This window comes from Engraulis encrasicolus, chromosome 14 (assembly GCF_034702125.1).
Source record: "Engraulis encrasicolus isolate BLACKSEA-1 chromosome 14, IST_EnEncr_1.0, whole genome shotgun sequence".
In the NCBI taxonomy this organism is placed as follows: Eukaryota; Metazoa; Chordata; class Actinopteri; order Clupeiformes; family Engraulidae; genus Engraulis; species Engraulis encrasicolus.
In genome coordinates, this window is record NC_085870.1 from 23,032,457 (window position 1) to 23,103,261 (window position 70,805).

The 70,805-nt window shown below is 44.1% G+C and overlaps 5 protein-coding genes across 10 annotated transcripts in view; 1 reads left to right on the top strand and 4 right to left on the bottom strand.

Annotated features, from left to right (window-relative positions):
- Positions 1-573: 573 nt before the first annotated feature.
- Positions 574-10,789, bottom strand: mdm4 (MDM4 regulator of p53). The gene is made up of 12 exons (XM_063216269.1): positions 10,636-10,789; positions 9,890-9,965; positions 9,721-9,795; positions 9,376-9,509; positions 8,613-8,662; positions 7,786-7,892; positions 5,632-5,737; positions 3,921-4,081; positions 3,132-3,218; positions 2,772-2,885; positions 2,610-2,678; positions 574-1,943 (listed from the first exon to the last, which is right to left on the bottom strand). Exons 2-12 carry the CDS (start codon positions 9,962-9,964, stop codon positions 1,284-1,286), a joined length of 1,638 nt encoding a protein of 545 aa, XP_063072339.1. The 5' UTR covers position 9,965; positions 10,636-10,789; the 3' UTR covers positions 574-1,283.
- An 855-nt stretch (positions 10,790-11,644) lies between these two features.
- Positions 11,645-23,715, bottom strand: cxxc1b (CXXC finger protein 1b). Of its 2 annotated transcripts, none has more exons than XM_063216419.1 (14): positions 23,536-23,715; positions 22,833-22,939; positions 22,396-22,496; positions 21,401-21,534; positions 21,043-21,198; positions 19,605-19,739; positions 18,917-19,024; positions 18,378-18,556; positions 17,805-18,012; positions 16,978-17,088; positions 14,695-14,744; positions 13,799-13,895; positions 12,350-12,502; positions 11,645-12,007 (listed from the first exon to the last, which is right to left on the bottom strand). In XM_063216419.1, exons 1-14 carry the CDS (start codon positions 23,536-23,538, stop codon positions 11,861-11,863), a joined length of 1,689 nt encoding a protein of 562 aa, XP_063072489.1. In that variant the 5' UTR covers positions 23,539-23,715; the 3' UTR covers positions 11,645-11,860. The 2 variants fall into 2 exon arrangements, with proteins under 2 accessions (XP_063072489.1, XP_063072488.1); XM_063216418.1 differs by having other exon boundaries at positions 18,378-18,559.
- Positions 23,716-23,997: 282 nt separating this feature from the next.
- Positions 23,998-28,058, top strand: LOC134462290 (uncharacterized). 2 transcript variants are annotated; one of them, XM_063215225.1, is made up of 7 exons: positions 23,998-24,206; positions 25,285-25,338; positions 25,886-26,119; positions 26,252-26,373; positions 26,553-26,812; positions 27,029-27,091; positions 27,323-28,058. In XM_063215225.1, the coding sequence occupies exons 1-7, from the start codon at positions 24,012-24,014 to the stop codon at positions 27,514-27,516; spliced, it is 1,122 nt and encodes a 373-aa protein (XP_063071295.1). In that variant the 5' UTR covers positions 23,998-24,011; the 3' UTR covers positions 27,517-28,058. The 2 variants fall into 2 exon arrangements, with proteins under 2 accessions (XP_063071295.1, XP_063071296.1); XM_063215226.1 differs by having other exon boundaries at positions 25,886-26,089.
- Positions 28,059-29,931: 1,873 nt separating this feature from the next.
- Positions 29,932-41,593, bottom strand: aldh4a1 (aldehyde dehydrogenase 4 family, member A1). Its single transcript, XM_063215224.1, has 15 exons — positions 41,420-41,593; positions 39,278-39,371; positions 38,942-39,034; positions 38,264-38,311; positions 37,714-37,869; positions 36,086-36,235; positions 35,218-35,292; positions 34,721-34,908; positions 34,406-34,479; positions 33,856-34,052; positions 33,356-33,403; positions 32,939-33,091; positions 32,196-32,317; positions 31,851-31,969; positions 29,932-31,597 (listed from the first exon to the last, which is right to left on the bottom strand). The coding sequence occupies exons 1-15, from the start codon at positions 41,458-41,460 to the stop codon at positions 31,485-31,487; spliced, it is 1,671 nt and encodes a 556-aa protein (XP_063071294.1). The 5' UTR covers positions 41,461-41,593; the 3' UTR covers positions 29,932-31,484.
- A 15,698-nt stretch (positions 41,594-57,291) lies between these two features.
- iffo2b (intermediate filament family orphan 2b) overlaps positions 57,292-70,805 on the bottom strand; it is a 55,102-nt gene continuing 41,588 nt past the window's right edge. For 2 of the 4 annotated variants that reach the window (XM_063215230.1, XM_063215228.1), the window contains 4 exons: positions 65,561-65,726; positions 63,832-63,930; positions 62,608-62,732; positions 57,292-62,096 (listed from right to left, as the gene is read on the bottom strand). In XM_063215230.1, the coding sequence (XP_063071300.1) occupies positions 61,985-62,096; positions 62,608-62,732; positions 63,832-63,930; positions 65,561-65,726 (502 nt within the window). In that variant the 3' untranslated portion in view covers positions 57,292-61,984. Of the gene's footprint in view, positions 62,097-62,607; positions 62,733-63,831; positions 63,931-65,560; positions 65,757-70,805 lie in introns of all 4 variants that reach the window. The other 2 variants (XM_063215229.1, XM_063215227.1) reach the window with 1 other exon arrangement.

The following is a 70,805-nucleotide window of genomic DNA, read 5'->3' on the forward strand; positions in this document are numbered from 1 at the left end:
GCTGTTGTTAGTGATGACATCACAATGTATTACTTCCTGGTACGAGGCCACAAGCACAAGTGAAGGACGCAAGGTCGCATATTGGAAAGCACTCCATGTCTACTGAGGTGCTCCCTCAGTGCTGCATTTGTATGGCATTACACCAAACTGCACTTTCTCTCTGCAGCTGCCTCCCTGCAATGAGGAAACCGTTGTATGCTACTGCCCCCCGATGGAAATGAATGGAATGGCAGCTAAGAGTGGATGCGGCAGCAGCAACAACGCAGTGACTGCTCTCGACACTCAGCATCATAAAAACAGTCTACCGCTAATTTCACATCGCTGCCATTAAACTGGTTTTAGTTACAGCATTTGGGTTGCATTAAAAATCTAATAAATTGTTAAAGAAGTACTAAACTAGTTACCAACAATGAATAATAGACATGGTTTAAGACATAATTGCATTTCTTCAGGTGCTGATTGAAAACAAATATTAGAGCCATGTTCATCAAAACATTTCCACACTTAGGAAAACAAAACCTCCCAGTCCTTGCAAAAAATCTTTGCAAAATTAACAATCAGACAGGCATGATGTATCTTATTCAGCTTTAGTTTATTGAACATTCACATATAATTTCAATCTCCATGAATGTACATACAAACCTGTCATGAATAATAACAAATTAAACATAGAACAACACCATGGCAGTGACTTCAGCAAATTAAAAACACAAAACAAAACAGATAATGGGAAGTTAAGTACACATATGTGCAAGTGTGAAATTCAATAAATTATTTATACATATCGGCTGATAACAAGCCCTTCATATATACGGTAGGCACCAAAACAGGTTTAAGTGTGTGGATCAAGAGCATGGAGCACACAGATGAGCTGTGTGTGTGTGTGTGTGTGTGTGTGTGTGTGTGTGTGTGTGTGTGTGTGTGTGTGTGTGTGTGTGTGTGTGTGTGTGTGTGTGTGTGTGTGAGAAAGAGAGTGTGTGAGTGTGTGAGTGTGTCTGTGTGCGCGCGCGTGTATGTGTGTGTATGTGTGTGTGTGTGTGTGTGTGTGTTCAGGGTCACTGACGGCTTTGCCTAGGCCCGGGAATAAGTCATTGTCAAAGGATCTCCAGTTCAATATATATATAATGTATTGAGGACCCAATTCTGGGCCTCATCTCTCCCTCCCTGGGCCCAGGACAACTGACAGACAATCTTACTTCAGTTTCATCACAGAACATATTATTTATATATATATATACATACTCAAATAAACAAAAACAAACAAACAGGAGAAACCAAACATGTCAGGCAACAAAGGCCTTGATTACCTTTTGGATGATTTGCCCGCAGCCCGGGCACGGCGCCTGGAACTTGTGCAGCTTGCGTGCGCAGGGGAAGCAGGTGAGCATGTGCGCGGTGCGTCCGTGGATAATGTTCCCGTTGCGCGGGCGCACGCGGCACAGCTTGCAGGGCTCCAAGAGGTCCTTCTGCCACAGCGCAGCAGACGCCTCGTCCTCCTCCAGCAGCAGGCCCTCCTGACTGTCTCCCTCCGAGCTCTCCCCACCGCCACCCAGGCCGGACTCCCCCCTGAACAGAGACATGGCGGAGGGCGGGAGCCGGCCCTTCCCCTTCCCCAGGAAAGAGGGCAGGGGCCGGCCGCTCGTCTCCACGTGCGAGGGCAGGATAACCGGGTCGGAGATGGTGCGCACGCAGTCGGGCACGTCCACGCCATCGTCCTCGTCGTAATCCTCTTCGTCTTCGTCTTCGTCTTGACCCTGGCTGGTGGAGGTGGCGGGGCATTTGGTTTGACGACCGCTGCCGGATGCCGGGATGTCAGGGACGGAGAGCGAGTGTTCGAGGCGCGGGCATCCGCGGTACCAGTCTTTCCGCAGCGCCCAGCAGCGAACGCAGTACCTCTGCAGAGGCGTGTTGAACTTGCGGCACTCAGTACACTGCCAGGCGTCCTGGGCACAGATATAGACACACAAGGACACGAATATGGACACACACAAACACAAAATAAATAAATGAAATCAATGATTCAACGTTATCTAAAACGGCACCAAAACAGAAACATTATTTAGACCAGGGGTAAAAGTCCCCAAGGGCCAGTTTTTCCAAATTCCTCCCAATAAAGGTTCCCAGTTGGACTTCGACTTTCAGTAGAACTACATTATTTGAGTACCGGTAATTCACAAGTAATTCAAAAGACTACCAAATCTGGAAGAATTTACATATTATATTTGAATCTGTTAGGAAGACTGAAGACTGTATATTTGTCCTGTTTTCTGTAAATTAATTAAACAACAGATTAATTCCCCCATATTTCAATTTGTACCATCATGAGAAAAACCTGCCAAGGATTTTGAGCTTTACTTACTTTCCTGGTTGGACTACTGTGATTACTCTAGCCCTTAATTACCCCTTGAGGATCAATAAAGTTACTCTACTACTCTACTATTCTGCACACCTCTGTAAATATAGACAAATAGGGAAACATATTACATGCTATTGTCAAGGTAAGTTCACTGATGTGTGGGTGAGCACAGGGGACAGAAAAAAGAGCTGGATGCAGTGGAGTATTGCAGATGTTTTTCCGTCTGGTGTGAAAGTGTCACTATGGGACCCACCTGTATGGATATCTCCGTGTCTGTGTCATCACTCAAACACTGAGTGTCTTCATCAATTTCCTCAGACATCTGCCATGTAAATAAAATTATTAATGTACATGTTTTGAGGAATGAAGATTAGCTCATATAGTCATATGCATTTGCTCGTGTTGGCTTGCGTACCTCTTTGTCCTTGTCTGAGAGTACTCCGGTGTTGCTGCCGTCCTCGTCCTCCGGAGGGGGAGACTCTGCATCGCTGCCCTGCTCCAGCGCTGCCTCCTTCATCTCCATGCTCACCTGCCGACATGCCATCATGTTTATTTGCTTCATTTTCTCCAAGTAAAGCTCATGAGTGTCTGTATATTATCTGTATTTTAAAATGATCAGTGGCTGCTACACTCAGTTTAAACGATAACGTGCCTAATGACACCCTGTGTAACATAGCAGTAGCAGAAGTTCAGAGAAGGTCAGCTAGTGCCCAACTTAATGTAATGGTGGACACCTGGGCTAAAGAATCTTATTATGAGATGAGATCATGCTCACCTGCTCACTCTCCGCCTCGTTCAGGAACCAGAGGTCATCCGTTGTGTCCGAAACGATGGCCGTGTCCTCCTCCTGCCCAGGAGAGATCTGACAAAGGAGGTGAAAATAGAAACATTTTAGTTGATCAATTGATTTATTGTCTGTATTTATAAAGCATTTAGGGTAACTGTTGTGCTGTAAGTGCTCTACAAATGAATCGTCATTGTCATGGTAAACTAGACCAACTCTAGTAGCAGAAAATAGTTGACTGGTCTAGCACTGCACCATTGGAAATGATCCAAAAGGATACAAAGTCTGTCCTCCAATCAAAACTTTTTTTTAAAACTGTGAATAGTGAGTTGTTGGGAGGGCTCATCAAGGCGACGACACGCATTGCCAATTGTTGGTTTGAGCCAAATCTTCAGCATCGTCAACGGAGCAGTACCTTTTCAAATACACGTGTACTAACAGACTATTCAGCCAAGCTGTGGTTCAGGAAGGTATTCAGGAAATTACTGACCAATTCATGTTTGAATTCCTCAGACACTCAAATATAACTCATACCAAACTAGTCTGGTTCTCAGTGAAAATAAGTGCACAAATATGCAAAATTCTGTTTAGATGTGAAACATGAACATTTTCGGAAAAAAAGATCTGTTAAATAAAACCAACGCTTGCCTCTATGAATGTTGTGGTCATTTAAATATACTTTTTAAAATGTTATTTCATGTAATGCCCTGATTGTAGACACTTTTACTGCGAGTGCAGGCAAAGCCCTAGCATGAGATAGCGCCGCCATTGTCCGCCTACCTGATTAGTGTGAATATCAGTGGAGCCGTTGCTTTTGCGAGAGAAGTTGCTACGCAAATTACCCAGGAACCACCAGGGCAGCCCGGACAGGTCCCACTCATCCAGCGCCACGTCAAGCTTAGGCCTTTTACATGCTGACCTTGGCAAACCATCCAAAGAATCTGAAAACAGAAGACACTCCAGCTCAGAACAGCCTACAAACATACAGTACATGCTGAACACAAGAAGATAAAAGCCCCTGCGTTCACACACTGGATGTAACAGTGGCAAAAAATAAAAAATCAATCAAGTCCAAAGCCAATTCTCATTTTCACATCTGATATAAAATTATGCCAATATAGGTCTGGTGAGAGAGTGGTCTGCAGCACTGGTCTGAGTGTTTGCATAATATATGTATATATTTTTAAGCAAATTACCCCATGAATTTGACTCTGGCACCCATTTGCTAATGTTGCAGCCTTATTAGGTCAAGGCAGCCGTTCACCAACCATCCACCACTCCATCAATCTGGAGCATCCAGGGTTGTAGGGCTGCACAATATACCGAAAATGTATATAAACCACGATATCAAGAGTAACGATATGCGTATCGCGAAAATGACTTAATTATCGCGAACAAGTAAAACATTTCTGTGCAGTCCAATCACTTGCCGAATGTCAACAAATGCCCAAGAAGCCCGCCATGACCAAAGCCACGCCCCCTACAAAGACCGACAAATTAGTGACAAGAAAAACACTCAACTATATTTGTAAATATCGTTATCGTGGTATTGCATGCTGTTATCGAGTATAATTTTTTTTTTATGATATCGTGCAGCCCTAGTTGTGAGACACTCAACAGTTTTTAGTTTAGTTTAGTTTATTTGATAGGGACAGATACATAACATGTAGGTTGCATAACAACCAAAACAGCAAGCATCATAGCATTTATAGCCAAAAGCTAATTTCCAATGCTCGTCCCTAGAAGGGCTGTTTAAAAGCACTGGTTAAGGTCAGGGAGGCCCAACAGAACTGCATAAATAGACTTTGGAGTTTGTGAGAATCCAGCAGCTTCAAATGTCACCTGTTTCACCTGTCTGCTGCTTTGTAATGGTATTTTCGCATATGTTCTCTTAATCCGATGTAGTTATCTGGTAGAAACCTTTGTTAATGTGCCTTTGCCAGCACAAGTCTGTGTGTGCACTGAATTAGATGCTAATCCAGTAACGTAACTTTTAACTGTAAGATGTTTTTGACTGAAGTAGCTTTTGATTCCAGTAATCATCTGCTAATACTTTCAATTTCAGATATGGTCATTGCTAGTTCTTAACAAGGACAAAAATCTTTTGATTTAATTAAAATTAAAACAAATTAATGAAAAAATAGTCATCATTAAAATGTTTGTTCAAAAAACATTTGATTTGTACTCTTAACATTCCAAGGCTTGATAATGAAAACTGCCATATATTGCCTTTTTAGGTAAATCAGTGAAAATGTCATTTGCCTAACAATTTCATCCTCTTGTGGGATCTTCTCAGGCCTTTGCTTTTTTTATGCAGCAAATACCTAGTGCGTAGACTAATCTGAATTGTCCGACACTTGGATTATTGCTGTAGTGGATGTGTGCAAGTTTTATTATCATATTCGCAAACCACCTTTTTCTTTTGGAAAACCAGCTGCCTCAGTGTGACTTGCAAAACCGAAAAGTGGCAAAAAGTGCCAAAAGATGTTACCTTCATCCATTTCTCGCGGTCGACGTTGGGAGGCTGTCTGTGAGGGACCGGACGAAGCTCCCAACATGCCAATGCCGAGGCCCAGCCTACACACGCCGCTGGACACCTGTTAGGGTCAAAGGGCATAAGTCAGCAAGACAGATATGGGCAGCACACATGGGGTTTACCACAGCCCTGTTCCTGCAAGGGACCCTGGAGGAGCCGTCAAGGACAACATTTGAGCAAAGACAGTGGAAGGAAAGAAGGGGTAAAGGAAAGGGAGGTAAGGGCAAAGATGACCCGGGGTTGTGAATGGTGACATTGGGCCAATTTAGGGAGAAGAAGCGGATGTGAGCCCCGATTCATTTAGCAAGTAGCTAAAAGCAGCACACAACACCAAAGCTGTTCATTGATCCTAGAGAAGATCTACATAGTGCAGAGTCGGGAAAGCATTAACACAGGTGAACACTGCCTTTATAATGCTGCTAAAGACATGTTGAACACCAACCAGAAGCATGGTTAGGACTGGTTATTCAAATGCATACTTAAATGAACACGCCACTATTGAGAAATTCTGATTTGCATTCTCCCTTTTAGTCTGACAAAAGCAAAGCTTTCCTACATCTTTTCAGGTGGAACATGTAATAACTTAGTAGAGACTAAATGCACATGCATGCAAATCCGCTCCAAAGGTTTGGATGTTGGAAAACAATTATGGTCACAGTGCAACTTATCAGTATATTTTCCTGTCCATAGGAGGGTGCATCAAATGCCCCATGATTCATGAAATCAACATTTTGCAAAATCCTACTCTGCTTTTGCAGTATTGCAGTATATAAATTGACTGACAGATTTAGTTAAAATCGCACATTCACTGCCATTCAAAATGTCAAGCCTGTTGTGCCACCCTTTAACATTAACCAAATTATCTAGGATTTTATTTTGTTAGTACAAAGGAAAAATACTACAAAAAGCAGAGCAGGATTTTCAAACGTTGGGGCGTTTGATGCACCCTAGTACACAGATATTCATCAGTGTGATTTTGGGCATGCAAATTTCATCAGACTTTTAGGGAAAATGTGACTTTGAATGAACATCTACTTTTTGCCATTATGAATAAGCTTTGTTTTTAGCATTACCACAATGTTTGACTATGAAAAATTAACTAGGGGGAAAATATTTTCAGGTATTCCCTTAGTAAGCTGTCATGGAAACGGCTATATAAAATGTATTACACTTAATTGTAGTATTATTATACGCCATTGGCAATGCTACAATAAATGTTAAGAACTGCCACATTGACACAAGGGGTGATTGGACAGAACCCAGAACTGCCTGACGGTACTTTCTTGTTCCATTCGATGGACTTGATTTCTCATTGATGTTGAGCCTCACATGGAACTTATTTGTATCATGTGATTGTGACAGATGAGAAAAGACACACATACTGCACACACAGGTCCTTATCACTGAAGTCTTAGTAATTCCTTAGAGTGCCTAATGATGATGACGATGACTGGTGAATTAAAGACAAGTGAATGGGGAAGGAAAAACGGGTGTCAGGGTCGGAGGGAGGGGGTGGGGGGGCTGCAGGACCAGAGATAATCTGTTCACAGGGGCTGTGGTTTCCCCCAGAGGAGGTGCGACGAGGCAGAGAAGGGACACTCTGAGACAAACAGAGAAGGGGCCTCTGTCCCCCACCACCTGGGACGCGCTGGGGAAGGCCTGGGGGTGCCCTCACTCGGTCACCATGACAACAGCTACCTTGTCACCATGACAATTCACCATGCGCACCCAGGGATGGGGAGGTACAGAGACGGTGCAACTCTGTACAGATAAAAATCCAAACGGAGAAGGCTGCCTTGCCCTCTTCATGGCAACCAGGCTAGGATTGACACGGTCAGGAAATCTCAGTTCTGGGTTGTCAAAGCAAGCTTGCTTTTAAACAAATACTACTGAGAAGCACAATGTTTATTATTGCATGTTTATTGTGTGTGATATTACACAACTGGTTGCAAATTCAAATTTGTTTCGTTTTCGCTAATTAAATAAGGGGTCAAATTCATGTCCAAAATGAGATAGGCCAATCTGTCTTGAGTTGAGACCAGTTAAATCTTGTGTTAGATGTTGAAAGAACGACACGTGACGTGAAGCCTGCTAGCCATGAAGGGGTCACCGGGCCACCCATTTCTCCTGTGCACCATGCTGACTTTTTACCTGACCGGGATCCTCGCTCGCGCCCTCACAAGAATCCTTGCCCACAGACAGATTCTTTGCCGCATCTGTGTTTCAAATGAGACATAGTACAAAAACAGACAAACAATGCCCTGCCTTGATTATCCACAAGCACTCTGCAGTCACAAGGCTGCTTTCCCCGGGAAGCGGTCATCGATCTGCCACACATACAAATTCTTTCTATTCTTTCCACCCCCGAACACAATAATCATTCATACACAAATGTGTGCTTATGTACACACAAACACTCTGGTAAGAACCCCAAAACACACTACAGATACCAATTTGAATCATGTGCAAGAATTGTGTTGAGAGCAAATTGGCCCTTGATGATGTCATGTCATTTCTAAGGCCCTTCATAACTTACCAACACTTGCGCATATCACACCAATCCACTCCCACTTCACTCCACTCACCACCACACCAACACACCATCACACCGCTGCCAGCTTCACAAAAAGAACCAGGTTTACATTGGCACACCACTCACACAACTCTACTTCGCTCAGGCATTGTCCTTTATGCGCGTCATGAAGAAGCGTAACATACAAAAATAGCGCCGCTTTGGGGAAAGAAGGCGTTTATAATAGCATAAACCAGAACAACCCCAAACAGGCTTTACCGTATGCAAGATAGAAGAAATGGTATTTGGGGTGTATATTCATACAAAAGGTCATAGAACAGTATCGTAACCATGTGTAAAGTCAACCATGCTCATAATAAAATGCATTTTAAGGCATGATTAGGTCCCTTTAATGTTAACTTACCAGTATAGTTCAGGACGAATAAGTTCTTCTTAAGCATCTCGTACACTGGGCTGCAAAAGACAATGATTTTGTTTAATAAACACTGTGATCTATGAATCTGTCCATACATACTGTTGAATTAATTTTCATCTGTAACTCACAGCAAAAGCCAAACATCATGTTGTGCATTTTTGTTATGTAAGCAAATGCATGATGACTCATGTTGTGTCATGTCACGTGTGTGTGGAAATTCATAAAAATGCTGGTAAAGGATAAAAGTAACTAATAACAAGTCCGACAGGCGGACAAAGATGCGTCCGTGTATGGAATGCCGCCTTGTGGACACAGGAGGGCATAACAATGTCAAGAATGCTTTTCAGACGGACGGACAGACGGACGGACATACCCTCCTATAGAGATGCTAGGACGCATCTAAAAACGGGCAGTTTAGGGAAGCTTATCAATTGCTTGTATATTTTCCAGAGTTAAGCTTCAGCCCTGGGTAGTATTCCTAGAACATGGCTAAGTGATACCCCCTGTCTAAGTTAGCCTGCAAAAAGTGGTAAACCAGCTAATAGACAGTCTGCATACATCCTTCAGTCAAGAAAATAAGAACTGCAGCTCTTATATTAGATGATTTACCACTACGTCAAGGTTAATCTAAACAGCTTTACTAATAAAACAGGTTCTCGAAATATTCCGATGTTCATATGTGTTAGTTAATCCATTATTACCTGGGATTAGTTAATCCATTACTACCTGGGGTTAGTTAATCCATTATTACCTGGGGTTTTTGACTGAGAAGCTGTCCACCTCTAGCAGTTCCCCCAGTGGGTCATCCTGGCAGTGTACAATATGCTGCCTCTGCTTGTCGTAGAGCTGCTTCACCATTATGTACTGACCCAGGTAATGCATGACCTGGAGACAGAAATAGCCAGAAAAACCACAGCAAAGCATACGAGTTTACTGACATGGATGGCAGTCAGAATAAACAGGCCAGCAAATTTGCATAAACGCTTTAACTCAAGAGGCAATTTAACCCCCCTCAAACATACTAAATCAGAGGAAATACTCAGCAGAGTAGAGTTGTTTGGCAAAGCATTTACTTATACTTTAGTTTCTATTATACCTCTTTCAAAGTGAAGATGTCCTCTTGAGCACCTGCTAGACGCAAAATCTGGAGCAGTTGAGCCTTGGGTTGAACCTATGAGGACCACCAAAAGTATCAAAACTGTTATGTAACTTACATTTCTGTGCATTTGAATGTTTATTATGACACCTCTCGTGACAGAACTCACCTGGCTGCTTTCACCCGGCAAAATCCTGCACGGGCCATTTGACCCCAAATATGGGCTCGAGGAAAACGAGGTCATCCTGAGCGAACAGATGTTAGCGTTAAATGTGTAGGTCACATATACATTCCCAAAGACAATATTCTATATATAATATTCTTCATCATGTTCCTGTTGAATTCATGACAAAGCATTCACATTATTTTCAGTAAACCCGATACCACAATTTAGGTTCTATCTGGTCATCAAGCCATCATACACAAATGTCTACGTAGCAAGTATGGGGCATGCTTTCGTTATCTGGACATGATGTTCATCCAGCAGCACCAATATTGCTGTAGCACATCAGTGGTGGTTCACAAGATTGACATTACACTGGTGTGCTTACAAGAACATTTTTTCACGAGCTATCTGTCTGGAAGCAGCGTTAGTGTTTGATGCAAAAGGAAGGCTATACATATATATTTTTAAACGGCCATTTAGCTTGTGACAGATAGCAGCTAGCTAGCTAATAACTAGCACATTTGCCAGGTAGGCTGACGTAAGCCTGTTACTAACACACTAGGCGGTGAGAGAATTTTTATATCATAGCGTCAATTAATTTGTGTTCAGTCTGTTCACACCTGAAGCTATGTAGCATTATTTTAGTGTATATAGCGACGGTTGGCCTCCATTCTTGTTTCACGTTTGAAAGGCTACGCCTGTCAAAACTTAGCTAAAACTCTGACTAATGCTTACATTTTTGTGCTTACCTTGGATTGATTTGTGATCCTATTTGTCATCTACATCGTGCATATGTTCTATCAATACTGTGGATATAAACCAAAATAAACAACAATTAGTGTGAACAACCTTTGAAGACATAGCCATTATTGTTCAAACCGATTGTGAGCTATGCCAATAATTTCAAACATGCCTGTTTAGGGGCAAACTGTTTCCGGGGTAGCTGTAGCACAGACCATGTTCGTGATGGCACATTGCTGCATAGTCTGCGCAGCGCGCAGGCGGACTTTGTCATTTCAATGCATTCTGTTTACTACGCAGAAATGCGCCATCACAAACGCGGCCACAGATGAACCAGAGAAAGTTGCCCATCAGCCACTACCACTGTATCATTTGCCACTACACCTCAGAGGAAAGGGATTTCGGCCACTTACTCTTTTTATACCGGTATATATATATATATATATATATATATATATATATATATATATATATATATATCTGGCTCAATCATAATCACACCTTGATTTAATCATGAAGCCTTCATCTGTCTGTCTTCAAGTATTATCAAAATACATCAGTCTGGTGAGCCAGACTAAATGTGATATTAAATGCAGGCAAAAATAATTGTGGCCACTGACAGGCTAATAAACGCCTACAATGGTCACCGAATAAAAAGATAACCATCCAATGCACGTGAATATTATGCAGGCCCCACAAGTATAGTTCTTAGTGAAAATATTAGACATGTGCAACCTCTTTTATCTTAACCTACTCAACTAATGTGAACAGTCAATTTGATTCCAGAGATAGTTATGCAATGCTTGACTTTTCAAGTTTGCTTCAATTGTACACCTCACAAACTGCTATACTTGATTTGTCATCTATCATTATTGAAAACAAAACACTGCATGAATTAGTAATATATTACATCAGATTGCCCCCTCCTATTCAATTAGCAATAGTAGTATAATTGTGTGTTTGTATGTTTTGTTGTTATTTTGTATCAGCAATGATAAATACATGTTACATTTTACATAAAGGAAGGACAATTTTATTTGCCACCAAAATGCACAAAGGACTGGATATCAACAAATAACCATACAAAGACATCAACAGAATAATTCTTCAGTTTAGGTCCATTCCTCGGAAGTATAATACATTAAAAAAAAGAGAATCTGCCCAGACTCATGGGCAAGAGGTTAGGTTTTGTGTCCAGAGATTTAAAAAAAAATGGCGAAAGTCAATGGTTTATCATCTATCCTTGTTGCCCCGGAGATCAGTGGTGAGGGGATCGTGCTGAATGGTCTGATGCAGCATAAGTGCCAGAAGCCCCGCCCTGTTGGTCATCGCTGTCCTCACGTTCCGCTCCTGCTCAAACAGCTCGTCCAGCTTGTACCACTGCACAAACACAGAGCAGATGAATTAATGAAGAAGCAAGAAGATAACAAGGCAAAAAAGGTAACATGTAAATGAGCAGCATGAATTCTGGAAAGAAACTGCTAAAATATAAGTGATGTTCAAGAATTATAGCTGGCTGAGAATGTAATCATAAAGAGAGATAGTGGGCACAGGTAACAAAGTGATATAAACTGTAAAATACTGACCGAAGTTCTACATGACAGAACTGAAAGAATGACAGAATCTGGCAAGAGCCAGTTTGCCAGAGACTCAGGTCGATAGAAAAACAGAAAAAATGTACCGTTATAAATTATTTATTTAAAATAAGACTTTCAGACTGACCACTCGAACTCTCTCGAGGTCCACTTCAGCCCTGCGCAGCTTCTCCCAGCAGTAGTGTCTATTGCACTTGCGCTTTGACACGCGGCAGTACTCCCCCGTTGGTTCAAACACATTGCGAACCAGAGGGCAGCCACACACCTCGTCGACGGACACCTTTGTAGAAGTACACACACACACACACACACACACACACACACACACACACACACACACACACACACACACACACACACACACACACACAGTACACAGTGATTACTTATCTCAGGAAAAGAATGATGAAAGAAGGAATCACTGTTATAAAAAAGCTAAAATAAAAAACATAAAAACAAAGTATGCCAATCAACATGACGATGAATAATAAATTAAACCATGAAAAGTTCTTATTATACTGAATTTGCAAAAGATTAATTTCCATCGTGGAAATATATGCAAATCATATTAAATGCAAATCATCCAGGCCTAGTTCACATTAGACAGTATCTGTATCGTTTCTATTGCGGATCCACTGTCCATGCACATTCACTGGAACGCTGGAAAATGACTTGTGCCATAGCCATGGATGGCATCTCATGCAACCGGGGCTGTGCCTACACTCCCTCACTTTGGCCACAAGAGGGGGAAAGAGGATAAAGAACTTCTGCACCACTGTAGCAAAGGGGAGTAGAGTTGCCCAGCTGGGACTCGAACCCAGACCCTCTGGGGTAGTAAACTGGGGCTCTGACCGCTACACCAAAGAGCCAGGCTCGTTGGCATGACAGTCAGAACACACCCACAACCCTAGTGATGGTCACTCCATCACACTGCCTTCCCCTTCGGGAAGCGCACCCGTGCACTTCACACACTCATGGCAGAGAATCGTATATGAGAGTGAGATGAAGCAGGCGGGTTCTTTTCCGGTATCCACTTTACGTCGGGTGAACACCCCTTTAGGAGACCTTCGATTTGGAGACCTTCGGAGTCTTGAGGTAGAGAATAAATGGAGTCCCCTTAGCGCTGTAGATGGCGGTAGCCAGCTGGGACTCGAACACAGACCCTCTGGGGTAGTAAACTGGGACTCTGACTGCTACACCAAAGAGCCAAACTCGTTGGCGTGACAGTCAGACACAACCCTAGTGATGGTCACTCCCATCACAACCACAAAGACTACAACATAACTCAGAGTGCAGCCCACAACACATGTTTAATTGGTTTGTTGGTTGTTTGTTTGCTGGTGGGGGGTTAACACCAGTAAGACATGAAAACTACTTTCACCCCCCCCTATACAGCCCATATTATTGTTTTGTTCATGCAGCTTGCCATGTACCATCTTCACGTTTCAGGCATTTCAACAGCGTTGTGAAGACAGGGAAAAGCTTTTGTTAAAGATATGTGTGCACACAAAATACAAACGGTGCCCCTGTCAAGGGAAGAGGCAGAAGCAATCTTTTGTAAATCTCACCAACTTACCTTGGGCTCTTTGGAATGTTCCGGACAGAGGACTTGCAGCCTTTTGCAGTAGGTTTTGCTCTGAGGGTTATAAACGTCACAAAAGAGCCGCGTCGCCCTACAAACACATAAAACACAGACAGACACAAAAGAACCATGGATGGTAAAATCGACTGCATTTATATACAGTATAACAACACTACTCAAACAATCAAAGCACTTATTCTTCACATTCACACTCTGGTGGCACAGGTTGCCATCAATGAGAGCGACTTGGGGTTCAGCATGAATATATCTTATATGATGATGAATACACCTTTATTGGCCCGAAGGGAATTTGTCTTGCGTTTTGGGAGAACAATTAACACTTGGACAGACAATAACACGACTAGACCAGAAAAAAAAAGACGTAGAGTAAAAAGTAGATTTAAAAAAAAAAAAAAATTAAAATCCTATATTCAATTATTGTAGTACAGTTATTCTGTCTGAACTTAACTTATTAGATAGATGTTAACCCTCTATTTGTCTTAAAAAGGGTAAACTATACTTAAGGCCAGGCGGTAGGGGGGAGTATTCCAAGAAAGTGGGGTGGGGATGGATCGTCCAATATTTTTTCGACAGTACAAAGTTAGTTATTACCAGCATTTCAGTACAAAATAAAAAGGAACTGTAAAATATATAATGGGTCATTCCATGCTAATTCAAATGCCCTCCCCAGGTGACCCTCTTCGATTTGCCTGATTTGTCAGAGACAGGTACTGTTTGATGCCAACTGAAAGAATACAGAGTGTTAGTAACAAAGTTTGGGTGCCACGACCACTTTTCCGGCACAGGAATTACATTCTGCGTTCTAGGGAATCGTGTGCATTACATGGAATGACCCCTAATTAACAGTCAAACAACAAAAAGTCACTTACCCCTCAATCCGGGTAGGAAAGACAGACCCAAATGATGTTTGACTTTCAAACTGCGGGATGCAAAAGTACAGGTTAACCCAAACTTAGACTTGGGAAGCAGAAGCATCAGCATCAGCATCAGCATCATCATCATCATCATCATCTACTGATCCATAAGCTTTACATAGCCAATTACATGGCTAATCTATTGGACTGTGTAATAGGTGCATCAAACGCCCCAAACTTTTGAAAATCCTGCTCTGCTTTTGTAGTATTGTTCCTTTGCAGTCACATCACTTCCTTCAGCAAATTTCATAAAAAACAGCTACAAAACGCACTCTGCACTGATTTAGCTAAAACTGCCCATCCACCGCCATTCAAAATTTGTGCCTGTCATGCCATCCTACATAAATCAAATTTACAAGGAAGTTACAGTGCCCTCCATAATTATTGGCACCCCTGGTTGAGATGTGTTTTTTAGCTTCCAATTATTTTATTTTTTTTCTAAATAATATGGGACCTTAATGGAAAAAAAGAGAAAAATCCAACCTTCAATACAAGTGCATTTATTCAGTGGGGAAAAAAATCCCACATAAAGAAATAATTATTTGACATCAAATAATGTGTGTCACAATTATTAGCACCCCTGGTGTTAATATTTTGTACAACCCCCTTTTGCCAACAAAACAGCACCTAATCTTCTCCTATAATGTTTCACAAGATGGGAAAAGACAGAAAGAGGGATCTTCAGCCATTCCTCTTTGCAGAATCTCTCTAAATCATCCAGAGACCTGGGTCCTCTCCTCTGTACTCTCCTCTTCAGCTCACCCCACAGGTTCTCAATGGGGTTGAGGTCAGGGGACTGAGATGGCCATGGGAGGAGCTTGATTTTGTGTCTGGTGAACCATTTCTGTGTAGATTTGGCCATATGTTTAGGGTCATTGTCTTGCTGAAAGACCCAGTGACGACCCAGCTTCAGCTTTCGGGCAGAGGGCAACAGATTTTGATTTAAAATGTCCTGGTATTTCAAAGCATTCATGATGCCATGCACCCTAACAAGGTTCCCAGGGCCTTTGGAAGCGAAACAGCCCCACAGCATCACTGACCCACCCCCATTCTTCACAGTGGGTATGAGGTGCTTTTCAGCATGTGCATCTCTCGTGGTACGCCAGACCCATTTAGAGTGTTTGTTGCCAAAAAGCTCAATCTTGGTCTCATCTGACCAAAGCACACGGTCCCAGTTGAAGCCCCAATACCGCTTGGCGAACTCCAGACGCTTGCGTTTATGATTGTGAGTGAGGAAAGGTTTTCTCCGTGCATGCCTCCCAAACAGCTTGTTGGCGTGTAGACAGCGCCTGATGGTTGATTTGGAGACTTTGTGACCCCAGGATGCTACCATTTGTTGTAATTCTGTAACAGTGAGCTTTGGAGATCTTTTGATTTCTCTTACCATCCTCCTCACTGTGCGTGGTGGCAAAATAAACTTGGGTCCTCGTCCAGGCTTGTTTACCACTGTTCCAGTTGTTTTGAACTTCTTAATTATTCCTCTCACAGTGGATATGGGCAGCTGCAGTTGAGTGGCAATCTTCTTGTAGCCTCTGCCTGACCTGTGAAGGTCGACGCACATCTGCCTCACTTGTATGCTGTGTTCCTTTGTCTTTCCCATGTTTAAGAGTGGATAAGAGAAATGGCCTCGGTGTCACGTCATATTTATACCCCAGGGAAACAGGAAGTGATGAATTACTAATTAAATGTTCCTACATACTCTGGTAAACTTTGTAAACTACTGTAGAAATGACAGAAATGCTTCAATTATATTTATTTCCTGGGAATTGTTAAGGGTGCCAATAATTGTGGAACAGGTGATTTAATGAAAAATAATTATTTTTTAGTCAGGGATTTTTTTTATTTTCTTACAATTCATTTGAGTTGAAGGCTACATTTTCCTACAATTTTCAGTGTGACAGTATTCTTCTGCAATAAACACTGAATTTATTTTAAGGCTTTTAACACATCTCAACCAGGGGTGCCAATAATTATGGAGGGCACTGTATGGTAATACTGCAAGAGCAGAGGAGGATTGTGCCAAGTTTTCATTTTCAAGGGGCGTTTGATGCACCCTACAGTGGAACACCCTGAGTGGGTGTGGACTTATCTGTCTACGCAAGTGCACTCTAAAATGTGTGTCTTATGTGCTGTTTTCACTGTCTTCGTATGTGGATTGTGGAGAAGTACAATGCGAGACTAATTTCTGTATTGGTAGACTTAACATTAAAGTTTTAATCTTATATTGTCTTATCTCACCTTAGCATAACACCTTTCCATGTGGCGCAGCGCCACCTTAGGGTTGACGGGATGACTGCAGGAAACACAGAAGATCTGCAGGTCTGTGTCTTCGCTATCCCCCTCATTCACCTACAGGCAGATTACACACACCAGTTAAGTTTTCCATTCCATCTTCCATTCTTGTCATAACAGACAAAACAAAACAATGTATCGTATGTGCCCGGTATGTTGCCATCTTCAAGTCTTTGCTCTGTGTGGGTTTTTCACGCAGATTCACGCTGATGGGTTTTTTTGCGCTCAATGTGCCTGCAAGGCACATCACCCAAACAAGGGTAAGGGTTAGGCTAAAGGATTAGCAGATACAAATGATAAGGAGATGATTCATATGGGTACTTTCCCAGGATGCTTGCAGGGGGGAGGTTGGGAATGAATGAAGTTTCCTTAGCACTGCAGATGGCCGTAGTGTGCTGCCAATAACAGAGGTCATGTCATAGCCCAATAAGCAGTAGCCCAGCAGTGGCACACTGTAATTGAAACTTTAAGTCATTGAAAACTTTTAGTCATTGAAAAGTTAACTACCATAGTACTACGCTGCTATGACATATACAACACACGGCCTTCAGTAATGCACTATGACTTGATCATTGCCATTCTGATCATAACGGGTGAGACATAAATGCAATTTTGTTGTGTGCAGTGTGCAGTGAACACTTGTGTGCTGTGGAGTGCTGTGTCATAATGACAATGGGAGTTGGAGTTTCCCAGTTGGGCTTTCACATAACAGCAAATGTATGTATAACGCTGTGTCTCAACGGGTTAGTGCCAACTAGCTGCTCCTCACTCACCTCCTGCTCGTCCTGTACGGTCTGCTGCTTGGCCTTGACGATGATGCCCTCCAGCTCGTGGAAGCGGCGCTCCATCTCGGTGAGGCGGAGTCTCGCCTGCTGCTGCTGATTGCGGATGCGCTCCAGCTGCTTCTTGCCCAGCTCCTCCGCCACGCACGGGCTCTGCTGCCACTGCTGGATGCGCTGCGGCAGGATCTCATAGATACGGCTGAAGAGAGAAGCACCATGCACGCACAGACGAACACGTGCACACAGACATACACACAGACATACACACAGACACTCCAAATCACTTTCTGGAGCATCTTTGCAACTGAGAGGACACTAGGATGACGTGGCCTGACTCCATTGGTGGAGAAAACAATGCGCTTTTTCTGCACACAGCAGCTTATTGGAGAGCCCCCCAATTATAATGATTGCAAAAAAACAAACAAAACAAAACGAGAAAATAACTTCTAAACTTGAATTATCATGGTCGTGAGGCCACAGAAGGATGGGGGAAAGGATGGGAGGAACAATAGTGATTTCATGCTCAGATTTTTGTGTAGAGTGGTGACGGTCCTGGGTCCTTACTTGGCAGCGAGCTTCATGCCGCAGTCTTCAGAGCAGTATTTGGAGCCGGGCCGCGTCGGCTCCACACAGTTGGGACCCAGGCACTGCCTCGTCTCTCCGCCGTCGCGCCCGTCCCCGCGCTCGCAATGCCTGACCTTGTCCTTGTGCTTCTGCTTTTGTTTGTGCCGTCTGGACTCCTTCTGCTGGGAGACACAGAAAACAGGGCATTAGCAACAGGGGCCTAAACTAAGAAGCTGGTTCAGAAGTTAACCAGGTTAAGCTAAGAGGTAAATCATTTACCAGCTTCTTAGTTTTCTCTAGGTGTCTTAGTTTCATCCATAGTATTTGAGTGCATTTCACGAATGCACTGAACCATAAACAAGTAACGTGCCCAAGAGGACCCAAGTTTGAGTACAGCCTGGGTCATGTCCCAACCCTACCCCATATTTCTCTCCCACGTTACCCCCTGTCATTCTTTACTGCCTGTACCTGAAATAAAGGCCAAAAAGGCGATAAAAATAACACAATCAAAAATCTTTGAAAGAAAGACAGGCTGACACCTTCTTATCGAACTTCTTCTCTCGCCTCTTGATGTGCTTGATCTTGACGGCCTTCTTGCGCATCACTGTGTTGTACACCGGCCCATCCTCGTCATCACTCAACCATGGCTGGAGGACAGAGAAGAGAGAGAAAGAGCACAGACATTTCAGAATATAGAAATGGGAGTGTACTCTAGGTGGTTTTTGATTGTTGGGATGATGATGATAGTTATTGTGGGGTGTTTTTTCTTTCTTTTTATTATTATGTTTATGTGTGTGTGTGTTTGTGATGTTGTGTTGTATATAAAAAAAAAACTTAATAGAAAAATGTTTGTGGAAAAAAAGCAGAAATGGGAGTGAGGTGCATGCACAGTTAAAATCCTCTTTGTGTTGTTCTTTTTTGCCATTTCATGGCTGGAATCGTAGGCCAAGGATGATGAGCATCAGTGTACTACATAGCAGCAGGGCAGCGTGGCGATGAAGGTATTGCGCATGTGCATGTCATTCAGAAGTTGTGTGAAGAAAAATGGCGAATGTAAGTGTTTAAACTTGATTTGATTATGGACATTGATGGACATGAAAATCGTATTATAATTGAAATAAGTGGGGGGCGCTGTGGCTCTGTCCCATTTGCTTCCTGATAAATAAAGGCGTAAAAAGCCCCTAAAAATACATTTTTAAAAAAATTGGAATAAGTGCACTGCCTTACCTCTGTTTTTCGCGCTGCTTTATACCGCTGGTAGAGTTCCAGCTCCTCATCATCAAAGTCGTCTGAAAAACGGCTGTGCATCGAGTTGTCCCGCCGTTCCCGAAGAAACTCTTCATCTTTCACACGCAGCATTTTCTGAAGTGCACAACACAACACCATGCACATGTGAACCTAGCAAGCCTCCTCAGAGCCACTTTGGGTGGATTCCAATATGCAGACTTCCTTCCTCCCTTGCCTGCTTGTGACCTCATGATGATGTCACGGACGACACAGAGCCATCTAATAACAGAGTTGCGCAAACCGGGGACCAGGAAGTCGGTTGGTGATGTGATTCGCGTTGATTAAAATGTTTCTTAACAGTAAACTTCTGTTCTTGGAAACTAAGACAGAACCATCACATACCAAACAAAGATTAAGTACAAACACATTACATGACCTTTACCACATTTTCTGTGTTATACCGCCACCTCCTGGAACTAAGTAACTTCTAATAGAACTAAAGTCAATGGGGATTTCCATGTTAACTCTCCGTGAGGCTCCATGAGAGCCGCCATTGCTGTGGAAAGATTGGTCCATAGAGGTCTATGGGAGTGGCGTAACTCTGATATTAGATGGCTCTGGGACGACAGAAAACGAATTCAATATCTTGCTAACTCACAGTTCTGATGTAAGTTTGTCATTTGCAATTGGGATGATGAATGAAAAACAGTCCCCCAAAAGTTGTTGCGGCTAAGCTGACAGCTGGGAAACTTAATTGTTTTCTCCACAGAAGAGGGGCCAGGAGGCGGGGCGAGGCCACAAGCACAAGTGGAGGACGGGAGTGTGCATATTGGAGTGTACCCTTTGTCTCTGCTGATTTCCACTAGACATGAATGCTTGTAAGCATACTTACAAAACGAATTGGGCTACAATGTTTTTCTCATTACTTGGTCATTTCACTTGGAAGCAGATGCTTTGTGATTATGACCGTTTTTAAGTCACACAAAGATGTCTTTTTGATGCAGTTTATTTATGTTGAAATATGGTTCTTGAATCAATGCAGAGATAATGAGACTTAAAGGTTGAAATGAGTTGTAATAAAGTAGTAATACACTAGAGTAGAGTCAGAAAAGAGTACCCCACTTGTATGGATTGGTCCATACTCGATTTCTCCTGTAACCCATTTTAGCCTGGAAATACATGTACCCTGCATTCCGGCTCTTGAGATTTGAGGGGATTTATGAAAAATGTGGGTATGATCCAGCTGAATGAACACATTCTAATGCAAAATGAGAGACCCAGCTTTTGAATGCAACTTATTTCATGTTTGTATGTGCATTGGAGGCTGAGATATTTAGGATTTAATAGACAGATGGCACGCTTTCCCAAAAAGGGCTTAGGCATCAATGGGTTAAAGTGGCATGTGAATGCTGGCAGTAGGTGGAAGTGGGAAACTTACCCTGGCGCGAACCTCACACTGCCTCAGACGACACTTCTGCCGGATCTTATTGGGGCCACCAAACTTCTTCATGTCTTTGCAGAAATCACACTGAGCACAGTCCTCAGTGCGTTTGCACGGCTCACATTCACCACACATACGAGCTGAGCGCTTAACCTGTGGACAATAAAAGACACAAGCAGACACAAATGGCAGAAAGATGAGAGATACTCCTTAAAAAGTTACTTTTTCAAAGTAAAGTAATGCTAATGAAAGAAAAGTGAATTGTTGAATAGTTTCCAAAACATCTCCACATTCTTTCACATAGTGCCTAGGAAATGCAACGTTTAACATTTCTACTGGAATGAATAGCCCTTACCCTATTGCCTCGCCGCTTGTCCAGCAGCTTGAAATCCTGTAGAGAAGGTTTTTTTTCTTTACGGGGCGGGTGTTCCACCCTATCCTCATGGCTCTTCTTAGGCCGAAACTTGATCTCAAGAGAAGGGTTCATGTCTAATATAGTTAAGAGGGAGAAAAAAAAGTCAAACACCTGGTAATGATGATCAACAGGCTTCTAGTGTGATTCTCTGCCATACAGATCCAGCATAGGAACTGGTCATTAAGTCTTCATGAAGCACCAACAGCAGATCAGGTCAGAGGGGCCAACTAGTATGCTGGCATACAGTAGCTGGTATACAAATATTGTATCAGTCTGCATCAATCTAAAAGTCTAACTGTACTAAGAGCAATAGCGACTTAAAGGTGCACCATCTACGATTTTTAGCTGTTTATTTCCAGGATTCATGCTACCCATTCACTAATGTTATTTTTAATGAATACTTACCACCACCATCAAATTCTAAGTATTCATTACAACTGGGAAAATTTCACTTTTCATAGATGAAAAGGGGGATCTTCTCCATTTTCAATTCCCAAAAATAGACATTTTTTAGCCGCAAAACTTACTATACTTTGGTTATACTAGTAATATTGGAGAAGATCCCCCTTTTCATGTATGAAAAGTGCAATTTTTCCAGTCATAATGAATACTTAGAATTTGATGCTGGTGGTAAGTATTCATGAAAAAGGTAACATTAGTGAATGGGCAGCATGAATTCTGGAAATAAACAACTAAAAATCTCACACAGTGTCCCTTTAAGTTGTACATCAGCTAACTTAGTATAATAAGCAGTGGCACGGTTTGCCAGTCAATTGGAAAGCCAGAATGCTTGCATTCCGCTTTGTCTCTAGTCTGTACTACTTTGTTTCTGTCGTTGCTGATTCGAAGAAGCTACACTTTTGGGTTTCATGTGGTTTTGACGCTTTTGGTGTGTTCTTCCAGTAGGACTACAAGTGAAGTTTAGGGGGTCTCACCGCGGCAACGCAAGCAGTACCACTCCCTGATGCCCTTGGCCATCTTCTCAGTCACATCGATACAGTGCCCATGAAACCACTCGTTACAGTTATCACAGCCACTGGATAACAGGAAAACAAAAAGAGAGAGAATTTTGCCTCAAGATCAAGAACATAATCTCTACTCAATTGTAAAAATTGTCATTAAATGTTATAACTTGCTCAAAACAGTTCTACCTTGTGAAAATACTGTTGTACAGCAGGTTAGAGCATAGTTATTGTGATATAATTAGTGCAGAGAATGCATTGGTCTGGACTCTGGACAATCGCACTGACACTACATGGCTTTGCAACAACAAACGTGCACGAGTCATGAAAAGAGGTACAGATGTTCATAAACTAAAATCAGTTTAAACCGATGGGGTCTTGAGGTGTGAAGGTTGAAAGAGTGAGCTTACATCATGAAACAGTTGATGTCTGACTTTCGACAGATACAGTAGACAGGTGCATTCTCCCCCTCCATCTCCATCCCTGGGCCTTGGTCCAGGTCGGACATCTCACTGTCCTGAGGCAAGATAGCAAAACAAAGTGATGGGTGCTTCTGCGCTTCATACTTCATCACATATTTGCCTGACAGTCTGATCTGATATTTAACCAGATATGTGTTCGTGCTTCGTGCATGGGTTTCTCTCCTCTCTGCCAGTAGTTCTACGCCCGCGAATAACCATCAGTACGCAAGTAATAACGGTTTACACCGTTTACACCAGTGGCGGAACAATTGCACACAGGGGCCCTGGGCAAGACACTTACAGTAAAGGGGCCCCTATACAGCTTGCCAAGCTCACAATAGGGCCCCCAACACCAATACGGGAGGGCTCTGGGCCCAGGGGCAAGTGCCCTGCTCGCCCTCCCTATAGCTCCGCCCCTGGTTTACACACTGGCTGATATACTACAACTACTAATCAACTTAACTTTTCACATATATCAAATGTGGTATTGTCTAGAACAGTGAGCTTTGTCTCTATACGTTATTAAACACCCCAAATACACATCAAATGCACAATCATGAAGAGCTAGGTTGGAGGTAAACTCATTTCAGGTTTAGCAATAGTGCTAGCTGGCTAACATTACTCGTACAGCATCTCTGCCCGGCATACTTACCATTTTCCAGAATTAATAATACAGCCTTAGATATAAATCAAAACTGTACAAAGTACATTTGGTGCTGATATGTGGTGGAAAAATCCGACTGTATGGTTCACCATCCGCAACCGGCCGAAAGATTACTTAGCAAGACAATCTTCATTTCATTGCTAAAAACACTGGACTACCGCCAGGAACCGGAAGTGCAACCCCGGGACACTACGTTTTGAAAATAAAAGCGCGTTTGTTATCATGGCAGTGTGCTAATACCAGACTTTTAAAAAATGCTTATTTGAGGGGTTAACGGCATTTGTGAGACAAGTAGGCAAACCGTCTTATGTAGTCAATTTGGGTGTGCTGAATTCAAATATTTGGGTGACACAATCCTGGATTTCGGTAGTTACTCTTGTCTAAAATGTGTTAGGTGCTCATGACCTTCCAATCACGTTCACAGAATCCCTGGTCCAATCCGAGGTTTTGTTGTGATCTGTGTAATGGCGGCGGCCGTCGCTTCACTGCAGTGGAAAAAACAACGCCGAAAAGCACAGTTTAAAGACATTTTGTACAATTATTACGGTATAACTCAGGTTAAAGTAAGACACGATTCCATAAAATGGTTAAAGACTCGTCTGATTTGTGTTATTTCTCCCTCCGTGTCTGTCGATGGCTTTGAGATGTCACCAGGACAGGTATCTTACATTTGTCATCCTTAAACAAATCAGGCCGATTAACTTTTCTGTGTCTAATGTCGCCCTTAAAATGCTGTCTTGTATTTTGCACCGTATTCGCTTTGGGAGTGGCTGTCAAAAGATAGCCTCGTGATGCCATCCTCTGTAGGCCTACTCCACCCAAAGATTTTGGCTCCGCAAAAATGATAGAGGAAGATCAGACCATCTCCCATAGTCCACGGAGACGGATTCCTCATGGCTTTTGCCAGACTGATTGACGGAGTCAACAGTCGGCTACTCGCCCAGGCTAGGCAAAAGATGCCACTAGCACTTTACTCCTGCACCTTGTATACGTAGTCTACAGATCTACACTTTTCACTTTACTACTATGGCCACTGATTGTACTTCTGCTGTGTGTGTGTGTGTGTGTATTATGTCAGTATTCTTATTGCACAGTGTGTGTGTGTGTGTGTGTGTGTGTGTGTGTGTGTGTGTGTGTGTGTGTGTGTGTGTGTGTGTGTGTGTGTGTGTGTGTGTGTGTGTGTGTGTGTGTTGTATTGTACATGTCTATATCAGTATGCTAGTGTTTGAAAAACTTCACATAGTGAATGTGTATTGTCTGTGTGTATGCGGTGAATGATTGTGTCAGAGAAAGAATTGTAAATTCATGTATAAGTAGGTTACGTGTGTGTGTGTGTGTGAGAGAGAGAGAGAGAGAGAGAGAGAGAGAGAGAGAGAGAGAGAGAGAGAGAGAGAGAGAGAGAGAGAGAGAGAGAGATTATTGTCAATGTCTTATTTAAATGTTTTTTAGTTAAGCTGCACATTGGAGACTGGTCAAACGCAATTTCATAGTAACTGCAATCAGTAGCCTAATGCAGTCGTTTTTAAAGTAATTTACCCAACATTGGATTTAATACAACCCTATGTAGAGCACCAAGAAAATAATTTCATGGTATCATGCATGTAGCCTATTATGGGTGGCTGAGTTTAAAATTGAAAATACAGCCGCTAAGTCATTAGAACAGCTTCCCTTCGTTCTTGTACTGACAGTCCATCTTAAGTGTCTGATGGTGGGTTTTTTTGGGGTTTTTTTCCACAGATGTGTGAGCACGCAATTATCAAGGACAATCTGTCCGATTACCCATCACTGAAGGTCAGATATTTTGGAGTTCAGTCCTACATGCATGACCCATTTACAACATCACCCACCACTTACTACATATCATACAGTCTCCTTTAATAAACTGTGTATATCAAACAATTTAAATGGATTTCATAGTTAGACCTAATTTAGGGTGACCAGACGTCCCGGTTTGACCGGGACAGTCCCGGTTTGGAGTTGTGTGTCCCAGGTCCCGAGCAAACCCTCTCGGGACACAAATATGTCCCGGTTTTGGCCACCCACTACATTGCGCCATGTAAATATATGGAAAAGATTACATGTTTACCGGCCACAATTAATGGCAGCCAGCGCTTGTATACAAAGTCTGAAGGAGTCAGTTGCGATTTGTCATTCCTCCCTCTAAAATTGATTAGAATGCAGGAAATGGCATCTAAAAAGTAAAAATTTTCCTGGGGGAGGACCCCCAGACCCGTCCCGCCAAATATTGTCCTTCAGTCACGCACAAAGTGTCCCGGTTTCAGACTACAAAAATCTGGTCACCCTAACCTAATTGATACTGTAATTTGCATTTTGCCAGAACCTTATGCCGGAGGAGTATGTGTATCACATATGCAGCTGCGAGTGTCAGGAGGGGGACAACTTTAAGGCTCACCTCAAACTGAAATTGTGTAGCCAGGATGAGGTGCAGAAGTGGCAGGAGGATTTCCAGGCGTCATCTGGTTTGATCTGGCGGAAGGCAAAGACCTACCCAGACGTTGGTCAAGGCTCAAACAAGTACAGGGTTGGTGCAGCCCCAGACTTCAAAGACCCAGTTTGTTCTACTTATTTTTTGTGTTGCTGTCTCTTGCGGGCCCACGTGTGTTTGTTATGGTGTACATTGGTTGCCCTGAGTTGAACTTTTTTTTAAAATCATATTGTTGGGGTTTGTTTTTTTTTAAAATAGGTTGACTTGAGGTGCCAGCACAACACCCGCAGCAGCAGCAAGACCAAAAGAAATACCTGTTGCCCTGCCTTCATGAAACTAATCCTGAAAAGACAGACGTACAGTCAAGGACGGAAGTCAAGGTTAGTATCTTTCATTTCCAGTGTTGGGAGAAATGCATTACAAAAGTAATTAATAACGGTAATGCATTACTTTCTGCAGTAACTCCCCACCAGAAGAAAAAAGCTGTAATTCTATTACAACCTTATGTGAGTTGCTGGCCAGGTTGACTGTGAATGTGATATTTTCTTTTCTTTCCTAGGTCTGAAAATGCTCATATTAAAGAGGACTACTACTTCACTGTTGATCTAAACAACATCCACAACCACCCAATCACCTGTGCTGCTGCCTTGGCAAAGAGGGACGTATCCAAACACAGGGTTGGAAAACGTAAAAAACTGTTTGAGAGTGGCCACTCCCCTGCATCCGACCTTGATACGCTTGAGTACGATCTCGACCTCAAGGAACAGGAAGGTTCCAGCTACTGGCGGGTGGCTGCCGATTGCTCAGAAGCAGCTGGATGTGAGTTTGCACATTACCATTAGTCTACGTATACAACACAGGTTTGGGCAGACCTTTTCATTCAATTGGTTTCTCTCACTCTGTGTGTGTGTGTGTGTGTGTGTGTGTGTGTGTGTGTGTGTGTGCGTGCGTGCGTGTGTGTGTGTGTGTGTGTGTGTGTGTGTGTGTGTGTGTGTGTGTGTGTGTGTGTGTGTGTGTGTGTGTGTGTGTGTGTAGGCACTGGAGCTACTGCTGGCCTGAATGAGCCAACTCATCTGCCCAAAGAGGAAGCAGCCGGATGTGAGTTCAATAATAATAATAATAATAATTATAATTTGTATAGCACAATTCATACAAGACATGCAGCTCAATGGCCTTAACAGTTAGCTTAACAACAATGTTAAAGCAAAAATAATGAAATTAAGTAAAAGAGAAAAAATGAGTAAAAGAGAAAAGTTTGGTTCCTTTCATACGGAATGGTTTTCACTTCATAAGTGTGACTTCTGTCTTGTCTAATCTTTCCCTCTCTAGGTATTGAACAGAATGAATTAGAGAATGAGCTGGCCTACATTTTCAAGGACCTGACACTGAAGCTGAGGGGTGACCCCAGTTTTCGAGCCCCTATCGCTAGCTTTGTGAGGTCATATAAGGCCATCGCAACTGACAGTGGACTCCAGTCAGCTCTTTTCAATTTCACAAAGAGTGAAGTCAAAGTGGAGTTCTAGAGGCTGAAGGGACTCCTCCAATCCACAACCCAAATCCCAATCCAGCCACTGGCCGCCGGGAGGAGGAAAGTATGTCTGGGAGGAAGGAGCTCCTCCCCCACAAAAAGACGTTCTGCTAAACGGGATGACCCCTACTATAGAACTGGAAGGAAAACCGTTGCTCCTCATAACTTGTCACACTGTGTGGAGACAAACTGTGCCTTCGGGGGAACGTACTGACTATATCATGACCACTTGTGCCTGTCTGAACCTGAACCCCAGTGTGTACCTGTTCCTCAGCCCGATCCCTACCCGAACCGTTGTGAGACTCCCCTTTCCCCCCCTCAGCTTTATGTAAAGTGTTGAACGTAACGCAATTGTGGTCCTGAGTGATTATAGTAGGCCCATTTATTTTCTTTTACAACTACATTTATAGGTCAATTGAACATTGTTGTGCCCTCATTTAATAAATAATGTAAAGCTACATTATCACAGAGTTAAGAAGAAGAGATCTGCAACTTCCGTTGGTACCAGAGAGTTGTGGTGGGACCAGAAGCTGCTTGTCGCACATTTCATGAACTAGGGCCTAATTTGCACAATAAATAAACAAAATAATACAATTCTGAAAACTTCCAATACAAAATTTGCAAGGTTTTATGTCCATAACAAACTGCAGCAGCTTCATTGCTGTAGTCAGGTGTTAAAGATGTCAGTGAAGACATGCTTTAGTTGCTCAGCACAGTCTTTCAGCACCCGTTCAGGGATGATGTCTGGGCCTGTTCCTTTGCGCAGGTTGATCCTGGTGAGTGCCCTCTCCACGCTATCAACAAGTAGACACAGTGCCTGGACATGAGGAAGGGGAGGTGTTTTCTGTGGGTGGATCTTTTTGCTTTCCTCATAATGTGCGAAAAAGCTGTTTGTTTTATCAGTATGTTAGACTTCCACGGCACATATGTGTGTGTCTGTGTGTGCATATAAGTTGTGGGGGTTGACAGTGTAGTGTTGTGTGTGTGCGTGCGTGCGTGTGTAAGATGTGGTGGTGGTCAGTGTTGGCAGAGGGGGGGAGGGGAGGGAGTTCAGCATCCTGATGGCCTGGTGGTGTAAAACTTTGTGAGTCTGGTGATTCTGGACTGTAGCCTTCTGTAACTCTTCCCAGAGGGCAGGAGGCTGATCAGGTTCTGTGCTGGGTGGGTCGCATTGCGAGGAGAGTGGTGTAGGCCTAGATGTCTTGCAGGGAAGGGAGGGGTGCATTGATGTTGCCTGGTTAACACCAGACCTAAAAGTGAGATTAGGTCTGAGGAGTTGCCTATTGTAAATTCCGTAGGGGCCGGAATACTTGGCTATTATGACACACTGCCCTGCTCTCTGATTGGGCAGAGAAACTGTTAAGGTCGGAATGCTTGGCCATTATGACACAGGGCCCATGATCTTGGACGTTATGAGTCATCCTCGCCAGACTGTCTTTCAGATCGAAACGATTGTGTAGCATTGGCTAGCATTGATGATCTTCCCAGCTGAGTTCCCTATACGCCACAGGGCTTTCCTCTTGTAGTCAGTGCAGCTTCCACCCCACAGTGATGCAGCTCAATGGTCCCCCTGTAGAAGGTGGTCCTGATGGCTGATGGGGCACTGGCGTACCTCGATTTGTGCAGGAAGTACAGGCGTTGCTGGGCTTTCTTGGCCAGTGATGTTGCATTGGTGGTCCAGGAGAGGTCTTCACTAATGTGCACTCCAATTAATTTTGTGCTGCTCACTCTCTCCATAGCAGCACCATCGATGGTTAGTAGCAGGTGTTGTCTGTGGCCTCTCTGGAAGTTGACCATGATCTCCTTTGTCTTGCTGACGTTCAGTAGGAGGTTGTTGTCGCTGCACCATCTGGCCAAGTTGTCCACCTCTGTCCTGTAGTAAGTCTTTTCTCGGTGGGAGATGAGACGCACCAGGGTTGTATCGTTTGCAACTTCACCAGGTGGTTGGTACTGTGTGGGTTGTTCTGCAGTCCTGTGTTAGCAGGGTGAAGAACAGAGCGCTTAGCACACACCTTGTGGAGCTCCTGTACTCAGTGCGATGGTGTCTGAGGTGCTGCCGACACACACTGCTTGTGGTCTCTGGCATAGGATGTCCAGCAGCCATTTGCAGAGGGAAGTGCTGAGGCCCAGTTTGTCCAGTTTGCCCAGTTTTCAATTTGGATTGGTCTATCAGCCGTTTTTCAGGCAAATCACCAGGGGTTAAAGGCACTAAAACTCAAAAGAAAAAATGGAGACGTGTTTTTTTTTAATTCCTTAGACCCTATAGAATGAAGATATAAATGTCTCCAAAAATTAACATCCAAATCCACATAGGCTCTCACACTGCATTATCCATTTCACATATCCTGCTTAAATGTAAGGTTTACTGTGGGTATAATAATATACTGTATAGAGCAAGGCGATCACAAGATTTGTAACAATTTGTAACTCCCGTTTTTATTAACATACATTCAGGCATCTTCCATCCAATAATTGACAATGACAACATGATCCATGTTCATAAAGAGACAACAACAGCATAGGCACTATTTTCCCAAGTTACTTGGAGAAGAAAAAAAACAAACATTAATTAATGTCACCTCTCCAAATTACAGATAGTGCATCATGTGGAAATACTTTTTTTCATGTTAGCAAATTAAAGTATATAACATGATTTAACAAGAACGTACATCAGCTGGGGAGTTTGGAAAGTAATTCATATAATACAGTAATTATGAAATTATACTTACAGGTAAGTCATGTATTGTGACAAAAATATCCTAGATTTCATAGTCATACAAACTGCTTCAAGAGCAAATGTTATATTGCAGGACGGCTGCTCCTTTGGGACAGTCTTTTCTGAATCCATGTTGTACACCCTTACTGATATGCATGTGGCTGCTTGATTCTCTTATATGAAATACAACATACTGATATTACTACCTACAGTATTTCAGGATCATAAAATGTCCTCCCTTTTACTTCATACCGTGTTAGACACATAAAAGGTGCAGTAAGTTTTTTTCTTTCTTTTAGCTAACAACTGGTGTTAACCTACGATTGTAACATACAAGTTTACATATATTTTTTAAGTTACTTTTAAACTACAGTTTAAAGAGAAGTTGCATAATGATTATCGTTCCAAAGGCATATTTTTATTATATCTTTCTATTATTTATGATTTCTTTCTATTATTTGTATTACTTATTTCCACTGTTTGGCCACAAACTGCACCTTTAAGCTAGACTCTCATATCCATATGCCATCCCCACCCACCAGGGGGGTACACTACTAAGAAGCTGGTTCAGTAGTAAACCAGGCTTAGTTAACCCACTGGAAGTGGTAAACCTGCTAATAGATACTGTATGTACCTGCGTGCATCATTTGGTAAGAGAACAAGGACTCCAGGCTCTTCTATTAGATGATTTACTACTGAACCAGCTACTTAGTATAGGCCCCAGCACCAGATACAGAAGCACAGCAGCAGCAGCATCAATTTCAGTGCATCTCGAAACCAATGGACCTTTTAAGGGGAACCGAGCCATTCACTCAGTGTACTTCCAGGAGCACCAATCAGGTTGTCACTACACGTTTGGCCCCACCCCATATGTGGAGGACTGCCGTGGTGCGTCTCCAAGGCAACACGCTATTAGAAGCGCAATGGGGTCCTGATGCCCCTCTGGTTTTGCACAGCAGAGCTCTTCTCTCGACTGGTTCAGTGTCGCAGGCCTTCAAGAAGCGACCGCTTGCGCTGTTTAAGTCCTCTAGTTTTATAACACAGCCGTAACAGGTGCTTCCAGACTTTCTGATTGAACATGAGGGACAAAGATTAAGTTCATGTCAAATGAGGATTAGACTTGAGGATTTTTTTTACTTTAGTCTTGATTGGAAGGGAGGGGAGAGAGGGATAGCACGAGCGAGGGAAGTTGCGGGTAAAGGTTCATGGGAGAGGGGGGAGGGGATGAAGGCTGGAGTAGGCTCACTTCAGCCCATGTAGGGGTACTTCCATCCTGTGAGTGGGGCGTGTGTCTCCTTGACGACCTGGGGTGAGGTCCATCTTAAGACGTAGTGTGGTCCCCCAGGTTTGTCATTGGTACCTTGGCAGATAGAGGAAAATAGAGGAAAATAAATGTTTGCTTAAGTGCCATTAGTCACATACAAATCACAGAATGTACATTTTTAAGCACTTTTTTTAAAAAATTCACACACATCAATTAATGCATATTTAACATCTTTAAATTCTGGCCATGAAGTCTTACTGATTACAAATGGGCCACTTTGAGTTAACATGAATTTCAAAGAAATAGCAGAATAACCAACAATGTCCACCCAGGTGACGTTGTAACCCACCTGATGCTCTGGCGCCCCCAAATGGCTGCTGTGCCACAATCGAGCCAGTGGACTTGTCATTGACATAGTAATTTCCTGCTGCGTTTCTCAGTGCCTTTGCTGCATAATCTACAACGCTCCTGATATAGGGGACAGAAAAAAAGACACATTGATGGTCATTGTCTGGAACATAGAAAATCCATCTGGCATCAATAATACATTTTCATTGCTTATGCATGACATTCATGAGTACATGACAATAAATATCTTGTACCGGTATACAGTATGTGTCTGAAATACATCTTTGTCAGGATAGCTCTTCCCAGCTATCCTTGGTGGTTAGATGGTACAAAAAGTGTTGCTTACTTGTCTTTAGCGAAAACAGCTCCTGTGAGAGCGTACGGTGACGTGGTGTCAATCAGGTGCAACACCTCTTTGTAGTCCTTATCAGGATAAACATATACGGAGAGAACCGGCCCAAAGATCTCCTGTGGAAACACACAGTGTCCAAAAACAACAGTTCAGGGTTTGCGGCCTCCTGTGCCTTACATTGGACAAAGAGGATTATTAGAGTGAAAGGGGAAGAGAGGGGGCTTGGATATAACTGAGCAGACTGGGCATTGATGCGTTGAAAAATGGTTTTCAGAAAGGATCAACTTAGACAAACATGAACGATCCACTCCTGATCCCATCCATGTGGCCTCTTAAGGATATTATCACAGTGATGTCTATGAGCCACAGATTTGTGAGGATTCCATAGATACAAAGAACTACCAGATCTTCTTCATATCAAATACAGGTTCTTTCTACCTTAACCCATTAAGCCTGATGCTGTATATATACTGCATTGACCTAGTCGCCTGGACGGACATAGATTCTGCATTCATGCTCTTGAGATTTGAGGGTTCTTTTTTAAATTAAAATTGTGGGTATGTTAGAGCTGAATGAACATATTCTAATGCAAGATGAGGGTCCTAGCTTGTAAATGCAACTTATTTCATGTTTATATGTGCTTTTATGTGGAGGCTGAGAGATATTTAGGTTTTTATAGGCTGGGGACACATTTTGCCAAAAAGTGCTTAGATGGGTTAAGATATAAGCTCCTTTACCTCACTCATAATGGCATCTCGTGGGTCCTTGGTCTCAACGATGGTTGGTTCTACAAAGTACCCCTTGCTGTCGTCACAGTTACCTCCAGCAACTATGGAGAGGTTGGGAGAACTCTTGGCGTGATCCAGATACTTCTTGATACGAGCAAAGGACTGAAGGGAGCATAAAAAGGGAAAAAAATCTGCTTCAACCAGAATATCTTTTGTTAATTTTTTTGAACAATGCTGCATTTTGGGTGAGAGGAGCATTCCGCAGAGCAAGGAGGAAGAAAAGTTTCTATTGACCATAGACATCATTGTGACATTATACATACAGCATGTACTGTACATAACTCTACAAATGAAAGGAAGCCATAAAAAAGATTGTGAGGTCACACTAAAGTCACACATACTTTAAAACGGCAAAATCACACATACCTTATCATCAATGACTGCAGAGAAGAAAGTCCCAAAGTCCTGAACCGGCTGCAAAAGAAACATCAAGAGGAAATAATCAATGGATGTATTTTTAGTCACATATGTGAGAAATCACACTACATTAGATAAACACACACACACACACACACACACACACACACACACACACACACACACACACACACACACACACACACACACACACACACACACACACACACACACACACACACACACACACACACACACACACACACAAAAGGATGTCAAACCACTATGTCAACTCTATGCCAACATCTATTGAAAAATAGGATGACCGTCATTTATATTGACTATTTAGCAAAGTCAGTGAAAAACTGCAAGAAAACAGAACTTTGATAGGGTGTATCGCGATACTGCCTTCTTGCATCAAAAGACAGTATCATGACTCTGCGAGTCACGATTTCTGGGTTCAATACAATATCGTTACAGCCCTAGTCCGGAGTCAGCATACTACTCACGTCTCCAACTTTGATCTGCTTGTGGATGTCCAGGAGCTCCTTCTTGATCTGTGGCCAGAGGCTGTCGGGCACGTACATGCGGGAGCAGGCCGAACACTTCTGCCCACCGTACTCAAACGCCGAGCGGATCGTCCCAGACACCACGCTCTCCACATCAGCCGACGTGTGGACGAAATGAAAGTTCTTACCACCACACTCTGCAGAGGAATCAATCAATCAATCAATCAAAAATATGTGTATAGGACATTATCACACTCAGTCATCATTCAATGTGCTTGAATGAAAAAAACAAAAGAGTGCACCCATGGACATGGGTACAGGGATTTTAGTGCTACATTTTTTGTAGACATACGGTAATCTGGATCTGGCACAACAAAAGCGAAGATTCCAGATTTGAATTCGGCCTGGATCAATCACCAACCCTCCCCCATCTCTCTCCCTACTCACTTCCTGTCGCTCTTCACTGTCTCTACCAGAAATAAAGGCCCAAAAAAGCAGATTAAAAATATCTTAAAAGGCAAACACCTCAAGCAAAGTCCTCTCTACTCACCTCCAGCCACTCGTGGGAAGTTCTTGTAGATGTCCAGATTTTGGGCCACCTGCTTCCACAAGCGCTTGAAGGTTCTTAAGTGTGGAGACAGGAAATAATAATAATAATTATTATTATTATACATTCATTATTATTATTATTATTATTTATTGCTATTATTTTTATTGTTATTATCTGGAGACAGCATTACTTTTATTTTCCACATACTGCACACAATTATTTCACACACACACCATGCTCTCCCGTGGTGCATCTCCTTTAAGTAAGGAAAAGCGGATTGTCCAGACTTCAAAAGAGCATCAGAGAGGGACTTACGGAACGCTTCCAGTGAAGTTGATGCCGGCAAGGTGCTCGGAGGCCGTGATTGTGTCTCCAAACACCGGCCCATCGGCAGGCACAAACTGCACGATATTGGGGGGTAGCCCACACTCTCTCATGATCTTGTACACGGCGTAGCTGGCAGATATGGCCGTGTCGCTGGGCTTCCACAGCACCACGTTACCCTGGAAACAAAAGAAAACACAAACAAAAAGTGTTCATCAGAGGTGGTAAGATATTGTAAACGCCATTACTATGGTCAACCTCTGGACAGCATGTGCCTACTTATCCCAATAAAGAAATGATAGAATAGCATGCCTCGAAACTACTACGTCTCAACCTAAATAACATGACCAAAAACAAACAACAACAAAAAAACAAACAATCTTTGTCTTCACAGATAGCAACAACAAACCACAAATATTCTTAACTAGAAGTGTTGAAATCTCTAGTCTGGCCGGTGACCGTGGTAAGAAAAATACAAAACCACTCACCATGAGGGCGGGAGTTCCTGCCAAGTTTCCACCAATGGCGGTGAAGTTGAAGGGGGCGACGGCAGCAACAAACCCCTGCAGGTAGAGAAAACACACAGAGAAACATGAGGGGAGATATCTAGTCATCTAGCTCAGCCAGTGCCGAATGAGAATGTGCTCATCTGATCACACACACACTTAAGTCATAGATTTGTATTATCGGTGAAAAGATACAAAAGGAGGGGTGGGGTGGAGGGCTGCTAGGGGCATTAATCAGTTGTTGTGAAGGTGGGAGGGAAGATTTGGTGGAGTCAGTGCTGCATGTAAGAGAGTAGTCTCTTCTATATGTGTATGGTGGGGGCACTGTTGAGATGATAACAACCATGAGAATTGTTGACTATGACTATTACAGGGTGCCTACAGATATTCCTAGGTTGAATTTACTACTTAATATTAATATTAAAAATGTGTTAGTAGTACAAGTTAATGTAGGTATATTTCAAAAAGCTCAACAATTTGCCATTTATAATGGTTAAATAATAGTGGAGTGCACTTTTAACAGAACAAGTCGCTCTTCTCAGAGAGTGGGAGGGGAGCAAGAACCAGAACCAGTGGAGTCCTGTATTCTATGTCCATCAGGGCTCTAGAATAACTTTTTGCACCGGTTGCACTGATGCGACTAAAATTGTTTTTAGGTGCACCAGCACGACATCTAGGTGCACCTAAATGGCCCCAACCCAACTTGTATGTGTGTGTCTTAAATCTTAAATGTACCTGAACATATTCTGTTGTATGAGTGGGGGATGTCACAATGGCCTCTGCCCCATCAAATGTCATGTCCAAGTTGTCATGTTCAAGTTATGTTCAAGGGCTGTAGGGGCAGTCTCACCTCCAAGCCTCGGTACAGCATGGTGTTGGTGCTGACATCAGTGTTGAGAGGCTGTGTGTATTGCAGATCGATGGCATGCTTGGCATTGAAGCGGAAGAAGTCAATAAGCTCTGCTGCAGCGTCGATCTCAGCTTGGACCACTGTTTTAGCCTAGGAGAAAAACCAGGGCATACACTTATTCAGACATCTGGATTTCAGATATTTTCAGATTAAATAAAACAATATGCATTAGTGACTTAAAAGGTAAAGTGTGTTACATTGTGGCCAGGGAAAGCATTGCAACTCTGCTGCTCATTGCAACTATGCTGTCCATTCCCAAATGTTGATCTTTTCATGAAAATGTAACATGTACCTAATAAACTAATAGTTGCTGATCTGACCAAAGTACAGTAAGTTCTGCAGCTAGATTGTATGTTTTTTCCCCATTCAAAATGAATAGAAATTTATGATTTTGAGAAATACTCGTAAAAAATATAACCTTTGTGAAAGGGCAGAATAAATAATGCTAGTAAACTACTAAAAAACATACTCTACCTATAAACAATAACAGATTTTGAAGAAACTGATGATACAATTACAGTAATTCCACATTTCATTCGCATGCAGGTAAAAGACAACAATTAATTTGTATTCAATTTGGACAGGTAATAACGCATGGCTAAGATTGCCCATTCTTCAAGAGGACCCTCACGGTAAAGGAAACCAATGGCTAATTTTACACATGCGAGATTCCTCACATCTCCTCACTAAGAAGTGAGACTAAGTTCCCAGAAGTGCAGTTGTTTCCCAATACTTAAAACCCATATAGCACCTCTCGTTCTAGGGGCTACGGTGGTTTGGCAGGACCACTCTCTCAACAGAAGCAGAAATGAGAAGAAACATGCTCTTTGCAATGCTGGACAACAGGTAGGTTGAAGTTGTCAAAAGAAGGGTTTGACAGCAATCATGAATCAGGCTACATGCACGTGGAAATTCCAGCCGCCTGACTAGGCTTTAGAGGCTATATATCATAGTATATCTGGGCATTATTGTGACATGCTTTTGATCATTAAGCATTTGTAGATGATCATATCAACATAGACCACAGGACATTGTGACAAAAAAACAAAGAAAAGGGAACTTTCAAAAAGGGCATTTTTTGTCCAGTAGAGCAAAGGGGACGGGTGCTCTAGCACCACCTCGCCCCGATCTGTGTACACCTACATGTATGACCCCAAGTTAGGGGTGGGCGATATGACTATATTAAATCGTGAATCGTGAAATCGAGTACAAGATCGCCTCGAATCTGCCAAAGTGGAAAAATCGTATAAATCGTCTTGCAGTGAAGATGTTTACTATCAGTATCAGAGTGATGCCTCCTTACTTGGTGTTGTTGTCTTCACTTCTATTGTTTACATTATTGTATTTCAATTGCGCACTTAATGAGAGTCATCAATGTGTTTACATTTAATTAGTTGCTAATTACAAATTGGAAGTAAAATGCCTTTAAAAAAAAAATATATATATATATTTGATGGAAGATCGTGATAAAAAAAAAATCAGAATGGAGATTTTATGTTTAAAAAAATCATGATATGACATTTTTGCCATGTCGCCCGAAGTGATGCCTACACGAAGTGATGCCTTACCTGCCCAATCATGGTCTTGGCCAGAACCTCTGCCCTCTTGGGTCCACTGATGACATCAGCAGCCTTGAAGAGGATTTGAGCGCGGTCCGCCACTGGCTTCAAGTCCCAGTCTCTGCGAGCAGCTACTGACGCCACGATGGCCTTGTTTAGAGTGTCCTGTGTGGGTGATTTACAAGTCAAGTCAAGTCAAGTGTGCTTCATTGTCAAAAATCTATGTAACAGCGTTAGCGCAGAAGTTTGAAATTGCGTTTGACCAGTCTCCAATGTGCAGTTAAACTGAACATATAATAAGAGACATTGGCAATAATCACATATGCCACACAACCCCCCTCCACCCCCCAACACACACACACACACACACACACAAATTGTGCAGTAAAAACTAACATACCATCATACCAAGTTAGGGTTAATTTTCACTATTTTCACTTTCTAGAGATAGTTTTTGAAGCCATAACAACAGTGCATACGTCTGGCAAGGGAATCATTCGATAAACATGACCATGACTAATAGATTACAAGCGGAGGGACAGACAAACTCCTTCCTTACCTTATCAGCGTAGCAAAACTTGGCCAGTTTGTGTGAGTGGTTGAAGGGCTGTAAAAGGGACAACATGGGATATAATCTTAAAAGCCCATACTCTTAAATAAAACACACATATTTTCCACACAACATTATGATGGCTAGTGTCCTAAATTACTAGTAATGTCAGATTGAATACAATCTACTGAGACGGGCAAGCGGTTCATTCATGTCTGGAGCGGCACATTTGTTGTAGCTACTGTTTGCTACTGTTGAGATTAAACGAGGCAAGTGCCCCAACACGAGATAAGATATGAGGACCACTGAAGGTTGTTAAGCAAGAGCTACCGTAGGCTACGTAGCTGTTGGCGAGTTAGCGGAACTTTTCTCAGACTTAATGGTGATACCGTGGGGCAGCCGTGGTCTAATACTTAGGGAGTTGGAGTCTAGATCACAGGGTTGCCGGTTCAATCCCCACCCTTACCAATCCTTTCCTCCCTGCTTGGCTGAGGTGCCCTTGAACAAGACACCCAACCCCACACTGCTCCAGGGACTGTAACCATTGCAATACAATGTAATATCTGTGAGTCGCTATGGATAAAAGCATCAACTACCGCAAGTGTAATGTAATGCAGTGTAATGTAATGTAATGTGATGAAGCCTGACTGGTTTTGGCACTGCATGGCTAGCTAGTACAGTACTCACAGACAGCTGGTATCTGATGTCACTGGTCCACACTTGTTCATCTCCCACCACACATGGGATCTCCTCAGTCTTGCCCTTCAGGTCATTTAGGGCCTACAGTCAGAAATGGATAAAAAAAATACTGTATTTCAAAACATGTACAGAATAGGACTTGACCACAATGAAAGTCTGCTACGTGTCAAACGTCATTTTTACTGTGATAATGGGCATGTCTACCTTACTACAAAGTAGGACAGTGTGTGTGTGTGTGCATGCGTGCGTGTGTGTGTGTGTGTGTGTGTGTGTGTGTGTGTGTGTGTGTGTGTGTGCGTGCGTGCGTGCGTGCGCATGTTTAACCTTCTCCAGTTCAGCTCTCTCTTTGGAGCCAGTCTCGAACCCGAGGATGGGCTCATTCTTGACCTCCACAGCAGCACAGGAGAAGGTCTTAAATCTGTGTGAAGAAATCAGGAAGTCAGACCATAATCCTGAAACACTGGCCAATAATCAGACCACTGATGATGGTGCGTCCAACATCACTCCCAAACATCTTTACACATTGCAGCCCTCATCTGGCTCCAGTTCATGACTTCAACACCTTGCATCAACAGCCCTTCCATTTCATCTAGTTGGAGAGGTTAGAAACACCCTATTTCCAACTAGGGGTGTAAATCACGGCCTCCAAGACCATACGATTCAATATCAATTTCTTCAGGCAGCAAATCGATTATTTTAGATTCTTAAGAATGCCCCATGCTATGATACTAAACGATTCCATTTTTTCCAGTTACTTTTCCACTTCTATTACTTTATGGAGCTGGGGCATTGGGCAGGGGCCAGCGATTCGATTATTTTCAATACTTAAGAATGCCCCACGATACGATTCGACTCAATCATCGGCCGTAGGATTAATGCATCGATACATATTATCAATTATTATTTACACCCTTATTTCCTACCACTTTGGAACACAGCATGCCTCCTTGCCAAACACCCATAGACATTGCAGGCATTTCATACTACGTACTAGGTGTGTGGACCTGGTGTTCAACTAATACCCAGCTCAAATTACAGAGAGCTGGTTACAATTAGCCACACAGCCCGGGTGGAATGTCTTGTTGAGAATGATGTCTTGTGATCTTTTCTTTATTGTTGTAAAAGACAGACAGACAGACAGACAGACAGACACACACACACACACACACACACACACACACACACACACACACACACACACACACACACACACACACGCACACGCACACGCACACGCACACACACACACAGCAAAACATAACAAAACAAAGCCGTAAACTCAACAAACATACACAGTATGCCCATGCCACAAGGTCATTCATGAGACAGCTATCGCACAATTGGGACGTTTTACAGGGTCAAAGGTGCAGGGAATTTGTCCCTCTCTCTCTCTCGAACCAGTTCAATCCTGCTGCCACTTGCTGCTTGGAATCCAGACATGGGTACATCCATGTTGGCTCTTGAATTAACAAAGCTGCAAATCTCATGACAGGTTTGGACATGACCACACCAGTTCTGCCCTAAAAACCAATGTTTTCATCACAAGGACACTTTACAAAGACATATGGAAAATTGCTTTAACTGGACCACAACCTGCATTGCATTAACTGTCTGTGTTCAGACTACTAGGTGTGTCGTTGAAGATGTCATGTCATGACTCATAGTAATTTTAATAACCTGACAATAGTGCTTTTACATCAAACTCGTGCAAAAGTGCAAGTGTCTGAAAAAGCAGTGAAAGTTACAGCTACTGATATCTGCTGTCCACTTCTGTTACACATTAACTTCTGCAGCAACAGTGAGTTCAGGTCAGTGTCCCATGAACACCATTTGCTCTCAGCCAGTTTTGCAGTAAATGCTTGGTTTAATACTTGGAAATGGGCTGGCTAAGTCTAAAGGATTCACTGAAAAAGACCCTCAACTTTCAGAAAAGAAAGATTAAAAGTGGGCGAACACTATTCATTCCCACTAGAATCACACAGCGCTGACCCTACAGGAGTTCACTTGTGTCAACACACCCACCTGTAACAACAGGCTAGACGGCGGCGAGCACGTGTAGAATGCTAGGTGGAAACTTTGTTTCTAGTAATTTCCGTGAACTTGAACCCACGATGCTAGTGACTAGTGAGAGAGAGGCCCTTCTAGTCTACCCCGGCCGACATGGAGCAGCTGTCACAAGTTATATTCAGTGAACGTGAGGGGCACCAGACCTTCTTCACGTAGGTCCTGTCCCGAAGGATATCTTACAAATATTACGTAACAACGTGCTTACAAAAGGTGAAGTGTGATGGGCCAGAATTTCAAATGTCCTCTAAAAGCCCAAGACTGCCATGCATAGACTAGCACTGCAAATGTCTAATAGACATTGCGATCTCGCCAAGAAACAAGCGCCATTCTAGTAAGAGAAATGTCACTAATGTCATGTGCAGCTCCGTGTGAGATTAGCCAGTAAGAAAGCATACATACCCCCTCCAAGACTGGCAGAGCGGTGATCTTAGTCGGAGCATGGTGACTGATGGTGGTGGTCTTCTGTGAGAGAATCAAAAGTCAATCAAAAGAAACTTAACTTTGTTGTATATCAGCCAGCTGTCAATCGCTGACCAAATACAAAGCCCCTGTCCTCAGATGTCAGACAATCTACAGGCACTACCGCGAAGGGACATCACACGGATCAGAACCTACCATTTCGAAATTAGGCAGAAACGTGACAGGCATGCTTAACGTGCTCACGTGAATGGAATATAAGTTTGAGATATTTCCAACTTATTTTACACTTGTGCAAAATATAAAACAAAATGTAAAATATAAATGTTTTGATAACAGTATTTTGACAATATAATTGCACAACGCTCGCTTCAGCCACCCCCATCTTGGTGAAAAGTGGAACATACGGGAGGCGAGTCGGCAGTGGCCATACAGGAGAGGTCTTCCGAACACAGCCAATTACCAGCCTTCTCTTATTCAAAGAGTCTATTTAAAGATCATAGGCTGATGTGTTTCACAAACTGTATGTAGAGAGAAAAGTTAATGAAATATCGTTTATCGATGTTTACCCCTGCCCTTGAACGAATAGGCATAGAACGAGCCACTCGGCCTATGGTGTGTTCTGCTATAACTAGGCGTAGAAAGTTGTCCGGGCATTTTATTAATTCAGAGAAAACTTGGGTTGTCTGTTTAAACGCACCGAATGGAACCCCGGGCTGTCAGTGAGCCTATAGCCTACATGGGCCGGTGAAGCTACCTGCGCCTGCTTCTGCGATGGTATGCAGACTGCGGCGTAAATTTTGATTAATTTCACTAGAGAGCTTTGAGCAAGTAATTAGAATTCTAGATGTTTGGTCTATTGTTGCGTTCGCTACGTTCTTGGTAGACGACAGGCGGAATCTCAATGGATCCTCTCGATAGCCTCTTTCTGGGAACTGGTTCATTTAATGGTCTAAATAAAAATGAATGAATGGATGAATGAATAGCTACCCCTAAATCATTCATAAATCAATGAACCACCACTCTTTTATGAATCACCACTGGAAATCAAGCCAAAAAAAATAATGATGTGAAGCTGAATCTGTGAAACAGGCTAGGCCTAGCTAGGCTCAATGAACCATAAACCATGAATTAATGAGACAGTGAACCAGTGAGGCACCAGTATTGATGAATCAATGAACCAATGAAAGTGGCTGGTTGGGCTCAACCATCAGTGGTTAATGGTTCAATAAGGGCGTTCGTGATGGCGTAATTTTGACGAAGTTGAAAATTTGCTAGGCAGCGAGCATGCTCAGTGTGTCTGCGTGAGGCATCATGGTTAGAATTTGCCGTTCACGATGCAGTTGAAGGGAGTGACCTCTGCGCGGCAGTCGTGTCACATGGGGTTGAACCATCGCGGGAACAAAAGTTTTGTCAAGCTGCCACGCAGTACCAGAAAGCTACTGCGCTGGGCAGAAGACCTCCTCCATGATGTGAGGAATCTGCCGTGATTGGTGTTCATAGCTCATGTGATTCATGTGTGTGTAGTTGAACGTGATTCATTTTCTACATGCTGAAATGCATTTCATGCTCAAATGCAGCATACTCAGAGTGGTATCATCCATATGTATGGTCGCACAACCCACTTACAACAGAAAAAAAAAGAAACAAACCACCCTGTCGTCAGATGCTCCATCTTCGCCACGTTAGGAGTGTATGCCGTAGGTTACAAAATCAGTATTATTCCGCGGGCTGCCTGCTCGACGGTTAGAGTAGTGGTTGCGCGCCTGACTTCCATTCATGAGGTCCCCGGTTCGAAACTGCACCGAAACACGGGGAGTCTTTAGTTGCTGATGGTTAATGTGGAAACAGACCAGTTGCGAGAGACTTATCTTGTCTTTTATGTACAAATGCCTTTGTGTTTGGCGCGCCATGGTAAAGCTAGGCCTACATAATGAACACCTGGGTTCAATCCTCGCAGCATGGGTTGGCGCTGTTAAGTAATTTTAAAACGGTCCTATCTGAATGACGACTTTGGTCCCAAAACACAAAATGAATAGCCTAAAGTGAGTACTAATTAACAGAATTATTACATGTGTAGCGCCCCCTACAGTACACCATGTAGCGACAGCGCCCTCTGCAGTAGACTACGCCACCCCTTGATTAACACCCTTAGAGCAAGAGGAACTCTGTCAGAAATCCACACGACAAGGTTGTTTAGAAAAGTATAAAAATACAAGTTTTTATTAACTTACACAATAAAAAGACTCTTTGGAAGTGTTGCAGAAGGGGAAAGAAAATAAACAAACAAATACATAACGGGGGGACCCCAAGTACCCGGCCGGCTACCAGCCAACTCAGCAGAACGGCGACAGACTAGAGCAGACAGTCTCCATTACACACGTGACGGGAAACAAACCCCTTAAGGCAGACCGCAAATAATTCAGAATATTCAAGCACTGCACCCCTTTTTTACACACGAGAGGGGAAACAACCCTTATGGTAAAACACAGTCAGAGAAGTGTACACTGCAACCTTAAGTTTACAATTAAACACACTGGATCACTCAGAGGTCACTATTTCACTCTACTACTGGTGACTGGTAACACGAGGAGACTGTATGCCCTAAGCCCGCTACCCGCCTAGTAGGCCTAGCCAATAGGGCCTGGTGCAGACCGGGAGTTGAAGGGGGTTTGGAAGAGGGGGCCAAACAAATAAGACAAACAGATAAATGAGCCCCCCTCAGCCTGTGACCGACTTTAGTCCCCTGTCCCTCTGGCCACCAGGACAGAGGGGGATAAACAGAAACAAAACTAACAGGGTCAGACTCAGCCAACCAGCAGGCAGCAGCTAGCAGCACACACACTCACACAACTCATGCATTCAAAATAACTTAAAAGAGAACAGCAGCTGAACTGCGCAGCATAGGGATCTGTGGCTATCTTTTGCTACACACAGACACAAGCGTTGGGGTGGGTCCACAGGCAACCCCACTACTCAGACAGGCACTTGATGCACATCATACGGATGCCTAGGCAGTCGTGCCTCCATCAACAGTCGCACGCTCAGCCAGACGCTGTACCACGGCAGCAGATAACGCTGCGAGCACAAGGCAAGAGGCTCCCGGCTATTTCCCCCTTAGGGTGAAACCAACGTCAACCAAACGCCGCCAGCCACACAGCTCCCAGCTAACACCGGAGAAATGCTACCTGCCTAAGGACCCCAGGTGCCCATATAGATGCCAGCGCCTAATGAACCAATCACGTTTACGCTAAGGCCAACACATACACAGGAGGGGGTTGGAAGACAACCATTTAAAAAGGAAAATGAATTACAGAACTACTCTGCCTTCAGTCCTACACGCTACATTCACCCCCTCCAATTGAATCGGCGACCCGACGATCACAAGCTTACTCTCCCTCCCGGTTGCCCTCCCCTTGGGGGCCGTCCTCTCCACTGGCTACGACGCTGCTCTGTGGAAGACGGTGGGGATTGGTATGCCGCAAAGGCAAGGGTGCATCCTCCAGTGAAACTGGCACGTCATCTGGGGGCGGGGCTTGTGCTTGGTCCGTTCCAGCACCAGGCATTGGTTCGTGGACTCTCGGATCGTCGGCCAGGGCTTCTACTTCTCCAAGGGCCGGGAGGGAGTGTTCTGGGCCCCCCCCTTCACGGTACAGAACCACTGCGCCATCAGTTGGGTCTGTCTCTGTAGGAGAAGGCCTCCTTCCCATCCGCTGTTCTTTAGTCTGCGCCACGGGGTGAGCGTGCCCATCGGTCTCTGGCTGCCACCCATCTGGCACGGCCCTTAACTCGGTCCGATGGACCTGGCGGCAGGACCCCCCCCCCAAGGGAGCCACAGTGTAGACAGTACCGGCACTGTGAAGTACCTGGAACGTGTTGGCAAGCCAATGGTCTTGGATCTTGTTCCGACCCTGGGCATGATTACGCAAAAGTACCAGCTGGCCCTCTCTGAATCCAGAGTCATTCACTCGATCGTTGTGGCCCTGATTCCGCCTTCGTGCCTGGTCAGCAGCCCGTTGTCTGACATGTTCCTGGGTCATATGTACGCTCTGTTGGTGTTTTCAGATCCACTCCTCCAGGCCATCATGCTCATGAGGTGTACCGTTGGTGCCGAGGAGGAAGTCTACTGGCAGCCTGGGGTGCTGGCCAAACATCAGAAAGTATGGTGAGTGACCAGTGGTCTGGTGTGGGGTGGTGTTGTAAGCGTAGGTGAGCTGGGGCAGGTGCTGGGGCCACCGGCGCTTCTCGGCCACTGGTAATGTGCGTAGGAGGTCATGTAGCGTCCTGTTGAACCTTTCACACTAACCATTTCCTTGTGGATGGTACGGAGTTGTCCTGCTTTTCTGGATTCCGTACATTTGGCAGAGCTGTTTAATCACAAGGCTCTCAAAGTTCCTCCCTTGGTCAGAATGTATCCGTGCTGGCGGGCCAAATCTATAGAACCATTGCTGCACCAGGGTACGGGCTACAGTGGTCGCTTTCTGATCATGGGTCGGGATGGCCTGGGTATATTTTGTGAAGACGTCAGTGAGGACCAGCACACTCTCCCTCCCATCACTTGCAGGGTCCAGGGAAGTGAAGTCCATGGCTAGGATTTCATTTGGCCTACTCGCTTGTAGTGTGCCCCAGTAAGCCCGCACCTTTGGTAGCACTCCCTTCCCCAGCACGCACCTCTTGCACTTCCGACACCATTCCTCCACATCTTGAAACATGTTTGGCCAAAAGCAGCGGGCTCGCAGGAGTTCAAAGGTCCTTTCTGCTCCTTGGTGGCCCTGGTCGTCATGCACACTTCGCAGCACTTCGTCCTTCAGGCATTGGGGCAGCAGCAGTTGTGGCACCTCTGGACCACCACTCACGAGTTGAACAAGGCGGTACAGCACCCCTTCACGCTCCGCCAGCCGGTCCCACTCACGGAGAAGACGCCGGCTGGCTTGTGGCATCAACCCACGTTCTTCAGTGCGCGGCCACTGTCCCCTTTGAAAGTGCAACCGGACAGGCCCAATGACAGGGTCAGTCTCCTGCAGGCCCTGGAGATCTTGAGGCATGCGCTCTGGCAAGGCAGTAACCTCTTCACAGTGAGCCCCCAGAGCCAAAGGCTGGCACCTCGCAACCAAGGGACCCAGTTCCGGTACCGCTGTGCCAAAGGTGAACCGCTCCAAGTACTGCCTGGACAGGCCATCTGCATTCTGATTAGTCCGGCCGGGGCGGTACTTGATAACAAAGTTGAAGGAGGCAAGTTGTGAGGGCCATCGTTGTTCGAGTGCACCGAGCTTTGCCGTCTGCAGATGGCTCAGTGGGTTGTTATCAGTTAAGATGGTAAACTGGTGCCCGAGCAGGTACTCTCGGAACTTCTCTGTAACGGCCCACTTTACTGCCAGTAGTTCCAACTTCATGGAGCTGTAATTCTCCATGTTCTTATTGAGTCCACGGCTGGCAAATGCCACTGGCCGGACCTTTCCCCCATGTTCTTGAGACAAGATGGCCCCAAGCCTACCATGGCTGGCATCCACCTCCAATATGAAGGGCTTCTGGAAGTCGGCGTAGGCCAACACAGGGGCAGAGGTGAGTTTCTTCTTCAGGACCTCAAACGCATGCTCGCAAGAGTCATCCCACGCCGTGCCCAGGGGTAGGGGTGGAGTCTTCCCCTTCCGCCGGGGCCCACTGAGCTTTCCCACCAGTTGGTGTAGAGGGGCGGCAATCTTGGCAAATCCCGCCACGAAACGACGATAATAACTCGCAAAGCCCAGGAAGGACCGGAGCTCTGCAAGGTGGCCTGGACGCCTCCACTCCCTCACTACTTCAATTTTAGACGGATCGGTGGATACCCCCTCAGCAGAGACGACGTGCCCCAGGTAGCTCACCTCACGCTGAAAGAATTTGCATTTTGACAGCTTAGCCTTCAGTCCTTGCTCGTCCAGCCTCCGGAACACCTCTTCCAGCCGCTCAAGGTGTTGTTCGACCGAGGAGGAAAAAATGATGACATCATCAAGATACAGGAGAACAGATTGGTATCGGCAATCCCCGAATATACGCTCCATAAGGCGCTGAAAGGTACTGGGTGCGTTGCAGAGGCCAAATGCCATCCTATTAAACTCAAAAAGGCCAAAAGGGGTGCAGAAGGCAGTTTTAAACTTGTCCTTCTCTGCCACTGGGACTTGATGGTACCCACTTGCAAGGTCCAAAGTGGAAAACCACCTGGCCCCTGACAACGCATCCAGTGACTCCTCTATCCTGGGGAGGGGGTAGGCATCACGGCGAGTCTTGGAGTTTAACTGGCGATAATCAACGCAAAGCCTGAGACTGCCGTCCTTCTTGGTTACAAGGACAATGGGGGAGGAGTAGGGGCTGGAGCTCTCCCTAATTACCTGGCTCTCAAGGAGTTGTTGAATATGCGCCTTTACCATCTCGTACTGGGAGGGTGGGATGCGTCGGTATGGTTGACGAACAGGGGCCCTCATCTAACAAGGGGATTTCGTGAGTGATCAGTGTGGTACAGCCTAGATCTGCCTCGCTCTGAGAGAATATACTGCCATACTTGTGGAGGAGGGACTGGGCTTGGGTGGCCTGCTGCTGAGTAAGACCAACAAAATCTTGCACATGGTCAGGGGTGGACACTGGTGGGGACACTTCTTGAGCGGACACATACGCGTAACATTTTTCCCAGGATGGCTCTACTGTGATGGGTGTACTTCGGACCGGAGTCGTCGCCACAGCCTGCACTGTGCCAATGACACGACGTGGGGGGAGCCACACTTCAGCCTGATTCACGTTCACCACGGGTGCATACAGGAGCCCCTTCCGGGCGCAGACGAGGGTGGGTGACATCAGGAGACCCTCCGGCAACTGCTCCTCTTCAAAACTGGGTGGCTCCAGCAGGAAATCGGCGGTCTCCAGATGGGGGCATGAGACTGGGACCATGGTGAGGGCACCTGCCTTGAGGCAGATGGATGCCGGTCCCTTGACTTTGACCCTGAAGGGCTTGGTGGCGTTGACGACAGCCTTGATCCTCTCACATTGCTTCAAAGCTTGTCGAGCCGCCGGGCCTGCCGATTCAATCAGGGGGGAATGAAAGAGCTGAGAGCCTAACTTTTCAAAAAGGGCCTGATAACATTCCCCCAGTACATTCATACCTAAAATCCCTGGTATGGCTGCCTTGCGGTAGATAGACGCGGCATCCTCTGGGTCTTTGACTATCAGGACCCCCCTCCCAGAAATACATTGCCCCAGCACCACTATCTCCATCTCCACATAGCCACTATACGGTATGTCAAGCCCGTTTGCGGCCTTGAGGCCAAGCCAATTACACTCTTTCCTCTGTAGATGTGCGAAATGTTCATTAAAATAACTCTCAGTAATGGTAGTAACCATGGAGCCAGTATCCACAAGACAAGGGACAACTACCCCCCCCATACTGACATTCAAAACAGGACATTTCCCCACTAACTGGCTACGAGGGGGCAAACAGACAGAGCCAGATGCATTTCCCCCCAGTGTATGGCTCTGTACACTGGGCGTCACAAGTTTCCCGGCAAACCAGTGGTGCTAACGGACGGAGCTGGGGGCTGTGTGGCGGTAGAATCAGCAGACGACTGATGGTTGGACCTACCAGCTAGGGGGCGAGAGGCCGGACAATAACGAGCTATGTGACCCGGTTGTCCACATTTAATACAGATTGGTCGCCCATCGGGTGCCCGCCTAAAACGACCCTCCCTGTATGGCTGGGAGGTGGGAGTTTGCGTAGGTGGCTGCCCCAAATGTTTCATTAGCAAATCTAGCTGGGCTTGTTGTTTTAACACCAAATCCTTCAACTCAGCCAGCTCTGAGGTTTGAGTGAGGGTGGCCTCACATTGAGAGGTGTACTGGGCCTCACTGTTACGCACCACAGTGCGATGGCTACGATCACGCCCCGTCTGACCCTCCTCCACCCACCTAATGGCTTCCCGCCGCACATCCAAAATAGTCCAGCCGGCGTTAGCCCGTACCTGCTGTTTAAGCTCTCTTCGCAGAGTAGGGTCATGGACATTTTCACAGAATTGGTCCCGCAAAACTAAATCAGGGTTAGTAATACAGTCAGCCTTTGACATTTTGATTTTCTCCATCAACTCCATTAGGGCATGTGAGAATTCAAACAAGGACTCGGTTTCTTTTTGCTTCCTATCGAAAAAACGCTGTTGCCATAATACATAAGATTTAGCACATCCAAAAACCTCTTTCAAGATTTTAACAATTTCAACAGGGTTTTCCCTAGTTGCAGTGGATCGATATTTGATTTCATTTCTGGCTTCACCTTCAAGGTGGTCATACAAAAACAAAGCTTTTTTCATGACTGGACATGTGTCTTGCCCGAATGCAGCCTCCTGCTTCCTCGACCCATTCTTCCACGGATAAAGAGCCAGATGCAGGAGTACCAGAAAATTTCGAACACCGTCTCTCTCTGGGTATGTACAATATCTGGTCACGCTGCCCAGATTGAGCACCATCACTGCGCTGCCCAGATTGAGACCCATCACCTCTAGCATTTGACAGTCTTTGATTTTCTGCTTCCAGTTGCTCCAGGCGTTCGCGTAGCTCCTGGACCTCAGACATCTTCTCGTCAGCTGCTGTTCTCCACACTCACACACACAAACACACACACGCTGCTGCGCCAAAAACAAAACAAAAAAAAGAAATCCTAATGCAACACTTCAGAGGAATCGTCCTGCCTGACTATGCCAAAGTTGTAGCGCCCCCTACAGTACACCAGGTAGCGACAGCGCCCTCTGCAGTAGACTACGCCACCCCTTGATTAACACCCTTAGAGCAAGAGGAACTCTGTCAGAAATCCACACGACAAGGTTGTTTAGAAAAGTATAAAAATACAAGTTTTTATTAAATTACACAATAAAAAGACTCTTTGGAAGTGTTGCAGAAGGGGAAAGAAAATAAACAAACAAATACATAACGGGGGGACCCCAAGTACCCGGCCGGCTACCAGCCAACTCAGCAGAACGGCGACAGACTAGAGCAGACAGTCTCCATTACACACGTGACGGGAAACAAACCCCTTAAGGCAGACCGCAAATAATTCAGAATATTCAAGCACTGCACCCCTTTTTTACACACGAGAGGGGAAACAACCCTTATGGTAAAACACAGTCAGAGAAGTGTACACTGCAACCTTAAGTTTACAATTAAACACACTGGATCACTCAGAGTTCACTATTTCACTCTACTACTGGTGACTGGTAACACGAGGAGACTGTATGCCCTAAGCCCGCTACCGCTAGTAGGCCTAGCCAATAGGGCCTGGTGCGGACCGGGAGTTGAAGGGGATTTGGAAGAGGGGGCCAAAGAAATAAGACAAACAGATAAATGAGTCCCCCGCAGCCTGTGGCCCACTATACACTTAGTCACCTGTCCCTCTGGCCACCAGGACAGAGGGGGATAAACAGAAACAAAACTAACAGGGTCAGACTCAGCCAACCAGCAGGCAGCAGCTAGCAGCACATACACACTCACACAACTCATGCACTCAAAAGAACTTAGAGAACAGCACCTGAACTGCGCAGCATATGGATCTGTGGCTATCTTGTGTTACACACAGACACAAGCGTTGGGGTGGGTCCCCAGGCAACCCCACTACTCAGACAGGCACTTGATGCACATCATACGGATGCCTAGGCAGTCGTGCCTCATCAACAGTCGCACGCTCAGCCAGACGCTGTACCAAGGCAGCAGATAACGCTGCGAGCACAAGGCAAGAGGCTCCCGGCTATTTCCCCCTTAGGGTGAAACCAACGCCAACCAAACGCCGCCAGCCACACAGCTCCCAGCTAACACCGGAGAAATGCTACCTGCCTAAGGACCCCAGGTGCCCATATAGATGCCAGCGCCTAATGAACCAATCACGTTTGCGCTAAGGCGAACGCATACACAGGAGGGGGTTGGAAGACAGCCATTTAAAAAGGAAAATGAATTACAGAACTACTCTGCCTTCAGTCCTACACGCTACACATGGAAGTGAAGCCAAATCATCACATAAGACTTGTACCATGATTCACTGAGTGGTAACCTGTATCTCTACCACAAGACCACCCGATTTCTCTCCGAGAGGCAGAGAGAGTCTCGGATTTCACAAGCATGTGCCGACGATGGTAAGCACGTCATGGAATTAGTGCCATGATTATTTAATTCCACGAGAGGGCGCCCTGGTACACCCGCTGTCAAAATAGGTAGATCCACCCACAGACCTATAGATCCACCTTCTTTGCCGCTGTTGAAATCTCGTCGTCCTGATGTGTCCAGCTTGGCTGCGACGCAGTTATCCCCTCCTTTTTATGACCAAGCAAATCACGTTTTGATCAGATCTTTTGCTGCGTGGTTGCAAACGAGCCTAATGAAACAGTGTGAACCAGTCACTAGGTGCATTCGAGATGTGTCAACGCATGCATGCACATTTAGACAGCAATGCACCCTGGATGGAAAATGCTGCATGATGGTTAGATTTCCTGTCAAACTTCGAAATTTCGTCGACGTTGCGTTGACGAGGTGACATGTCACATGGTGTAAAACTATCGCGGGATGAATGCGGCTGCAGTCAGATCTTGCAACCTCTGCAGTTGCTTATCCCCTTCAACGCTCGTCGGCGGACTGCCTCCGAGGTCACGCGCCCATGAACTGGTTGGTCAACAACTCACTCACGTGTGTATATGGGTCTTGTCTCACACCTCTACACAAGTTTGCGCAGGTCCCCACTTCAGCTCCTCCTCACTGCCTGTCCCCCCACTCCTCACACGTGGTGTGTTAGTAGAGCAAACCGGTGCGAGCTCATCGTCTCGTTCATATTTGTGGCCGACTGCAAATGCGCTGTATTTAATAACACCCACATCGTGACAACAAGTTCTCGCTCACATGGTTCCGTCAACGTTGGTCGTCAGCAACAAAGTCGTATGGGCTTACTGGCAATTTCTCAATGTTCTAGTGTGCGCCCTTCGAAGTGTGTCAGCCTAATTAGTCACGCCAAGTGATTGGATACTCTTTGGTGAACTCTGCGGAGTATCCAATCACTGGGCGTGATTAATAAAGAGGATCCAATCACTGGGCGTGACTAATTAGGCTGACACACTTTGAAGGGCGCACGCTAGAACATTGAGAAGTGGCCTCCATTTCCCAATGTCAAGTGTTCTAGCCTTGGTAGTGTGTGAAACGCCAAGTGATTGGATACTCAGCGGAGTTAACCAAAGAGTAGTCCTATCCAATCACTGGGCGTTTCCCCGCACTACCAAGGCTAGAACTAAAACACTTGATGTTGGGAAATGGTGAGTTTCATGACAGTGTGGAACCATATGCAGAGCCATACAGAGGGGAGAGTTACGCGATTGGAGGACCAGGAATTAAATTGCAGCCCCGCCTTTCAGCGAGATAAGGGTGTTCCTAAAGCGGCTGTCTTTCCATAGACTCAACATAGAACCACCACATTAACAGCCAAAAATAAGGACTAACGAACTATACTGCGGGGTAATCACCACAAATATGTAAACCAACAACTATCTCGGTGGTGATAATCACAACAGTTTACCATCTGTGATGTTTATCTGAAGTTATTACTATGAACAGCAAGTCTTGTCATATTCCCTGCATTGCATTTGCTATGTGCTACGCCCACTGCTAGGAACTAACATTCGCAACGCTGAGCAGTACTGAGAAGCTAAAACGGCTAATTTAGCTAAAGAGGAAGTCGGCCTAAGCACACGGCGGAGATTGCCCGACTCTCCCCTCTGTATGGCTCTGACCATATGAATCAATGAACCAATGAATTGATTCATGAACCACTGCCACATTTAGACCACATTCTGTTTTTAATATCGAATAAAGAAATCAGAATGAAAAAGTTTCAAATTAAACTAGTTCTCTTTCGGGTGAAGCACCTTCATTTAATTCTAATCAATGTTTGGGATCAGAAAGCGTTTTGATTGGACAGAGGATTGATGCACTGACAACGTCTCTTGTGTCATCGTGTAGCAATGAATGAGTATCTAACGACCGGAATTGTTTTAAAGTGGAATAAACTGTATACACAAGGAATGAAGTCATTCAGAATTTAAAAAATGGAATCAACCACATACTTTATTTTGAAAAGTTTGACTCCAAGTTTAATTTGAATTGTTAAATATTTACATGATATTCTCAAAGCAGAGTTATTTTTTTATTCAGAATTAAATTGGAGTTGATTCGGAATTAAAAGTCTAATATAGTAGGGCTGTCATGGGTAAGCGGTTAGGGAGCCAGATTTGTATGTAGCCCAAAGGTTGCCGGTTCGACTCCCGACCTGCCAGGTTGGTGGGGGAGTAATTAACCAGTGCTTTCCCCATCCTCTTCCATGACAGAGGTGCCCTGAGCATGGTACCGTCCCGCCGCACTGCTCCCTTTCGGACGCTACTGGGGACTGCCCCCTTGCACGGGTGAGGCATAGTCAAAGCAATTTCGTTGTGTGCAGTGTTCACTTGTGTGCCGTGTCACAATGACAATGGGAGTTGGAGTTTCCCAGTTGGGAAATGAACCACCACTTGTTCTTAGGCTTAGTTCATTGGTACTTTTCTGAACCAATGAACTAGTGAGCCAATGTATCCCTCTTGCAGTCCCCCATCCCTCGGTCTTGTGCCTCGAGGCTTGACATCAAGTAAATCTCAATTAAATGAATATACGAAACTAGTAGATGAGAGGATGAGGAGAGAGGGGAGCAAGATTCCAGAGAACGAAGGGTCATGTCGTGTGGCCTACTTGATTCCTCTATCCTCCCTTCATTCCTTCATTGATTCCCTCATTCAATCCCGTGGGCAGGAGATGCATCAAAAGATACTAAGTGCTACACTATTTGTGGATGAAAGTCAGTGCATATTAGTCAGGCTAAGAGCAATACAAACATCATTTCTGAGCTCCTGAAAAATCAGGAACTCCTCCGACTTTGTCAGGATTTTTGAAGCAAACAACCATTAGCAAACCAAGGGAGGCAGGTCAACAGGTCAAGTTTGGGAAATGTTAATTGTTGTGCTCTTGGTCAGACCAAGTCTCGAAGAGATTTGAAAGTCGATGATAATCAGGCAAGTGCATTTAGAGCATGGTCAATAAAGCAACCACAGACAATAAAGGTAAACTGTTTTATTTCTTTTTTTTTGTTGAACCCATCACCAGATACATTCATTTTAATACCTAGATACCCCTTGCAACCCGCAACACAAAACAAATACTTTGTATCAGAAACAATTTGTACAATGGTCCGTACAAATAAATTGTCCCAAGTATTTACACATATTTATACTCAGACAAAAGTCTTTGGGGCCAAAATCTTTGAGTAACAGTAGCAAGAACTATCACTTTTTCTGGAGTTTATGAAACATGAGCACACACAAACACCCCCAGAAAACAGGTGACTGAATGTAACGGATCCAGTGAAGTTCAGACATGATCAAGAAGCAGATTAACTTTGTTAAGATCTTATAATCCAATGGACCCTCTTCACGTGACATCAGGCACCTCTCAACACTGAACATTTCAATGTATTCGAAGCAGGTTAAGTTTCACCTGGTTCTAAAACAGACTTACATACACACTGTAGTAGACATATAACTTTTTTCTGCCTCAGTATCCTGCTTCAGTTCAGAACAGGGTCTGACATCACGGTGAACAGGGGTAATTGTGATTTTAGATTTGGGAGTGCAGCACATCCAGAGAAGTCTTTACTCGTCCCCCCTGGGCTGGCCTGGAGTAGCACAGGTGGGCTCTGGACTATGGGCAGGGTGGCCAGAACCTAGTACAGCAGCAGCAGACTGTCATGAGATGCAAGTGATAGCCTATACATACTCAGGGAAGCTGACGGGGGTCAAACAGGTCACTTGTCTTGTCCCAGACCCAGGGAGAAAGGGGGCCCAGAATAGGGTCCTCATTACATTGTAAGTATTGAGTCGGGCCTTCTGGCCTGTGCAGGCCAGAAGCCCCCCCAGGGGAGGGGGTCACACCTGACCTGAGCACCATGGCATGACATGACAGGATGCTACCTGTGTCTGCGCAGCAACTCAATGGCTGTGCTTTAACTGCACTGAGCAGCATGTGTGTGTGAGTGTGTGTGTGTGCGTGTGTTTAGAAGTGTATCTGTGTGTATATTTTTCAAAGACCCTCAAGTGAGATTTATCTAGTACATTCAGGTAAAAGAGCACACATTTTCATTCAGCATCAATCCCAAGCCATGTTTGATTGATCAGGTCTTCCTGCATCATCTCAAGCAGTCCTTTAAAAATCATAACAAAGAGCAGATTTAAGTTTTACAAACGTTGGGGAGGAAAGAAAAGTATTCCTAAAGATATGTTTGTCACGTTGGCATGATAAACAACCAGAAAGAATAGTAGCAACCTCCACCAGGCAATTGCATTCCATGAAATGATAGCGGATGTTACTGCTTTGTCTAGCAGCAAAATCATGTGAAAACATTCATTGCAACGTCTACTTCATAAATGTCTGCTGCAGGGGTGTCAAACTCAAATTGACCAAGGGCCATAATGAAAATCTGTATCAAAGTCACGTTTTGTGCATTCACACGTAACACTCATATTTAATTTTCATCCAGATTCCAATGGTTCAAATGTGCCTGCGCATTTTCTGTTGCAGGAGTGAGAGTTGTTTCACTGGCCTGGGCCCACTCATTTTACTGTGACACACCAAATTACGTCTTATTACGCTATATTATTAATGGTGTATGTGGGGCAACTGCAATACACTTTGAAATGATCTCGTGGACCAAATAAAATGACTCTGTGGACCAGGTTTGGCCCCTGGGCCTGAGTTTGACATCCCTGGTCTACTGCAATACTTACTCTGTTCCATCTATAATCCTCTCTATTACCACACACGCATATGGTACAAGGAATAAACCCCAACAGATTTCCCATTTCACACACTTGCTGTAATTATTCAGTGGTATGAACATTTGTATAGCCCTCACATACATAGTATATCTACAATTGAAGATTTCATCTGTGACAGACAAGAAAACACACCCATAGAGAAGAGCCCATACTGACTTACCCATCATACATTCATAGGTTGGATAAATAAGTCAGTGTACGTTTTTTTGGGGGGGGAATCACATTCTTTTTCTGAGAAAGATGGCTAGAGCTTTCTGTTGTTGTTGTTTACTAAGACCTCTTTCATGCTCAAAGGTTTTGATGAATGGAATCCATCGAAGACACATTTTCACCAGCATTTACAGATATACAGCCTGCTTACAAATTATGAACGTGTGATACGTGTCTGGGTGACCACAGCAGCACAAATGAATATTAATGCATTTAATTGTGAACAAAGGGTGATAATAATAATAATAATAATAATAATAATAATGTATGGATCTATGGTTTCACATGAGCAGCCTCTCCGTTGACCTTGGCATAATTTTATTTAAAATCCAAAAACGCTGATTCTTTTCCACCACTACAGTCTGTAGTGTATTGGCTCTTTAAGCGGTAGCACCAATTTGGGATCTCTGTGGTTCAGACTGGCATGGCTGGCTTTGTCTGCAGAAAGCCAACAGTGAGGCTACTTGCAGTTCTGTCATAGAGTGTCCTTTATGACTTACTCAATAATCTCTCCCAAAATAACACAATAGTAACAGCTTGCTCTTGTTCTGAAACTGTGGGGAGGGATCTATAATTTAACATAGTTTGATAATGCTGGTAAGAATATCTTTGGACATCCTGAACTAACAAAACAAAATATTAGTTGCTGCTGCTTTAGAATATAAATGTATGCTTCAGAGATGTCTTCTGATTCTTGAATGAAGTGTGTGCGTGCGTGAGTGCATGCGTGTGTGTGTGTGTGTGTGTGTGTGTGTGCGTGCGTGCGTGCGTGAGTGCATGCGTGTGTGCATGCGTGTGTGTGTGTGTGCGTGTGCATGTGTGTGCGCGTGTGTATGGGTGTGTGTGTGTTTAGGTTGAGCATGTGCTGAATAAATGTGAAATGTACAGAAAGAATTCTTTCTGCCATCACTTTAAAGGCAAGCCCATTGCTGTACTAACATAAATATCCAAGGGCACTTTCATATAGCCCTATATCAACACAACTCCCCCATCATACCACACTGTGCAGAAAATACAACATGTTACAGAAGAGCGTTTTCAGTTCATATGCTGTTCTAGAAACAAAAAACAGTGAATATAATAAACAAATGAAGAGAAAATGAAGAGAACTTTTATGACAAACAGTGTACCGTTAATAGTCCAGTGATATCAGAAAGAAAAACATGTCTAAATGCACTTTTGCCTTGAAAATAACATGGTCAATGGGTCTCAATCACTGAATGAGATCCCATTATCTAACTCCCCTGTCATGCTTTCTCTGTTATATTCTTAAAATAGTCTAAACCCACAAAAATCAACTTCAAGAATAAATAAGATTCAAGAGAGACACCCAAAACAGTGATAACTGAACTAAATGGTTATGAACATAAAGGCCACTAAGGTCTGGCATGCCAAAGACCTTTATACCACAGCGCTCTGCACACAACAGCAAAAAAAGAGAAAAGAAAAGGAGAATGGCAAGATTTCTCGAAAGTGTCGTTGCTAACCAGTTAGCAACTTAGAATGTTTCCAATGGAAAATTGCAATTGCAACCAAGTAAGTTGAAAAAATAGTTAGCAACGACGCTGTCGATGCACCCTGGGCCAGCAGAGCTGTGTATATGACATTTGTGATTATAGAGGTGGCAAAAATAAATGTTTTATTCAAACGGCACCTCTCATAACCATAGAAATACATTGTACAATCTTTAAGTTTCAGGTTACAACATGGTGTCATTGTTTGAATTGGGCGTGCAGTCTACTGTATATACACGGCTCAGCTGGCATGTATGGAACAGAGCCCCTTGTTGATCATTATTCGACTCAGTTAGCCCCTGGATATGTAGGCTGGGACAAAAAATAGGACATATTTTATACTCTACTAATGAAGAACAAAGAAATACATCCATTGGATAACTGATTTTTTAACAAAACAAAAAACAGAGAGAATTTTTTTTAAACCACATGCTTGTTTGAATGTAGTTCAAAATGACATGCTCAAATGGAGTATGAATCCCCACATTCAGATGGAACATTTTAAGTCAATGTGAATATTTTATATTGAGATTCCTGTTTGTGAAAGGGCAACACAAAATTGAGGGCTAAATACGTAGCCTATATCACATATTGTAAGAATGTAAGAAAAATAATCAGCTCTCCAACAGATGTACTATTTGCGTGGTGCGTGCGTGCGTGGTGCGTGCGTGCGTGCGTGCGTGCATGTGTGTGTGAGCTGTCCAAGTATGGGGGGGGCAATGTTCCAGACATATTGGGTGTACACCAGACTGTCCTCTCCTTTTAACAGACACGCATGTACAGACACATACAGTTGGATACAAAAACACCTGTTCATGTACTCAAAGGCAAATAATGTAGCGCATCATCCGTCCAGAAATAAGGCTAGCCGATTGCATAGAACTTTAGAACAGAGCAACACACAGACAGCTAGAACTGTGCACCTTTCCGCAGACAGACCCACTGCCCAGCTCACACGGAGACCTAACGGAGGAGAATGTCAAAATGTCTTGGGGCATAATTGGTGCATTAAAATTCAGCAATCACTCGGATGAAAAATAGTCTACTCACTGAACTGTAACAGCAAGAACACATCAAACGTGACAAAAACGACATGAAGCTCAGAAAGTGTCGCTGCTTCACGACTTCAGAGCAGTAATACCAAAAGTGTCAAGGGAGGACGGATACAAAGCAAGATGCAAGCATTCCAGCATTCTGATTGGCTGCTTCGCCTGCCGAACCATTTCATAGCTTCAACTGTTGTTCATGTCCCCCAAGCATTTTTGGCGCTGTTGTCGCCAGCTCGTAGTCAATTCCTTCTGGTGCCTTTGTTGCTCTTACCATGTTCGATGTGTTCATGCAACAGGTGTTTAACTTCCTTTTGGGTAAACCTTAAACATTTGTAAAGTTGTTTTAATCAGTGCCGTGTGTGTGTATGTGTGTGTGTGTGTGTGTGTGTGTGTGTGTGTGTGTGTGTGTGTGTGTGTGTGTGTGTGTGTGTGTGTGCAAACATTTACTATTTACTTAGAGCAAACAAACAAAAACATTTCAGCTGAACCGTGCACTTTAAAATACACACTAGATCCTTTATACTGGTGCTTGACACAAGTGTAGTTCTCCTCAGTTAAACGGGCCAGTTTAGGCCTGGAGGAGGTCTTCATTCTGAATGGGAATTAAAGGTGCACTGTGTAGGATGGTGGCCAGAGTAGGTATTGCAACTATGCTGCTCATTGAAACTTTGCTGAATTTGAACTTTGCATGAATATTTACTAATTTATAAACCAACATTTAGTAGTATGACCAAAGTACATTAAGTTTTGCAGATAAAAATGTCTATTTGTGGAAATTCATAATGGTGGACCATGGAGAAGATCTCACTTTTCATGTGTGAAAAATATAGTTTTCCCAGTCATAATAGTGGTGGTAAGTATTCCTGAAAAAGGTAACTGGGCAGCATGAATTCTGGAAAAAAAACCTACTAAAATATTGCACTGTGCATCTTTCAGCTGGATAAATCCAATTGTGTTGTGGATTGTATTTCATGTAGGCCTAGACGTAATGATTGGCAAAATGAGTTGGCCTATTAAACACATTGCAAGCTAGCATCAATGATGAATTTGTGGATAAAATGGAGTATATCCTGTTTTTGTTTTTTGGTCAGTGTATGTATGTCTTGTGGGCGCCGAGCAACATTAGCGTCAATATAAGAGACATTTTAAAACCCTGTTATTATTGCCTGATGTTTGAATGTGCTACTTTTAAAAAAGAGACACATGCGTAATGTTAATGTCACTTTCTTGAGTGCCTGGTGCGGTGAGCTAGCCTCGCAAACCAGACAGCAACAGTTAGGCATGTTCGTGTAGTTCACTAGGCTAGCCATAAGCATAACATTAGCTTCAGTTTGCTGCTTTGAACACAACTTAATCCAGTCCTCTTACAGTCTTTCCCTGCATCCAATAGGTGGCAAAATGAACCACATCTAAGCTCTTTCAGAGTGTAATGGTCCAGACACAGACATTGAAATACAGTCGGCCGACTTCTTAATTGCATTCAAAAGTGACAGTATATCTTTGTGTGGACCATCTTGATTTGCCTATGGTTCTATTTTCCCAGACCATGAAAGAGTGGGTAACACTTTACTTGATACTGGCATTATGTGCATGACATAATAGTGTCATGACAGTGTCATAACAGATTCCATCCACATCCATGTGTCATAAACATTATGCCAATGTAATAAACATTTTATTTCAGTTATGTTAAAGACAGCTCAAACTGTGTCCACCTTTCATGACCATAAAATGTTTGTGACACTGACATCATGTTTATGACTCATCCATGATTGTGTCTGTTTGACAATGACTGTTTGACAATATTATGACACTGTTATGTCATACGTATGGTATGACAACGTCGTCAAGTAAAGTGTAACAAAAGAGTGCAAGCTAAGTCTGACCTTGGCATTGGCATGACCTTGTCCTGAGCCCCGCACTTCACTGCTGTCTGGGTGTATATGCCTGAGGTACGAGGTGCTGTAAATTCAGGCATGGTGTAGTAAATCATGAAGCTAGTCAAAACTAGCTGTGATTGGTCATTGTTGTTTGACAGAAGTGGTGACCTGTAGTCACTGATGGGCAAAATTGATCCATTACTTACAATCTGGGGCCTCTTATTCCAAATGGCCTTGTTTTATCCATCTAGTTCAACCTGGTGATGATTCAACCAGCCAATCACCTAGCTGAATAGCATTAGTAAAGTAAAGTAAAACCATGTCATTTGGAATATGTGGCACTGGATTGTAACCAGGGCTCTAAATTTACTTTTTTTTTTACCACCAGACAAGATGGCTAATAGATGTTAATCTTTCTAGCCAAACACAACACTCACTAATGGGTCAAAGTGGCTAGGAAGTTGGTCTTTTCTACCAGCCAAACTGAATTTTCACCAGCATTTGCCTAGTTGGCTGGCGTTAATTTAGACACCCTGATTGTAACTACTGAGTCCATTTTGCCCATCACTGCCTGTGGTCGCTGTTTGAGGTCAGTGTGGAGCCCGGGCATGGCGTGGGGGCTGGCAGAGTAAGGAGCACAGTTACAACACTGCGTGATGTGACATGATGTGATACGGACGTACATATATACAGTATGTTCTCAGAAACGATTCAGACCTTTTTGTGAAATACACATGAAGCAAAAGTGGGATTTGTTTTTTCTTCTGAAAAATAAAAACACACCCCTCCTCACCGCAACTCTTGCTGGAGCAGCGATTTGATGGAAAGCACCGATTTATCTGTGTGGTGATTTGGGCTTGGACCTGTCCGTCTCACATCGCATGGCCAAGGAATAGAGGAGATTGGGGCCAGCCAGCTGGATGGGCAGGGCAGGAGGATGCTCATTGGCTGTCTGTCCTTGTGTGAGGAGGGGTGGGGTGGGCGGGGCGGGGCCGGATCAGCTGACGGTCACCTCTCTGTCTCCCTCGGCGTCCCTCTCCAGCTCGTCCGGGATCTCGTCCGTGTTCCCTGAGTCACTGCTCGCCACCGAGCTGAAGGAGGGAGAGTTCCTGCGGAGAGAAATATCAAAATGCCTGAGCTGGCCCGGTACCAGGAAAGACCCTAAGGCAGTGGTTCTCAACCTATTTGAATCAAACGCCCCCTTGACCTCATCATAAGCCTCCCACCGCCCCCTTGACCTCATCATTAGTCTGCCAATGCCCCCCTTACTATTGAAAAATAAAACGTACTAATGCCCCCCAATGGGAACTAACTTCTTCTTGCAAAGACACACCATAGTCAACTTGAGTCACCCTACTGTGATATGCGGTTTTGTAGATTATGGAGTGAAAATTGTATATTCGTAAAATGTGTATTTGTGTGTATAAAACAGAGCTAACCATCCAAACACACCTACTACATATATACACATATACACCACACCACATTTTATTCAGTACTATACTATACAGTACTATACTATACAATACACTTTCTCACACAAAGACACAAAGACACGCACACACACACGCGCGCGCACGCGCATGCGCACACAATAGCAATAGCCAATGGTAACTGCACCTGCCCCCCTTGATCATCCTCCTGCATGTCTCCATCTGCACGTCCAGGCCTCTCTTCATGCTGCACATCTCCATGTACTCATGCAGGTGCCTGTTCATGTCGGACTTTGCTGTGGCCAACTCCTCCTGAGAGAAAGATCATGACAAGAGACAGAACAATTGTCAAAACAAGAAAAACATGCATATCGGTCTCAAAAAGATCGGGAGCAGGACTAGCAAAATCAGATGAAAACTGAAGACCCGACACCAAGCTCCCGTTTCTCTAATTTTAATGTTATGTTTCGGGCAGCATGCCCTTCATCAGACATGTCGGGGACTTTTCTTTCAGTTTTCAAGAGACAGAACAATGACACGAGAGAGAAAGGGAGATGATGCATCTATAAGCTGGGAGAGAAGAGGGGAGAGCACAAGAACAGACACATGGATGGAAACAGGGATGGATGAAGAAAACAAAACAATACAATACAATGCAATACAATACAACCTGCAATCATATAGCGCAATATCACAACTAAAGTTGTCACAATGCTGAGTGGCAAGTGTGTAAAGATCACAAGATGTTTCATTGTCATATACTCATACACTTCATCCATGAGCAATGAAAAGGATAGAGCTCAAAAAAGTCCCAAATGATATAATAGAGGCCTAGAGGCTTTTGGCTGCTAGTTCCAAATCCACACGTCTACACGCACCAACACGCACATGCACATGCACATGAACACACACACACACACACACACACACACACACACACACACACACACACACACACACACACACACACACACACACACACACACACACACACACACACACACACACACACACACACACACAGACACACACATTCCTAGACAGATACCATATTAAGGTGTTTTGCGCTATATAAATTGAAAATATTATTATTATTATTATTATTATTATTGTTATCAAATTATCAAATAATTAATATTTGAAGGTGCAGCTGATTCAGGAGGAATCACTTGTAGACTGGAAAAGCCCAACACTGGTACAATAACGGTCAAACCAAACCATTTTTTGGTCAGACTCAGTGGTGATCCTACAATAACTGGCACCCCAGTGCCCCAGTGCCCAGGGCTGGACTAGAATTTCCCGGTGGGCCCCACACCCTCGTGGGCCCCTATTTTCGAAATGTAAAAAATAAATTAAAAATCTGCATCGTCTGGGGTTTTGTTTTGCGATGATGCCGCCCCTGGTACACTACCTCTATTTCGCCGATGGTCTTCTGGTACTCCTGCTCTCTGTTCTTGAACATGGTCTCTGTCTCGTCAATCAGGCTGCCCAAGCTCCCCTCCTGTGACACCTAATGGACACACACAGAACAGCACTTTTTAAAAGATTCTCTTTTTAGACCTTTATTTGCTAGGAAAGTGATGATGTTTGGAGGGAGAGAGATAGGATGGGGTCGGTAAATGACCCAGGCAGGATTCGAACCTGGGTCCCAAATGGCATGTACCATAGTCCATATATGGTACAGATGTTTTAGTGTGCACAGCACACCACAGCCCCTCCCAGCAGGACACACAGCCACATAGGGCGCATTCAGGCCGACTTAGGCGGTGTTTATACATACCCGGGTATTTTGATACACGCAGACCTTCTCCTTCGGATGTGCCTTTCGTTCACAAACAAACGAAGGTTTTCCCTCTATAAACGAAGCTCCAAAAAAACTCCGGCAAAAGTGGAGATTTTTTAAAATCTCCGGTTAGCGTTTGTATATAAACAGAGATAAACGGAGACTTGAATGGCACTACTTACGGCCTTAACGTATTTATGACAGCTCTCAACAGCACATGTATGCGTATTTGCCTTTGATGTGAACGAACATATTTCGCTAAGCAAAATGTTCGTTTATTAAAATACCCAGGTATGTATAAACAGCACCTGAGAACCGTGCCGTTGCCTGTTCCGGCACCTAATCGCAAACTGGCCGTCGTGTTCACACCACAGATTGTAGCGTTCGCGAACCAGAAAGCTGGTTCGCAATGCGAACCGCAAAATACTAGGCTTTTCTCCTTGACGACAACGTGGCCGTCAGCAAGATCATCGGAGTAACACAGTAATGTGCGGAAAAAAGTTCAGATCCCGGTATGGACACGGGTGGTTCACAGATAAGCAGTGCCGAACGTAACTGGTGCGTGCACAAGCTCCGTTCTGGTCGGCCTGAAAGCCCTATCAGTGTACCTGTGTTACCTCCAATTAACCCATTTAATGAGTGAGACCCTACGATATAGTAGAGTGGTAGTGAAGTAACTGTATTCATCCTGAAGGAAATTAATGAGTTAAGTAGCATACACATAGTACACATAAAAATGCATAGTACTACAGATTAAACATAGTAAAGTCTCGCACACACGTGTTAATCCTCATGTAGCCTAATTCCCTTATTTCCATCTGTGTTTCTTCTTGAGGGTATAGCCCCTATAGATTCTAGTTCTATAATTCTCTACCTCCAAAATGAAATCCTACTGCACACATCCAATACAGTGTGAAAAAGCAATATTTTCAGATGTACTGTATAGTCTGAGGGGAAAACCCCAATGGGTTCTAAATCTAAATCAGTCTAGGGTAAGTGGTTAGGGCGTCAGACTTGTAGCCCAAAGGTTGCAGGTTCGACTCCCAACCTGCCAGGTTGGTGGGGGGAGTAATTAACCAGTGCTCTCTTCCATGACTGAGGTAGCCTGAGTATTGTACCGTCCCGCCGCACCGCTCCCTTGGGGCGCCATTTGGAGCTGCCCCCTTGCATGGGTGAGGCATAAAATGCAATTTCGTTGTGTGCAGTGTGAAGTCAACACTTGTGTGCTGTGGAGTGCTGTGTCACAATGACAATGGGAGTTTGAGTTTCCCAGATGGGCTTAAATTTCTAGATTGTGTATTGTACAAGTCCCACTCATAAATCCTGTCAGGTTGCTGTTTACAGTAAAAACGCTTACAGGTTCTCCACCCTCTCCCTGGCACTCAACGGCGCAGGGGTTGTTGTTGCTGTTGAAGGCATATGGCACGTTATAGTTGGTGAAATCCTCCCACAGCAGAAGGGTCTCGTCGTTCTCCTCCCACGTCAGACTGTCACAGTCGTCGTCGATGTCGAATGTCTCCTTCCTGGCAACAAGGGAGGTTTCAGAGCAATGGCTGGGTGTGATGCATGAGTGAGATGGGAGGTGAGGTAAGAAGAGAAGGGTGGAGAGGAGAGGAGAGGAGAGGAGAGGAGAGGAGAGGAGAGGAGAGGAGAGGAGAGGAGAGGAGAGAGGAGAGGAGAAGAGGGGGGGAGAGGAGAGGAGAGGAGAGGAGGGGAGTGGAGAGACGAGACGAGACGAGACGAGAGGAGAGGAGAGGAGAGGAGAGGAGAGGAGAGGAGAGGATAGGAGTGTAGAGGAGGTAAGAGGAGAGGAGAGGAGAGGAGAGGAGAGGAGGTGAGAGGAGAGGAAGGGAGAGGAGAGGAAAGGGAAAAAGTGACAGAAAAACAAAAGAAGAGAAAAAAGGAAGAAGTGAACACACACACACATGCACGAACACGTCACGAAAAAGATGCATGCAAAGAGATTCATGCGAAGAGATGCAATGTTAGAGTCATGCTGAACCGGGACACTATTAAAAATTAAGAGCTTTTACAAAATAGTACAATTTTAAATAATAATAAAAATTATGAGAAGAATTATAAGAATAACAGGCTAATGCTGTAATATTATATGAGGGTCCCATTCCAATCCAATCACTATACACACAAACAAGTCCGACAGGCGGACAACAGATGCGTCCGTCTATGCCCGTTCTGAACCTTTTTTGCCCAAACGCCCCCTTGGCCTCCTCATAACCTGTCAAGGCAATTTATCAATAAGCCTACCATGTACTGTATAAGCCTGGATTTGAAAAAGTACCATAGGATTTCAACAGTGTTGGGCAATTTACTGAAAAACTGTAATGCATTGCTGATTACATGTTAGGGACCTACTGTATTTTCAAAATAATCCCTTACACTACATTTAGCAATGTGGGGACCTAAGGCGAATTTAGCTTAGGGGGGCCATCGGTCCATCCCATATCACATTTTTTTTAACATAAAATCTCTATTTTTGTTAGGCTATTTTTTTTTTTTTAAATCACTTTTTTTTTTTTTTTTTTTTAATTACAAACATAAAAAACAGGCAAACATTACAACCCTTTCTGGACAGATTTCAATGAATAGGCTATTTGCAATTTTGCATAGGCCTACATTAAATAAACTAAAATGTGAAATTCTCTTTTCACTTTAATATGAGAGCAGTGATGTCCCCCCCCCTCACTGAAGTGTTATTTCATGTGTGAGCATGATGCTGTCACCTATTTGAAGTGACGTTGATGTTGGATTTCATGGAATACTTTTAAATGCCGCTTTGGGAAGAAAACAGAGTAGGCGACAGGTGAACTGTATTTCTGTCAAGACAGTGGTTTGCAGGCGTTTGCGTTTTCACGTGGATATTGTCTTCGTGGACCGTAACAGACAAACCGTAAGTTCCATAAACTAATCAATGAGACATTGGCTACGTGTACATGATGTTTTAAGTCCGATTTAATAAATGCGATTTAAATAGATCGGATTAAGAGTTATTTTGCGATGTGTATACATGGCACTTTCACTTAAATGCAATTAAACGTCTGGGGAAAATAAAGCATTGCGATTGGACTGAGGACGCACGTGCTGAGCGAGCCAAATAAGGCACGGGGGCGTGGTTCAATGCCACCGAGATGCAGGTCATCTTCCCCACGAAAATCGTTGCCTCAGGCGGACTGAAATCACAACATTTCCCCCTTTCTCCCTGGATCATTTACAATGCTACATTGGCTACCCTGTTAGCATAGAAAAACGAGTGGTCAAATGGTAATGTGGAGTAACTTTGTTGTGCTTCATTACTTCGTGGGGCACTTTTACATCAATATATGGAAGCCACAACATTTATAGTCGCTTAGGGACTGTAGCAACCCAATGTAAGTAGGCTGCCGGATGTGAGTGCCCGGATATCCGCCCGAGTATCTGCATGCATTTGCATTCATTTCCACCATCAGGAATGCTTTGCGGCACCACAGCTACCCTATGTGAGTCGCGCTGTGTCGCCTGACTGTCCCTTGACTCCCTTCTATAATATGATTGTAGCCTACCGTAACAACTCGCCTCGGCCCCCGCCGCAAATATTCACCACTCCACCACGGGTCCTCTGGTGTTGTGACCGTTTTAGGATATTTTCCATGGATGTTTAAACGATATGTGCAAATGCAGTTCCACCATGGATGTTTAAACGATATGTGCGAATGCAGTCATGTTGAATTTAGGGTGGCCAAACCATGCCATGTCATGAAGAACGTGCATCACATTATTTAAACAGCTCGTGTAAACAGTTATCCTGAGTGCCCGTGTCTTTTTGGAGATCGGAGGCTTGATAAGCAGAGAGATGGGAGAGAAATTAGTTGTGCGCGCGCACACACATCTGCACAATATCCATCGGACACGAAGTTACTGGCTCCAATATTTCAGTGTCCCGTTTGATTCTGTAGCCTACTGACACTTTTAAGTTTACGTAGCACAATCAAATGAATAGGCTATTTCTAAATTATATGATGGTAGTCTCCAATATGCCTAGTTTCACGTGTGGTTGGCATCACCAAATAATCTGCACAATATGTGGCATAACTTTTCGAGTGCTACATTTAGACCGGGTAGTATCGAGCATGGTCTGTCCCTTAAATAATATTAAGAGTGTCCCGTAACAACTCGGTCTCGGCCCCCGCTGCAAGTAGGCTATCCTCCACCACGAAGGTCCTCTGATGTTGTGACCGTTTTGGGATATTTTAATATAATACAGAAATAAGAGCGTGCGCGCGCGCCTCTGACTGTATCTAGACACAGAGGGAGAATGGCTCCAATATTTATATTCAGCGCCCAGTTTAATTCTGCATTGACACTTTTAAATGTACATGGCACAATCAAATGAGTAGGCTATGTTTAAATGTACTAGGCAGGTCTCACCAATCTGGCTTTGTTGTATCACCAATAATAATGGCACAATAGAGTTCTTCAGCGGAAGCGGAAGCATGTAGTAGATTGTAGTCTTTCATGTTAGCATTTAAGGACGTCCTGGTTCCTATCGGCTTCCGGCCTCCATTGGGAATGAATAGGGGTAAATTTCAAATAAGCTCCGAGTGCAAGCACGCGCTTAGCGAACCCCCGCAAACTGTCGAGGGTGTTAAAAATAGGCTGTAGGTATGACATGGTTGATCATTTTGTGTCAAACTTCGACATAAATACGATGTTGCGTCCATATGCTAAACCCGGAAGCTTTTGGCGACTACAGAAACGGCGCCAGTATCTAACGGCATGTACGTGCGGAAGGTTGTACCCATGGCAACCAAAGGAAAGTATGTAGTTCGGACGTTTTAATGATCAGAAAGGGGTTAGCAATATTGAATTATAATCGTCATGATTTAACATGTGAATACACCAACATGATGATACGATCCGTTCCACTAATGAGAAAGGGATGCGGGGACACGCTAATGTTCGTTGTTGCCGTGCAACTTATATTTTTGCCAAACCTGAATCTCTATGGCGTTTTGCAATGTAAAAAAACGCCAGGGAACCGGTAGTCCAAACGCCGCATACAAGTTGACGTCAACGCTGAAGAGCTCTATGTACGGCATGGTTTCGCGTGTTGTTTTTGCACCACCAAATACTACACAATATGCGGCATAGCTGCTGTTTTCTAACTCAGAGAGAAGGATATGCCCAGATAATTCTTTTAACTTGTAGGATATCCTGATGTTATGTTTCACTAATGTAAGGAGTAAAATAGACTTGGTAAACTCGTGACTTTAATGCCTTCCGAAACGGGCTATTCTGTCTGTGACAGTGTATCTATTTTAGGCTATAGTCTTGTGCAAAACTTTTTATTTAACATTGCGAATGGGCAGGATGATTTGCTTAGACACGCACGTGCTTCAGAGCAGCTAGAACTGTGGAAGGTGACTGCTGCAGTTTTCAGCTCAGTCCTCCTGGATAATAAAAACAAAATAATGCCGACGAGAAAGTAACGCCGTTATCTTTTGATGGATTCCCTTTGGGTGCCCGGTTGAGACAGTTTATATATGATTTAGGCCTATATATAATTGTTATTATTTTGATGTTATTGGTCACCGGGCCTATTCTTTTGATTGGGAGATCAAGGAACTCCCTGTTGTCGCCGAAACGGCGATGTGCTGTGGGCTCTTTACGCACGGCACCTATGTCCCTTCCATCTTCAGTCAGACTCAAATCGGACCGAAATCAAGTAGCTGAGGTTAAACTGTCGTAAATACACGACCGAAATCGGGTAGCTGAGGTAAAATAGACGTAAATACTCGGGCGGATATCCGGGCACTCACATCCGGCAGCCTACTTACATTGGGTTGCTACAGGGACTTTAAATTAAGCAAAACTTTCATGTGAAAATCAACAGGAAGTGCCGCCATGTTTTTCTCACTGGCAAAGAGCACGGTTGGTTTGCACGCATGAGCTCCAGGCCAAAACTGAGCGACTGCCACCTTGTGGACACAAGAGGGAATCACAGGAGGGAATCACAATTCAGAAACGCATCACGGGAGGGAAACACATCACGGGAGGGCGGACGGACGGACGGAGGGACGGACGGACGGAGGGACGGACGGACGGACGGACACCAAAGCCTCTTATAGAGATGCGTGGGACGCATCTAAAAACAACAATCCCTGCAAGCTGTTGAAGAGAGCAGTATGTGTGTCCGCTCAGGAGATCCATATAAATAGAGCCATATTAAATATGCTTATCCCACAGCATTAGCTTAACATCACCATTAGCCTGAAGTGATATATGAACTCGAACTCTGTGAACTTGGCCCAATGACTTCTTGCTGAGTGCAGTACCCGACTTGACCATTGAGTGGCAGGCTATAGCAGAATAACATCAAGGCTCAATAATGTGAACACGCTTGTTAACACCTGCAGTAACAGTGTTTCCCATGGACATTCTCATTACAAACATCCTGCCTTGAGATACAAATAAAATAGCTAGCCGTGCATTGTCATGATAGACAAACAAGCTTTGAACCAGCTTATACATTACTGGTAACTCTCATGAGTTACCTGTGTTGGAAGGAAACAGTGTTTCTTTTTTTACTTTTACTTTTTACTCTTACC

What these genes read in the sequence shown, in the direction of transcription:
- mdm4 (XM_063216269.1), bottom strand. Translation starts at nt 9,964, where the DNA reads ATGACCTCGTTTTCCTCGAGCCCATATTTGGGGTCAAATGGCCCGTGC. An exon ending in TTCTCAGTCAAAAACCCCAG is followed by an intron (nt 8,663 to 9,375) that starts GTAATAATGGAT and finishes TGTCTTTTGCAG; the next exon opens with CCCAGTGTACGAGATGCTTA. An exon ending in ATTCGTCCTGAACTATACTG is followed by an intron (nt 7,893 to 8,612) that starts GTAAGTTAACAT and finishes TTTGAAACACAG; the next exon opens with ATGCGGCAAAGAATCTGTCT.
- cxxc1b (XM_063216418.1), bottom strand. An exon ending in GACATCAACTGTTTCATGAT is followed by an intron (nt 22,497 to 22,832) that starts GTAAGCTCACTC and finishes CCTGTTATCCAG; the next exon opens with TGGCTGTGATAACTGTAACG. An exon ending in AACATTCCAAAGAGCCCAAG is followed by an intron (nt 12,503 to 13,798) that starts GTAAGTTGGTGA and finishes ACTTCTACAAAG; the next exon opens with GTGTCCGTCGACGAGGTGTG.
- LOC134462290 (XM_063215225.1), top strand. Translation starts at nt 24,012, where the DNA reads ATGGCGGCGGCCGTCGCTTCACTGCAGTGGAAAAAACAACGCCGAAAA. An exon ending in TTGAGATGTCACCAGGACAG is followed by an intron (nt 24,207 to 25,284) that starts GTATCTTACATT and finishes TTTTTTCCACAG; the next exon opens with ATGTGTGAGCACGCAATTAT. An exon ending in AGTCAAGGACGGAAGTCAAG is followed by an intron (nt 26,374 to 26,552) that starts GTTAGTATCTTT and finishes TTTCTTTCCTAG; the next exon opens with GTCTGAAAATGCTCATATTA.
- aldh4a1 (XM_063215224.1), bottom strand. Translation starts at nt 41,460, where the DNA reads ATGCTCCGACTAAGATCACCGCTCTGCCAGTCTTGGAGGGG. An exon ending in AACTTCACTGGAAGCGTTCC is followed by an intron (nt 34,480 to 34,720) that starts GTAAGTCCCTCT and finishes TCCACACTTAAG; the next exon opens with AACCTTCAAGCGCTTGTGGA. An exon ending in CTGCAGTCATTGATGATAAG is followed by an intron (nt 33,092 to 33,355) that starts GTATGTGTGATT and finishes TGCTCCCTTCAG; the next exon opens with TCCTTTGCTCGTATCAAGAA.